Here is a 72,089-nt window from a genome sequence, read left to right on the forward strand (position 1 = left end):
CAAATGAAAGAGGCCCCCTTCTAGGTCAACTAAGTCAAATGGGTGGCTATGCTAGAAAAATCCTTCACAAACCGCTGATAGTAGCCCACCAACCATAGAAAACTATGCACTGTGGTTGGACGAGCCCAACTTATAAATACCTCAATCTTCACAGGATCCATAGAGGCTCATTTGTTCATTACCACGTGAACTAGAAAGAACATATGCCTAAACCAAAACTCGCATTTAGAAAATTTGGCATACAATTATTTGCTCACAACGTATCCAAAACTTTTCGCAAGTGCTTTGCATGCTCTGCCTCGATTTTGGAATAATCGTCAATGAAAACTATCACAAGGTATCGATGAATTCCTTGAACACCCTATTCATTAGGTCCATCAACATAACTGGAGCATTCGTCAGACCGAACGACATCACGATGAACTCATAATGCCCTAACCTCGAACGGAAAGTTGTCTTGGGTATATCATTGTTCTTTATCCTCAGTTGATGGTATCCTGACCAGAGATCAATCTTGGAGAACACCGTAGCTTCCTTCAACCGGTCGAACAAGTCATCAATCTTGGGAAGTGGATACTTATTCTTTATGGTCACTTTATTTAACTCTCTGTAGTCGATGCACAGGCACAATGATCCATACTTCTTTTTTACAAACAACACTGGTGCACCCCATGATGACACACCGGGGTGTATGAAACCCTTGTCCAAAAATTCTTGCAACTGGATTTTAAGCTCCCTCAATTCTGCTAGTGCCATTATGTACGAAGCTTTCAAAATGGGAGTTGTGCTTGGATCCAATTCAATAGCAAAATCTATCTCCTGTTACGGAGGTAGTCCAGGAAGATCCTCTAGAAATACATCTGGAAAGTCTCTTACTACTGGTTCTGAAGTCAAGGTGACTTTAGCCTCTCTAGTGTCAACCACACTGGCCATAATACCCCAGACACCTTGGTCAAATAGTCTATTGACCTTCAGTGGTGAAATCACTTTGGGTCAGACCACTGTCTCAACCCCCCTTAAACTTAAATCTGGCTTCTGTTGGAGGGTTAAAGATGACCTCCTTACGAGAGCAATCTATTCTGGCATGATTAGTAGCTAGCTAATGCATGCCTGGTATCACATCAAAATCACGCATATCTAGAATTATCAAGGTCATATCTAATGCATGATTTTCTATCTCTACCTGAGATGCCTTTATCTTTTTAGTAGCTAACATGATTTCTCCCGAAGGAGTGGAAATTGATAGAGCATAAAGAAAAGGTTCTGACCCTAACATGGCATGCTTTACAAATGTGAATGATATAGATGAGTGCAAAGAACTGGATTCGAATAAAAATAAAGCATGGTTCCCCAAGATGGGAAGCGTATTTATCACAATTGTGACTGACTTCTCGACCTCACGTTGAGTAGTAGAAAACACTTTACCCTGCTGCTACTGACGGCTTGGGCCTCCCTGAAACGAGCTTACAGGCTAGCTCCTGGTCTTAGACACGTTCCTCCTTGGGCATTTCTTTGACATATGCCCCTTCTGACCACATGAAAACAAACTCTAGAATTGGTCAGACAACATCCCCAATGACGTTTACCATAGGTTGTACAGATCGACTTATCTTCCCTAACAGCTACAGCTTAAAGCCCTGCTGCCTCACTGACGTGGAGCATTAACTGCATTCTGGTTCCTTTGCTGAGGCTCGAGAGTCCTTGGCTCAGCCTTCCTTTTATGACCTGCAAAGGTCCCAATTCCAAGCAACTTCCTGTACTCTTCTCCCCCTTGGGAGTCAGCATCAATCCTCACGGTGGCCCGCAGTGCTGCAACATACGTCTTAAGGTCTAAGACATGCACCATACCTCACAATCCGCTCTTCAGACCCTAGACGAAACTCTCTGTCCTTGCTGCCTCGATGGCTACCAACTAAGGGGTAAAGTGGGACAACTTATCAAATTTCTACTCATATTCCTCCACCGACATAACCCCTTATTTCAAATTCAAGAACCCTGCCTGCTTGTTGTACCGAGTGTTGGCTGAAAAATATTTCTCCTAAAAACGCTCTTTAAACTGCTTCAAGGTTAAAAGTCCTCCACTGGTATCAACCATTTTCTCCACTGAATGCCACCAAATCTCTGCATTGTCAGTCAATATAAAAACTGCACATTGGAGCTTGTGCTCTTCCGGACACCTCATATAACAGAAAATCATATCGATTGTGGACAGTCACATCTCTACTTTAGTGGGATCCCTTGACGATCCATCGAATGGGCGAGGGTAAAACTTCCTGGAATCTCTCAAGTGCTTAGCTTCGTGGGACAGACCCTGTATGTTCTGACTCGGCGACTGGGTCTGTTGCAACTAAACTGGTGGTACTTGCTTCTTTTGAACCTGGTTTTGGGCAGTCTATCCTGCCATCGTATTACAAATCAACTCCTGTAGTCTTTCCATCAGGGAGGATGCATCGGCTTCCCTAATTCTTGCCTTCATTGTGTTTTCATCGACTTGAACCATAGGTGGATCTAAAGCTGTCGGGACGGTCTGAATTTCGTTGGCTCCCTCTTCCTGTACCCTTGGAGGGGAAGGATCCTGAACTTGTGGATGTTGCACTTGGGGGTCCCGAACCCCTCCTCTAACTGCCTTTCTTGGTCTGAGCTTAGGTGTCATGTTCTATCATTAACTCACGAATCAGCTCTTTTTCTCTAAATCCCTCTCAACAAAAAAAGATGTTTACTAAAATGATGCATTAGTTAATCTCATGTTTATACTAAATACTTCCATTATTAGGACATACCTGATGATGATGAGGAATCCGTTGTTGGGCCACATGGACTATCTAGACTTACATTGTAAGTCAGTCTTCATAACTTAAAACATGGGCTCTAATAATAACTGTAACGACCCGACTGTCTATGACTCAAGTTAGGCCATTACCAAACACATGCATGCATGGAACTTAAAACGACACCCTTTTATAGTGAAATAAATGCTAAATAAATAACGTAAATATAAAAGACCACCATTAAATTCAAATATTAAAAATCAAACAATAGTCTCAGTCATGAACAGTGTTATATGATAAGATATTAACATTTCGAGGTCAAGTCTTATATAAACTTTTTGTATAGGACGCCCCCGCTCACATGTCCACTATAGGAATGATCAGGATCGACCATCTGTGACACAACATTTGTAACAATTCCACAAAGTTGGTCGCGTCCGTAGTGTTACCAGGATAAGTTTCCCTTCTATATCCATATACTACAGACTATTTTTGTTGTCACTTAAGACATGTTCCACTTGTATGTCACTACATACATGCTTAATTACATAAAGACAACCAGGGATATTAAGTCTATTAGTTTGTGGTAAAATGAAAAACATCTAAATATGCAAAGTCAAGTAGTGAAGTAAATATCATTTATATTATACATCACAAGTGTTCGTACAAAGTTGTTTACAAACTACTAGACACGAGACTTTAAGGCACAAACCCCAACATATCTAACTAACAGTGAGGACACTATCACGATTTTAACATCACAAGTATCATAACATAGTTCTATAACATAAATATACATTTTATCATCATAGTTTCATAACATACATATACATCTCACCATCATAATCCTATAACATACATATACATCTCATCATCCTCAACATGAGAAAGGATGAGTATAAAATACTTAGTAAGTAACCCCACTACTAGGGTCAATCTAGGCATCTTTGTCTTCTAGATGCCTACCTCTGGTGGGACGTAAGCACTCTCCTAGTCCTCATGGGACATAATATATACACGGATATCTAAACTTCGTCCTATTGTAGTTAAGTATACTCACTATCTCTAGTAAGTCCCGTAGGACCCACAACCTTTGATGAACCTCGAAGGAAACACCGCCTCTAGTGAATCCCGAAGGAAACACAACCTCTGGTGGATCCCAAAGAAAACTACCACCTCTAATGAATCTCGGAAGACACACAATCTCTGGTGAATCCCGAAGGAAAGCACCACCTCTAGTGAATCCCAAAGGAAACATAACCTCTGGTGGATCCCGAAGGAAACCACCACCTTTAGTGAATCCCGAAGGATACACAACCTCTAGTGAATCCCGAAGGACACACGACCTCTAGTGGATATCTAACTAATAGTGAGGACACTATCACGATTTTAATGTCACAAGTATCATAACGTAGTTTTATAATATAAATATACATTTTATCATCATAGTTCCATAACATACATATACATCTCATCATCCTTAGATTCAAGAATCTCCAAGAATAAAATCTACTTAAATCATGCTAGCATTTAATCAACTCACTTAGGGAATCATATGTACCAATCAATCTAATAAACAATCTCAATACAACATGCTTAATATTGCCTGACTTGAGGCAGTTTCAGTAGTACGATTACTTACCTCGATGTCAAGATCCACAGTTAAATCAGGCAACCAAACAATAACAACAACTCGAAGTCACGTTCCTAACACAGAAACACAACCTTTAGCTTCAACCCAAACAACTAAATTTTACATATTTAGACCCAAATCCAAAGTACCTAACTTACATCACCCTTGATGTGTTCCACATAAATTCCAAAATCAAAATACTCACCTAAACAGAATTCAAATGCCCAAATTATTTTGTAATGAAGCGGGATAGCAGCTCAAAACGTCCCAAGAATACCAACTTAGCAATCAAAACCAAGTGGGTGTCGAGGAAAGGGACAAAATATTAGTGGGTATTCAAGATCCTTAATAAACCATCAAAATCATTTAGATCTTACCCCAAAACTCAAGATCTGACAAGACCTAGTGGCTGGAAAACTAGATCGGTGGGTGGCTATTCGAAGGCGCGAATGACAATCCACGAATCAGCGGATAAAACAAAATGCTCGACTGTCAAACTGGACGATGGGCGGTGCAACTTGGTCGTCGGCAACTCTGTCGGGCGACGGCGAGGCTGTTAGAGTAAGATAACATGCAGCGAAAGTATCAAGGAACCATAAGCATTTAAATTCACTAATTTTGGCAGAAACTAGAGCATGCTCATCTAAATAAGAGGGTTTTAGATCATACCTTTGTAGAATTCTTCAAGATCTTGATCAAACATTGGGCCACAGAGACTATCTAGACTTACATTGTAAGTCAGTCTTCAGAACCCAAAACATGGGCTATAATACCAACTGTAATGACCCGACTCCTTAGGACTCAAATTAGGCCATTACCAAACACATGCATGCATGGAACTTAAAACAACACATTTTATAGTGAAATAAATGCCAAATAAATAAGATAAATGTAAAAGACCTCCATTAAATTCAAATATTAAAAATCAAACAATAGGGTACCCATAATAATAAGGTAAATTTCATCCATATACTTATTAGACTATTTAGGCTATATACTGTCAACTTTATCCTGTTTATGTCACTACGTAAAGTTACAATATTCAAACTATAGCCAAGAATATGTGTATTGAATTTTCATAATAAGATGCAAAATCAACAAGTCATTATTTTTTATAAATAGAATGTTTAACACGAACTGCGAGTTCTAGGACATTCCCAACAATCTCCCACTTGGACTAAAACTCCAGTGAGAACAAATATATACAATATAATGTTAAGAAACATAATGGGAAAACTACAATAAACTAGCACATCTCTAATACCATAGAAACTTTCCCACTTGCCTTAGATTACACTACTCGGAGTCCTAGTCCAATTAGGTGGGCCTCGAATACTTTAGCCGAGAAGGCCTTTGTGAATGGATCAACAAGGTTGTCTTCAAAGGTAATCTTTGTGACGATCACATCTCCTCTGTGCACCATCTCCCGGATGAGATGGTACTTTCTTTCAATATTTTTTCCACGTTTGTGACTCCTGGGTTCCTTTGAGTTGGCAACAACACCACTATTGTCACAATACAGTGTGATAGACAGATGCATATCTGGAACGACTTCCAAATCAGCCAAGAATTTCCGTAGCCATACTACTTCTTTAACAACTTCGCATGCAACCACGTATTCTGCTTCCATTGTGGAGTCAGCGATTCAACTTTGCTTGATACTTCTTCAAACTATAGCTCCTCCATTAAGAGTGAAAACTGATCATGAGGTAGATTTCCTGGAATTTACTCCAGTCTGAAAATCAGAATCAGTGTATCCTATAAGAATCAAATCCTTAGGTCCATACACAAGCATATAGTCCCTCGTTCTCCTTAGATACTTGAGGACATTTTTTACAGCAGTCCAATGATCGTGTCCCGGATTGGATTGGAACCTGCTGACGATTCCAACTGCAAAACATATGTCAGGACGTGTACACAATATAGCGTACATCAAACTCCCAACTGCAGATGCATATGGAATTCTGTTCATCTCTTCAACTTCTTGAGGTGTCTTAGGACATTGTTCCTTTGATAAATGAATTCCATGCCTAAAGGGTAATAAACCTTTCTTGGAATTTTGTATATTATACCTTGACAACATCTTGTCAATATAAGATGCCTGAGATAGTGCCAATGTTCTATTCTTTCGGTTCCGAAAGATCTGTATTCCTAGAACATACTGAGCATCACCCAAATCTTTCATTTGGAACCACCATCTCTTTACTTCAGCAAGAAAACTTGTTTCATTCCCAATGTGCAATATATCATCAACATATAGAACTAAGAATGCTACAGTTTTGTTGACTATCTTCTTGTATACATAAGGTTCGTCAACATTTTGTTCAAAACCATAAGATTTGATCGCAGTTTCAAATCTTATATTCCAAGATCTGGATGCTTGTTTCAATCCATAAATAGATCAATTAAGCTTATAGACTTTCTATTCCTGTCCTTTTTCGATGAACCCTTCTGGTGAGACATAAAAATACTAAGATAGCTATTCAGAAAAGCTGTCTTGACATCCATTTATCATATCTCATAGTCATAATATGTGGCAATGAAAATAAGTATTCTTATTGATTTGATCATGGCAATAGGGGAAAAAGTTTCTTCATAATCAACTCATTCTCTTTAGGTAAAACCCTTTACCACGAGTCTGGCTTTATAGGTATGTACTTTGCCAGTTTGGTCTTGTTTTCTCTTGTAGATCCATTTACAACCTATAGATGTAACCCCATGTGGCTGATCTACAAGTTTCCAGACAGAGTTTAAGTACATAGACTCAATTTCATCGTCCATGGCTTTTATCAATTGTTCCCTGTCAACATCTTCCATTGCCTTTTTAAAGGTTGATGGATCCTCTAAACCATCATCTTGTATGATGTTTTGAGTTTCTGTTAAACCCATGTAATGTTCAGGTTGTTGAATAACCCTCCCACTACAACGAGGCATCCCCAACTCTTGGGATGGACATGACGGGACAACAACCGTTGTTGATGGACCAACTTGATTAACAACTCTTGTTGATCTTTCTGTAGTATCTTTAGTCAGTTCTTACAATATTAGTTTACTGCGAGGTAGATGATTTTTAATATGATATTTTTCCAAGAATATATCATTTGTTGATACAAATACTCTATCTTCTTGGGGATCATAAAAGTATCCTCCTTTTGTTTCTATGGGGTATCCTACGAATAGGCATAATTTCGAACTTGTTTCCAGTTTCTAAGGATTCTATACCAACACATGGAAATGACATAAACTCGTTTTGCGTCCTTTCCACAATTCATATGGTTTTTCTGAAAAACTTTTGGATGGAACAACATTTAGAATATAAACTGCAGTCTGTACTGCATACCTCCAAAAGGATTGAGATAACTGAGCATAACTCATCATAGACTGAACCATGTCCAACGAGGTTCGATTTCTCCTTTTTGTAACACCGTTTTGTTGTGGTGTTCCAGGTGCTGTGAGTTAGGATTGAATTCCATGATCTACTAGATAAATTGCCAATCCATATACCCACCACTTCGATCAGATGTCATGGCTTGAAGATCCGACTATGCTGTTGAAGCAGACGGCACTGATATGAGCAGATCAAATGAAAGAAGGAATAATCCGTGAAGGGTCTATCATGCGGCATAGCTAGAAACGTGATCGGCTAGGGCGGCTGAGTGATCAGGCGAAGTGGCAACGTGGGAGGGGGTTGGCGTGAAGGAGGGCAAACGACGCGACTATCGGACGGCGGGAGAGGTTGGGCAGCACAAACAATTGAGCAGGGAGAGGGCTTTGAGAAGGGGGAACTGCTTGCACGTGAAAGAGAGGGGGAGAAAAGTTTTTTAAAAGAAAATGAAAAAATAAAATAAAATAAAATTTGATTTGGTTTTACTTTATTTTATTTTATTCTTTCCTTCTAGACACACATAACTATAATTGTGTATATATATGAAATCTTTTCCTCTTCCTCTTGAAACCAAATTCCGAAATAAAAGTCAATTCCCCACTTTAAATTAAATCTCAATAATCAAAATTGTATTTCTAAAATTCAAAAAATGTCCTCAAATATTAGAAGATATTGAAGTTACATTAAGAACACAATTTCGAGGTGTAAGATTCTTCCCTCCTTAAAGAACTTTCGTTCTTGAAAGTTCATTCCTGAAAAAGCTCCGGATACTAGGTCCTCATCTCATCCTCTTGCTCCCAAGTAGCCTTCTCAAACTGATGATTCTGCCACAAAACCTTCACAAGTGCTATTTCCCTATTGTGTAACATCTTCACCTCTCTGGCGAGAATCTGAACAGGCCTCTCTTCATAACCCAAGTTGTCGTTCAACTGCAATGACTCAAAGTCCGTGGGACAGATTTGTCACATACTTTCTCATCATCAAAACATGGAAGACATTATGAACTGAAGAAAGTGATGTAGGCAAAGCCAATTGGTAAGCTACGAGGCCAATTCGCTCCAAGACCTCAAAAGGTCCAATAAATCATGGACTTAGCTTTCGTTTCCTTTCAAACCTCATAACATCTTTCATAGGTGCCACCTTTAAGAACACCTAATCACCAGTCTCAAATTCTAGGTCTTTACGCTCACATCGGTATAGCTTTTCTGGTTGCTCTGAGCTGTTTGCATATGAGCCTTGATCTCCTGTATTGCCTCATTCGTGGTTTACATTAGTTCAGGTCCTAGCAACTTCTTTTCTTCTACCTCATTCCAACACACAAGAGACCTGCAGCTCTTTCCATAAAGGGCCTCAAATGGCGACATCCCAATAGTAGATTGGTAACTGTTATTATAAGCAAATTCCATCAAATGTAGGTGAGCATCCCAGCTTCCTGAAAACTCTAAGGCACATGCACGGAAAATATCTTCCAATATCTGATTCAAATGTTATGTCTGCCTATCAGTCTGACGGTGAAAAGTTGTGCTAAAATCCAACCGAGTTCCCAATGATGTCTGTAGACTCTTCCAGAAGTTGGATGTAAAATGGGGGTCTCTATCGAACACAATGGACACAGGTACTCTGTGCAATCTCACCACCTCTTTCATGTATATCTATGCCCACTTCCTTACTGAGAAAGTAGACTTCCCTGGTATGAAGTCTGCCAATTTAGTGAGTTTATCTACTACAACCCAAATCACTGGGAAACCTTTTGCTGTTTGGGGCAATCCGACAATGAATTCCATAGACACCTTCTACCACTTCCATTCTGGAACACTCAATGGTTGTAACAAACCTCCTGGCTTTTGTCTCGGGGCTATCTCTCTTTTCATATCATTCCACTAGTAGTAACGCTTCAAGTCCTGGCACATCTTGGTGCTATCGGATGAATTGAAAACAGGGAACTATGAGCCTCTGACAATAGTCATTCTTAAAGTCACCATCTGCTGGTATGCATAAATGTCCTTGATAGAGAAAACCATCTTTCGCTGATACAGAGAAGTCAACATCCGGCCTAACTCTACCGTACGAACTCTCTCATCCAGATAAGAGTCACACCACTGCGCATAAATAATTCTCTACCTTAGATTCGGTTGCACTGATAACTACTCTAACTATGTCGTGACTTTCTGAAGGAACTCGTTTACTAAGGGATCTATGAGCAGAAGCGGATCGTACAAATTCCATTTAGATTGAAAACAAAATTTACAGTAAACACAAGCATATTATGCATCTTAACAGAAATTACAACATGCTTTTAAACTAAGAAAAGAGTTTAGAGATTATACCTTTGAAGAACACTTCTTCACATATATCCCTCAAACTATCACGAATTCCTCGAACAGACAGCAACAAGAACTTGAATACCCTCTTCAAGTGAATCACAAACCAGAAAGGATGAAGACACTACCACTTGGTATCCTCGGTATTCTCAAGGTAAGAACCCAAGAGTGGTGGACTCTGACTATTTTGGTTATGAGGGAGTTTGTGAGTTTAGAGGAAGAAGACGATTGGGGAAGCCCTCTATCGTATAGCCAAGAAAACTCAATTGTGTAATGTAAGAAGTATCTATCGTATAGTTTCTCTATTTCGTATAGATTTGTTTCAAGTCGTGTAACTATGTTATGGAAAAATAAAATCATATTTTATTTATTCCATTTTTCCATAAAAACCAACTAATCTCCCACTAAGGTGGTTAGAGAGAAAAAAGGATTAATTATCCAAATAATCAATAATATAAATAAATATAATAACCAACTTATTGTATTATATTTATAACCTATAGTTTTAATATTGCATCATATACAATATAAACTATAGTCATTTTTCTCTATTTTATGGTATTTAGAATAAATCATATTTATATTAAATTTAACAACTATGAATCTCATTCATAGAAAATATATTTGAATCACATTCAAATATTTATTCCTGCAATTAATCTACTTACCCCTGTTTTGAGAATGAGTGAATTCCATCTTGTGTAGTTGCGTTCCCAGCTCCCCAATCAGATGAATCCCTAAATGGTAGACTTTTTGAGTTGCTGGCCACTCTCACCCATACAAATCAAAGGACTGACCTTATAGACAGGAGTTTACAACTCACTCAGGATTAATGTCATGTTACTTATGGTCATCCTAGTGAAATGAAATTCTCTATTATGAACGACATTATATAATGAGATTAAACATTTCGTGGTCCGGTCTTATACAAACTCTTTTATATATAATATCCCCACTCGCATGTCTAATACATACATGATCAAGATCATATCATTTATAGCATTTCACAACATTTGAAACAATTACAAAGTGAGCCATATTCGCAGTGTTACTAGGATAAGGTATCCAACCTTATCCATATACTACAAACTATTTAGGTTATCACTTAAACATGATCCACCTGTATATTTTCACATACATGTTTAAGTTACAACGATAACCTTGGATGTTAGTTTATTGATTTCTGGTTAATGAAACTAAAATATCATATATTTCATAGATGAAGTGAATAAAATATCAAATATTATTAATCACATACAAGTTTGTTCATACAAGGTTTACAAACTATAGGACCCTACGAGATTTAGGGCATCAACCCCAACACTTTCCCCACTGCTACTACAATCCCTGTCCACTCTAGATCCTTGCATAAATGAGTCTGCCTGGTAATGAGGGCTGCTGAATGGGCTATCATTTTGCTTAGGGCATCTGCCACTACATTCGCTATCCTTGGGTGATACAAAATTTCGCATTCATAATCCTTCACCAGCTCTAACCACCTTCATTGCCTGAGTGAATAAGTACTTTAAACTCTTGTGGTCGGTGAAAATCTGTATCTTCTTTTAATGCCTCTAGATCTTTAGAGACCACTGTTGCCAATTCCAAATCGTGGGTGGGATAATTTTGTTCATGGTTCTCTAGTGTATAGGCATCCTATGCAAAAGATGTTTACATAAGACCGAACCACGAAATAATCACTTTTTTTTTTTATAACAATCATTTACTGTTAAAACTGACCAATTTAAATTGATGACCTAAGGTAACTCTATCTTAATCTTGAGCTAACTATGAACTCTTGTTTATTCGGGACTATCCTTTGATCTGCATAGGTGAGAGTGGTTTAATATCACCACTCAATAAGCCTTCTATTTTGGGATAAAACCGGATAGATAGCTGGGGACATAGTCCTGCAAGATGAAATTTTCTCTTACCCATTTTTGGGTTAACAAATAGGTTGTTCCCTTAATATTGATTCTTGGACTTGAACAAAGGGGTCTCGCCCTCTCATGACAAAAATGGATATGGTTTGTTAGTTGGACTATAAACCAAATGTTCAATAGAGGTTCGGTGGAGACTTAAGGAGCAAGATATATTTTTAGGGGTAAAACGATAATTTTGACCTAACTGTAAATACAAATGACCTGTGAAGGATCGACTTACTGATTATGGTTAAATCAAGTGGACAAAAATATATCTACAGTGAAGAGAGTGTAACTATTGAGTTATAGTGGTATGTCTCGATAGTTAACGAAAATTGATTAATTCAATTTAAAAGTTTAGCCAGTTAATCTTGAATCGTTCAAGCTCATGACCTATAGGTCCATAAGGTATTTCTATTAACTCGTAAAAGATTAAACATTGGATTAGAATATTGAATGAATTTAAAATGTTCAAATTCAAATTTTTGGGGTTTGGATAATTATATTCGATATAATTAACGTTTAAATTTTTAGTTTCAACAAGCATGTAATGGAAGAAGATAGAATCGTTAAGTGCTCTAATTCATCGATTTTAGCTTTAAACCAAGCATGTTCTTCAAAATAAAAGAGGGTTTCAACAATATCTGTTAAGACTCTCTTCAAACCACGAAATCAGCTGTAATCTTCTCCTCTTCCGGTCATGAACCACCACTAGGACTTCCTTACTATCCTCTAGAAACCTTAGATTGAGTTGTGGGACTCAAAATAAGCTAAAATTTGGGAAGAATTTGAGAAAGGACACATTGGATATCACTAAAAGTTCAGCCAAAATCCTCTCTTTTTGCATGGCCATCACTCAGTTGGAGAAAGCTGATTTGTTCTTTTCTTCTATGCATTCAGAATGCCTCCTTAAGAAACAGCTCCTACTTGATTTAATTGGTAGAATGGTGAACTAAATTTCACTAGAAATGGGATGAACCCACTAGTGAGTTTTTCCAAAATTGGAAAACCAATTTCAATTTCTTTTTAAATGTGAAATTCATTTAAAAAATAAACTTAAATTTTAGATTTAATTATTTTAATCAAACTAAAATATCTATTAATTTTAAAAAAAAATAATTACATAATTAATTTTTCAAATAAAATTAATAATTAACTAAATAATTTTATTAATTTAATATCAAATATTAAATTAATCAAACACTAATTCTCCAATCATGAATCCCTACTCATGTAATTTTGATATTTTAAATCGAATTTAGATATCAACCTATTTTCCAAATTCGTTTAATTCAGAATTTAAACGTGTAATCATATCACATATAATTACTGACTCCCTTAATCCGATTTTGAACATTTCAAATTCACTTATCACGCTTTTCTAAGGTTTATTGCGTTTGTAAGCTAGTAGGGGACTTAATGGACCTATAGATCATTGCTCCAACGATTCGAGATTAATTGGCTAAACTCTTTAAACCTAATTAACCCTCATTCGTTAATTACTAGGTCACTTCACTAAAACCCAGTAGTTGCACTCCTCTCACTGCAGATATATTGTGTCCACTTGATATAACCATGATTAGTAACTTAACTCTTCACAAGTTGTTCGTAATAACAACTGGGTCAATAGCTATTTTACCTCCGAGATTACTTCTTGTTCCTTAAGTTCACTGATCCTCTAATGAATAATTGGTTTGAGATCCAATCATCAAAATGAGTCCCTCTTGGGCCAATGAGAGGGTGGGGCCCCATGTTCAAGACCCGGAGTCAACACTTAAGGAAATAACCTCTTTACTAACCCCTAAAAGTGGGTATGAGTGGATTCCATCTTGCACCCTATGTCCCTAGCTATCTAGCCAGTCTTATCCTTGAAATGGGAGACTCATTGAGCCAACGCTTTTGACCCAACCCTCATCTATGCAAATCTAAGGATAATCCCGAATAAACAGGAGTTCATAGTTATTCAGGATTAAGGTTAAGTTACCTAGGTCATTGCTTTGAAATAGTCAATCTTAACCAGTAAACAACATTATAAAGTAAGAGTGACTTAATTCTTGGTTCGATCTTATGAAACTCATTGCACGGGACTCTCCACTCCTCATGTCACCACATGAACAAATTAGGATCACTTCGTTTGTAGTACTTTACAACGATTGTAACAACTACAAAGTGTGCCGCATCCAATAGTGTTACCAGAATAAGGTACCCAACCTTATTCGTATACTATAGAGCATTTTGGCTATTTACTGAACTTGATCCACTCTTATGTCTCCACATGAAGTTCAAGTATTCATATAATAGGCATGGATCTTAAAGTTTACTGTATTTAATCTTAACAAGTGCAATTTATAGTATTGATTTATTATTGTTGCCTTAGTATTGATTTATTATTTTCTTTTTTATGTTGTCTAAATTCCAAGTCCACTACATGATTGATTTAAATGTTTCATTAAAAATGATTGATTTAAATTTAAAAAGTTGCAAATTATGTCTATTTGACAACAACACTTCATCAATTCATCTTTCATTTTCATTCACTTTGAATTTGATTGCAAAAAAAGAAAAAACAAGGACAAAACACAACCGACTGATTGTCAGATTTCATGTACTTTTTTTTTGTCAATTTTCGGTGTCAATTTTTTAAACCAACACTGACCGACCAACCGATGCATGACCCTAGTTACAGTTATAAGAAGACATTAAAATTGTTAATGATGTTCTAACCAAATAATGGTAACTAAACGTTATAGAAAAAAGAATTATTCTAGTATAATTTTTTGTTGAGAATATCTCAATTCAGTGAAGGAGCAGTTGACCTACCCTTCGGCGATACTTATTCTAAATCAGTGGAGTATCATTACATTAGACATCGTTTATAGGGTTAATAGAATTAATGCTAAATTTAAATGGATATTTGATTGCTTGTTGTCAACTAATATTCTTTATGAATTTCAATGCTATGCCATTTTCTCTTACAATTTTACTTTTGAATTACCCATATAGATTTAAAATTGAGAAAATATATTAATTGAAAAAGTAACGTTGACACAAAATTAATGGCAGTGTAACTTCAGAATTTGTTTTTAATTGAAAAATGTTCACAAAAGTCTTGTGACCAGTCTATGAACTTTTCATAAACCATGTGATTGATGAGTCATAATTGGAGAGATAACTTATATTTATCTCCTAATTGACATATTTGATGTCGAGTTTAGAAGATAGAGCACAAGACAACAACATATGGGATGTTGAAGTCGATATAAACTTAATTTAGTATTATAATCCAAGAAAATAAAATCCATAACTAGAGCTATATGAGAAAAAATTTTCCATATTAGTTCTGGGAGTCACACTTTGAGGAATTTTGAAAATACCTCAACGGCAAGAAAAATAAGAATGAAAGTAAATATGATTTACTGGATTCTTTGTGGAGAATTAAGATTTGCACCTAGATAGTTGAATAAGAATTCACTATCAAATTTTTCTTCATTACAATTAGATTGTAATTCTTGAAATATACTTAATGATGTAGAATAGTTTCTATATGCTAACACTGAGAAGTTCATCTCAGTTAGTGTAGTGGGAGACATGAGATGTCATAGTTGTTACTTATGTTGAACATGGTGGTTTTATCACCACAAGAGAAATTCAATCTCTCATAGTCTTTATTACTAATGAATTCATATGGTGTGAATGTTTTACGTAATAAAATATATTTTCAAAAATTGTTTGAAAATATGTTAAGCATTCAAATAAGTACAATTAGTATAAACTAAAATATTTAACACATATAAAATGCTACACTCAGACAGTCAGGATAATTGAATCCATAATGGAAAGAAATTATTTTCTCCGAAAATATACTTGGCAATTAAAATCAATTATCGTCAATTTTAATAAAATGACTAGTATAGGTAATTCTCTAAGAGTTAGGGTTAAATTATTTTACCTATTTAAAAATTTTGTCTTTCATGCAAGATAGTCATTGAATCTTATTAGATAAGGCAAAAGTCCAAAGAACATGTTTGACTTATACATTTTGACCCAAGTGGTCTGGAGAATGTAAAAGTCAAACAAATATCGTAAATATGTTATTAATCTGATTGATGAACATTTAGTTTATGAGTATCTTTATTTAATGCAGCTAAAGGTGTAGAGAAATTCGACAAAATTGGCGAATCGAACTAAACCGACTGGTTTGGTCTGGTTTTTCTGAACCTTTTAAACTTTTTGACTCACTGCCTCGAAGAGCCAAGTTTTTCGTTTTGATTCTCGATTCAATGGCTAAAAAACCAGAAAAAACTGAACCGAACCGAAGCCTAGCCCATGCTTTTTAATTTAAAATTTCTGCATAAGGATTATCTCAATAAGACTATGAGTAACCCATAGAGTTATAAATAGGGGCCTTGGAAGCCCTCATAATAAAGGAACGGTAAAGTTTCATTGCGGAAATGGGGATCGTCCCAATTTTAATTTTAACATAGAATGAAAACTACAAAACAAAAAATAATTATGCAATTAATAAATTAATTTTACAGAATGCTAGAGAAGGGAAAATAGGGTTTATAATTTTTACTTACCCTTGATGAATCAAAACCTTCTTCACAAAAACCTTTCTCCAAAACAATTACGAACAATTCATACAGTCACGAATACCCAAAGATAACACCACCAATTGGAACCTTATGTATTCTCTCTTGGGTAGAGGATTCTTTTAAGAGATGTGGGCTCTGAGATTTTGGAAGAGAGAGAAAGAAATTAAGAGGAGAATAACAGTTTTTGGAAAAATATAGAAAGATCTAAAAAACCCAGAGAGTTCTCTGTAATAAAAAATATTTTGTGAAGAATATTATCACCATCAATTGAACTGCCCCCCATTTACTACGTGAGTTTAAGAGAGAATTAAGGGAGAGAAGTTATTTCCCTCCCTTTAAATTAAATATTTAATTTAATTTAATTTAATTTAAATAAATATACTATATATATATATATATGTATATATATGTATGTATATAATAACTAACTTCTTCTTCTTCTTCTTCTTCTTATTATTATTATTATATATAACATATAACCTATAGTTTAATATTGTATCAAATACAATATAATCTATAGTTTTAATCCTCTCATTAATGCAAGATATTTAATATAAATCTCATTTATACTAAATATAATTATATGAATCCAATTCACATAATTAATATTTGAATCATATTAAAAAATTTATTTCCTCTCGAATAATCTTTATAATATAATGTATCATATACATTATATTTATTATATCATATATAATTAAGTTAAACTAATTATATCACTAACAATTAATTTCGTTAATTAATTTGAACAATTCAAATTAATCCAAAATTGATTCTCATAAATCACTGTTGAGCTACAAAGGGAACCTTATGTACCTGTAGATTGAAGCTCCAATGGTTGAATAATTAATTAAACTCCTTTAATTGAACTATTCAACATCCATTAACTGTCATTCACTCCACTAAAGACCGACAACTACACTCTTCTCACTACAGATATATTTTTGTGTCCATTTGATATAATCAATCAACAGTGCGATGACCCTTAAAAATTGCTCGTAAGTACATCTGGGTCAAAAATACCATTTTGTCCCTGTAGTTACATCTAACTCCTTAAATACCACTGATCCCTCCAAAGAACAATAAGTCATAGTTCAATTATGACCACCCTTCTCAGGTCAAGAGAGGGTGTGGCGCCACATTGTTCAAGCCCTAAAATCAACACTTACATGAGCAACTTATCTACTTACCCCGACATCAGAGAATGAGTGAATATTGTCTTGTGTAGTTGTGTTCCCGACTCCCCAATCAGATGAATCTCTAAAATGGTAGGCGTATTGAGTCGACGATCTGACCACTCTCACTCATACAAATCAAAGGATCGCCTTTATAGGCAAGAGTTCACAACTCACTCGGGATTCAAGTCATGTCACCTATGGTCATCATGGTGAAATGTAAGTCTCTATTATGAACGGTGTTATATAATAAGATTAGTCATTTCATGGTTCGGTCTTATACAAACTCCCTTGTATAGAACACCCTCCTCACATATCTCTACATGAATTTATCGGGAAGTACTACTAATGATTTGATCATGATCATTCATGTATAGACACGTGAGAGGAGGTGTTCTGTACAAAGGAGTTTGTATAAGACCAGACCAACAAATAATAAATTAGATGATAATAAATAAGAATTTTTTCTTAAACATGACTTGTTTGATAGTATATCTCCTCTTAGGTTATAGCTTTGGACTTTTTAAAGATTATTCAAACATAATTTTAGTAATGGAACTCATAGCCCTTTTATACCTTAATCTTAATTTTTTTTTTACCATTTTCCCCTCATTTGATAATCATTTCATTTTATTTTTTGTTTTTGAAAATTAAGCTTACAGACACTACATTACTTCCACATCCAGATTTATTCATTTGTTATATACTTTTTATCAATAATTTAAAAACCCAAACCAAAATTCGGAATCTAAAAAAATAGTTTTTAAAAACTTATTTTTATTTTCAAAATTCGGCTAAACATTCAACCATCTTACTCAAGAAAGATGCAAATCACGGTAAGAAATTGAGAGAAAATAGACTTCATTTTCAAGAACCAAAAAACGAAAAACGAAATGGTTACCAAACGAGATCTAAAGTTTTAATTTTTTTTTCCTTCCATTTTCATTAGTTAAACTATAAAAACAATATTAAAGTTTCTTTTTTTTCTTTAAAAATAAATATATGTAGATCGTTGAGGTTTCATCTCATATTTTTATTAATCATAAAAAAATAAAAAATAAAAAAAGTAGATCCAAATGAAAAATGAGTAAAGAGTTGCAAGACCAAAACCATATAATCTCTTAAAATAAACATATACTACTAATTTTGGATAATGATATGATATTTGTTCATATCATATCATATTGGCTGTATTTGACAAGGAAAGATCTTAGAAAATGGGAATAAAAAGTGTGGATAGCAACCTCAAAAGTGGTTGAACCATTAAATTGTGAGGCAGTGGTTCAACCATAAAATAAATATACCTACTTTAAATATTCCCCTTTTTCCCCTCAAAATAATTTTTTCTTCTTTTTTTAAACAAAAGATTCACCTTTTTCTTTCATCCCAAATAATAATAATAATGAAAATCTTAAAAAGAATAAAATAAAATAAAAATTCCCACCATTTAATTTTTCTACCTATATACAAAGTAGTAATTGCTTTCTACTCATTTCTAAAGGCCATAAATGAATGAAAATTGAAATAACTAATTAAATAAAAATTACATGTTGAGTATGATGATATACATTATATTTTATACACATAAAAGAAAAAATAGTGTACCAAAAAAAGAAAATGTAAGTTTGATATTTGAACATTTGAGAAGGAAATAGCTTAGTTATTTTTATTTATTTTTAATAAAATTAGTTGAGCATGTAACCTCATAAACGAAAGTATGTGCTAAATTTGATTTTGACAACTAAGCTTTTTATGCCTTAAAGTTTAGTTTGTATTATTGATAATTTGTCTACATGATTCTTAAATCTCATTCAATGATTTATTTAATAAAATCAATTATTGAAAATTATTGAGTGATTTTCACTATTTGTACAGATTATTAAAAAAAGGGCTGGCGAATATTTATTTTCTAAAAAAGAATCTTATATTTGCAATATAATATGCGTATATAATTTTTTCGAAAAAAGTGTTTATATTAAAATTTAATTATTATAATTATATGTATGATGTATCAAATTTCATTTTTTCCCTAATTTCTTTTAATGGTATATATATATTTTTAAAGTTTAATTATGATAAGCATTTCTGACCCGAAAAAGGAAATGGTATTTTATTCTCTATGTTTCTGAAAAACTATATATTTTTTAAAAGGAAAAAGTAAGGGGCTATTTAGGAATTTTTGGTAAACATTTTTAGAATTATATTATTGACTAATTCTTTAAAATTATTATCGATGTTTTTCAACTTTAGAAACTATTTCGAAAAGTATTTTTCCTTTTATTCTCTCCTTTCGAATAATTTAGAAACTTTTTTTTTTTTTTTTAATTCTGAAACTTTGTATTATTTTTAACTCCAAAATTTTATGTACCTTAAACTTAGTTAAATATTATAATTTTAATCCTTTATTTAATTTTTCATTTAGTGATTTTAATCATATTAATAATAATAATAATACAATGTAAAAATCTCCCAAATAGATTAATTTCAATTACTGGAATTTTGCACAAATTTAAATTTGATTAATATCCAAATTAGCGGTTGTTATACAACTTTGTAATAATTACAAATTAAGACAAAAATATTGTCCTAACATTATTTTCTTTTAAATTTTATCAATTTTGTACTATATTTTTTTTCAAAAATAATTTAGATCAAACTTATATATTTAATAAATCATTGAAAACGTATGAGAATACTTTATTTAACAAATTCTCAAAGGAAATATATTTCTTAAGACAAAATAGTAGGTTTAAGATTAACATTTGAATTTTCTCCACTTAATGTGAGAGATTCTTAAGTTCGAGTTCTACAATAAAACAAGGATTGATTTTATATAAATAATTAATAGCACATGAAGAAAAATATGTTAAATTATAAGTTTGGTATACATTATTGTTCTGTCCATTTATTTAGTCCATTATAATTCATATTCTAAAATTTTGTAATAGGCCTATTATTAACTTTAGACATGTTTGATCATTCCATTTTAAAAATATTTAAGAAAGTTGGGAATTCTAAAATTTGACACTAACTTTAAGACCAAGGTTAAATTTAACACCAAATGATAAACCAACAAAATAATCATATTTTATGAAGTTTTTTCTTGGTTCTGGTAATTATTTTTAAAATTTACCTGCCATACTTTTTTTTTTTTTAATAAACAAAAATCTATTATTTAAGATCTCTCAATCTTTTCATATATATATTTTTTAATTCTTAAAGATTGTGCTTGTTTTCTTATAACTTCCCTAGTAGGTTGGTAAAAAAAAAAAAAAAAAAACTGCGGGTCTAGACCCTACTATGATTTTCCTTGTTAAACATTTGAACTTTTAGCAAAATTCTAAAATTAGTTTTTTCTTAATAGGATTTAATATATTATGATTTTTCTTAATACTCAAATATTGTAAGGTTAGGCAAGTTGTCCCTTAAGATTAGTGAGTTACATATAAATTAGTCTGCACACTCACAGATAGATATATATATATATATATATATATATATAAACTTGGATTTTGAAAACACTTCTAAAATATATGTAACAAAAACAAATAAATTAACAGGTAGAAACAATGTTTATAAATTTAATTTTAAAAAATAAAAAAAATTAAAATTAAATAGTTATCAAATATGGCGTAAATAGCTAAATCAATCCTAACACCCATTGACTTGTTACATTTTTCTTCATTCACCTTTTTTGACTTGATTCTCAAAATATTTTAAGTTGAGAACACTTCAATATCTAATTTTACCCGCAACAAATCATTTCCACATTTGACCATTTCGAACATAAAGTGGATAAAATCATTTGTTAACATCTTAAAAATTGATGGTTCAATCTTTCACACTAGTGACGGTTGAACTAAATACCATAATTCATCATAGTGTTACCAAATTTATTTTCAAGTCAGAAAAAAAACATTCATTTTTAATATTTCCTTAAAAATATTCAAAAAGCTCTTCACCATACCAACATTTTATTAATATTCCCATCAATATTCTCACAAAAACAGATGTTTGTATATCCATTGCAAAATATTAAACCATTTATGAACATCCAATGTCAATAACAAATTTAAATTTAAAATCTCTACAAGAATCTCCATGATTTATGACCATAAAAGTATGGCTAACATATTCAACATACCCCATGATTTTTCATTAACGGGAAGATATTAATCAACAACATAAGCATGATCGAGTTACCTTCTTTTAATCGTTAACAAATCAGACGATTACAATATCATTATAAATGAATAACATGATCTCTCCTGACAACTTCTTCTGAAGAAAACTAGACACGATTCAAACCATCTATCTATAATCCGAAAGAAAGATAGGAAGTACAAATATTACAGGATATTATTATAAATAAATAATACGATCTCTCTCAATAACTTCTTCGGATGAAAACCGAACACGATTCAAACCATCCCTCCATAATTCGAAAGAAAGACCGGAAATGGAAGGACTATAGTAACATAGTGTAAAGATTATAATTGATATACAAGTAAAGTAAAAAAGGTGGAAATTTTAATTTTGACCAAAAAGAAGGGAGGAAGAAGAAGAAAGAGCGACTTGAAATTCCGTGTACTAAGATTCTCCACAAACAAGCTTCAGCTTCAGCACTCCAATTGTTATCGCAGGCGGTGGCATCGAGGTGCTTTGCTTTTTTACTCGACCCATTTTTTCCTTTTGCTTTTTTAGATTTTCTCTCTCTCAATTTTCCCCCTTCGTTACCTTCCCTTTTCATTTTCCCTCTTCTAGTTAACATCATCGCACAGTATTCTTTGCCTCCGCATCTGGTAACTCCTCTGAAGAAAAGAGTCCAAAGAGAGGAAGAGCCCCAGATGGGTTTGACCCGAGTTTTGGGGTGACCCAGGTGAGAAAATTCGCTTCTCTTCTCGATCAATGATCACCCATTTCAGTTTTGTGGTCTAATTTCTCTTATTCTTCTGAAATTTATCTGCTTTTGATTCTGGGGTTACTGTTTTCTTCTTCGATTTGCTTCTAGTTACTGATTTTTTTGCTTCTGTTTCGCTGGAGAGTCGTGATTGTGTTTACTGTGGTTGTTTTGGGTCTTTTGGGGTTGGTCAATTTTGTGGACTGATTCAATGTTCCTGTTTTGATTATATTGATGGGTTTGTGACCGTGGATCTAACGGTTTTCTTTTTGTTGTTTTTTGAATCTTGAAAACAATTACCAGAGTTGGAGTCTATGTAGAATCTAATTGGGATTGTTGAACGTGTGCGACGGTTCGAACGGGTGGTTTCTGACTTGGTGTTTATTCATCAAGTTTTAGTCAGGATGCCATGAATTTGAATCGAAGAGGAGGGGTTAACAGATAGAAGAGATGATGGATTTGATTTACTGTGAGGAGGAAATTGAAAGATTCTATGACACCCGTGAGGAGATCTCCTCCGTGTCTGATTGGGGATCTGATTGCTCTGAGAACTGCAGCACAAGTTTTGGGGATGACGGGGATGTTCCTGAAAATTTAAGATATGTGGGATGGATAAGAAACCTGGAAAGTGTTTATGAGCGTAGAAACAAGTTCTTCAAATGGATGGGTTTGGATTTGGATCAGAATTTTAACAACAGAGATGAAGAGGAAGGGGAATCGTTTGGGAGGGTTTATCATGATAGAATTCTGGAAGATTATGGAACGGTGTTGAGACTTTCCGGTTCTGAAGGGGAGTTGTCTTCAAGTCTTACCATATCTTCCATGTCAAATGAAGCTCCAGAATCATCAGGAAATGTTGCTGTGGAGGAGAATCATGCTTGTACTATCAGGAATTTGGACAATGGGACTGAGTTTATTGTGGATAGGTTCAGCCAAGATGGAGTGTTGAGCATGTTGCGCGAAGTTGGTTCAAACCGATCCTTCAGTTTTGATGAGTTTGAGAGAAACATTGGGCAGTCTCCCTTGGTTCAGCAACTCTTTCGAAAAAATGTTGAAAAGGCTGGGCCTATAGTTAATGCCAAGAAAGAGGCAAAGAAGGGTTGGCTGAGAAAATTGGGTGCGGTGGCTTGTATTGTTGACAACGGGGAGGGCACAATGAAAAACGGTGTTTTCAATTCATCATCTAAGGCAGGGATACAACAAGTTCGCATTCATCCATATAAAAAGCAATCCAAAGAATTATCATCCCTTTTTGTTGGACAAGAATTTGAAGCACATAAAGGGTCAATTTCTACAATGAAGTTCAGTTTTGATGGAAGATACTTGGCTACTGCTGGTGAAGATGGTGTTGTGCGTGTATGGCAGGTGATTGAAGATGTGAGATTCGATGATTTCGACATTCACAATGTTGATCCTTCCTCTTTGTACTTCTCAATGAATCATTTGTCCAAATTAAACCCCTTGGATGTGTCAAAAGAGACTGTAGGCAAGACGAAATTGAAGAGATCATCAAGCACAGCCTGTGTAATTTTTCCACCAAAGCTATTTAGGATATTGGAGAAACCTCTGCATGAATTCTTGGGACACAGTGGCGAGGTCTTGGATCTATCTTGGTCAAAGAAAGGGGTCAGTATCATGAACCATCCTTTTATTGGCCTATATTTGAACTTATTTCTTCATTATATTTGCTTATGATTGCCATTAATCATGATGTCGCTAATGATACCTGTAATTTGTGTATATCCTATTTGTACGTATATTTTACTCTTGATTCCGAAGTTTACAATAGCCACTAATACTTTTTGAATTATTATTCTTTTGTGTTATATGCAGCTTTTGCTGTCATCTTCTGTTGATAAGACAGTACGTCTTTGGCAGCTAGGATGTGACACATGCCTAAGAGTTTACTGTCATAATAATTATGGTAGGCTTCTCTGGACATACATATATTTTCGTTTGTTGAATGCTTGATTTCACATTAATATTGATGAATGGGATATTTTTTCTGTTCTTGTTGTCTATATATTTTACCTCAATAGATTGTTTCTTGATGATTTATTTGTCATCTTTTGCAGTAACGTGTGTTAGTTTCAACCCTATAGATGAAAACCATTTCATAAGTGGCTCGATAGACGGTAAAGTTCGGATTTGGGAAGTTCTTGCTTGTCAAGTGGTTGATTATATTGATATCCGTGAGATAGTAAGTGCAGTCTGTTACAGACCAGATGGAAAGGTTTGATATAGTTTTGTCATCTTTATATTCTTTTGTCCGCTTACCCCTCCAACCCCATCCCCAAGTTCTGTAATGTTTCTTACCTTCTTACTTGACCTGTTTGTAGGGGGGAATTGTGGGGTCCATGACTGGAAACTGCCGTTTTTATAATATTATAGGTATGCACGTGCAACATTATGTTAATCCAATTATTATTATTTTTCTTTATGTTGGGTTATTATTCTTATAATTGAGATAATTCACCATATATGCATAGAATTCCTTGGAAATGCCATGAGCTCTTCCTCTAATTCCAGTGTATTTGTGTAGTGATAATCCCTTCGTAGTTGCAAGACAAATTGAATTAGTGTTTGGACAGGTGTGATCCAGGATTAAGAAATATATGTTTGATATGTGAGTTTGCATTCGTTAATTTTTCCAGCTACATGATCCTTATCTTTGTTCCATTTTCTGGGGTCTTTGGTGTGAGAGGAATAACATAATCTTCTGGGGGTGGGAGAGATCTTATAACATTGTTTGGTTCCTCGTTTACTTCTATGTTTCTCTTTGGGCTTTGGTGACAAGGTCTTTTTCTAATTACTCTCTAGGTTTTATTTTATTGGATTGGACCCTTTTTGTAGATTGTTGTTTGGCTTCCCCTTTTTTGTGGGCTTGTTTTTTTGCCCTTGTATTTTTTTTCCTCTAAAATGGTTGTTCAGTTTATCATTAAAAAAAAAAAATACTAAATATAACCACAAATATTTTAAAAGAAAAAATTATAATCACAAATGTAGGGACATAAACCAGATTTTTAAATTCTATTATCTATTCCTTTGTACTATACAAATCTAGGCCTCTCTTCTTCAGACTCCAAAAAACTACACTTAGTGCAGGTTTGGGGGTGTCTTTGAAATAGTTAATATCATTTTTGTCATATTCAAAATCATTATGAAACATGTCTTTATGGACTCAAAATTGGTTTAGGATTCGATTTTATAGTTTTAATTTTATTTTTGTACAAGCAAAATTGATTTTGAATTTTTAAAATCATGTGGGTACTTTTGAACATGCCAAAAGTGATTTTGATATTTTTAAAATTACTCCCAAACATGCCCTTATTAAACTAGGAGCAGATTACCCTAAAAGAAAAACTATTCCCCAAGTTTGAAGAGTTGTATCTTTCTGCTTCTATCAATCTGATTTACACTCTATTTATCACTTTCCATTATGCTTCTTTTCTAATCGATCAAATGTTGTATTATTTTTCTTGTTTCTGACTTTGATCGGAGGTTCTAAAAATTATTCAATAAAGCGACTACAATATTCTCTTATAGTACATATTCATCTCATCGCTGCTTGATGTTAAAAATGGATTGGGGAGGAAGTCATCGTATCTAATTATTTGATTTGGATAGTTACTGTCCTTCCTAAGACAAATAAGATGAGTGGAGGTAACTCTAGTTGTTAATAATTGGAACGGTAACACTGACTCTTCAGGAACACTTTTACTCTGCAGCGTTGTGTCAAATTATCTGAAGATCAAAACTGCTGAATAACTTGCTTTTAATATGTTGTTTTTTAAGGTTTACGTCATTTGCCATTTGTATGATTGATTAGCTGTTATATTGCTGCTGTAGTGAAGAAAGCAATTAGATGAGAAAATGCTGCAGTTTTTCTCCAGAAATTTATTACATATTTTATGGGTTCAGATAATAGATTGGAGCTGGATGCTCAGATATGCTTAAATGGGAAAAAGAAGTCGCCTGGGAAGAGAATAATTGGTTTTGAGGTATCTATATGACATCCAAAAGTCTTCCAAACATGTCGATTTTACTCGCCTTTGTATTAATACTATTTTTTCTTACAGTTTTCTCCTAGCGATCCGAGCAAACTAATGGTATGTTCTGTTGATTCGCCAGTTCATATTATTTCCGGGAGTGATGTCATTTGCAAATTCAAGGGTATGCTGATATTTCCTCTTTTGGGTTAATGCCAAAGAAGAAAAATACAGTCATTAAACCTTCTTTCCCTGTTTCTCTTCTTAGGTGTTCGTAGTGGTGGAAACAAGATGTCGGCTTCTTTTACCTCGGACGGAAAGCATATTGTTTCAGCCAGTGAAGAAAACGTCTACGTTTGGAACTACAATTGCAAGGACAAAGCATCTCGGAAAAAGAAAATTTGGTCGTCTGAAAGTTTCTTCTCTCGTAGTGCGACAATAGCCATACCTTGGTCTGGTGTGAAAATCACACCTGAACCACCACTATCCCCAACACGAGTTTGCGATACAGCAGGAAGTATCCCCGAAATGGAGCCGAAGTTTCCTGATGACGATGGTGATAGGGAACACAAGGTTCCATCATCGTCACCAGATTGCTTCTCACTAAGCCGCACTCTTTTTCCCGAGTTGCTGAAAGGAACCGCAACTTGGCCAGAAGAGAAACTCCATGATTCTAGCTCAATAACCCCTTCCCCTTCAATGTGCAAGACTGAGTTCAAGTTTTTGAAGAATGCTTGCCAGAGCATGCTTAGCTCTCCTCACATGTGGGGTCTTGTGATCGTTACTGCTGGATGGGACGGACGAATCAGAACATTTCTCAACTATGGTTTGCCTATTCGGTTATGAGTCAGTTCTCCCGAAATCACTCGGTTTCAGGATTTTGCATTTGCTAGGTTTGTGATTATCCTTAGAAGATGCATTTAGTCATCAACAGCCTGCCAAGTTAAGGGGTTCATGAATTATGAACCACCCTCGATGTAACGTTCCAACCACAATGAGCCATGTTGTTTCTACGATTTAGTTTAAATATCCCTTGCAGGTTGTCGAGGTATCGGGATTAATCTGGAAGGGGATGTCGGTATAATACAGGTTTAATTATCATACATGATTCTTTTATTTGTGAAGATTGGGAGCCTGGTTTCAGGAAATAGAAAGCAAAAAACAAAAACAAAAAAAGAAAGAAGACAGAAAAGAAACTGTGGGAATGGCTAATCAAAAGAGGCAATGGTCCTTCTGTTTTGAAATTGTGTAATAATTATTATATTACATTATGTGTATAATAGAGGCATCTCTGGTGGGGCTTTTGCTTTGCCTGTCCCTAAATATGGATAATTGTGATTTTGTAATTTCCATTCAATGAGGGAAATTGTCCTTTGATGTTTGAGCAGAATCTTTTATTTTGATTTGTTGTTCTGGTATTGAATGTCTTTGATTAAAACATTGATCTGCTGCTGCTTCTCTCACTTCATTCAATTTCTTTGGAAAACCTCTCTTTCTTCTGTGATAATCTAAGGACTTCATTTTATCAAACAGCTTGCTTTCAAATTGAATGTGCTCATCACGTTTATATATTGGTTGGAATTGTGAAGGATGGAAAATTAACCCCAACAAGGTAATTCATTATAATGGTTTTTCTCTGTTCTTACCCGTCAAGATGGACCTCCAGATTCGAATAAAAGTTTAACTTATTTTCATTGTACATTTAAATTATCGGTTTTTTTAACATTTTTCTTTCAAAGATGAAACTACATGGCGATCTTTGAGATTCAAGAAAATTTTTGACAAATGTGGAAACGAGGCTTGGGTGTAAGATCTAGGAATTTGAAGAAGATTTGAAAAGATTACGAAAGATCAATGAATTATTACATAAATTTGGAAAAAATTACATATTATCTTTGTCTTCGTCCAAGTTGAGATTTTACCGAGAAAGCCAAAAAAATCTATAGTTTGATTATACAATGAAAAGAAGTTAAATTTGTATTTAAATCTCGAGGTGTCGAAAACTTAGAAAAACTATTTCAACAAACTCTCCAAAAAAGTGCTAGTTGTAAAAGATGAAAGTTATTTCTAACCATTATTTAAATTAGACCATTTTTTATAGGATTGTCTTTATAGTTGAAATGGGAGAGTTAAGTGTTCAAACTCTTAAAATTACAATCTAAGATGATGGGTCCTCCCCACTTTGACCAAACCAACTTCAGAACAGTCCAATTTATTTCTTTTCCAACCAACACTCTCCCTAAACTAAATTTATGACATAGGCCTAATTCAAATGGGTTAATCTTATCCATAGTTGACAAAAGCAAATAATTTTGCTTTATTAAACAACATTTCATAGAGAAAATAACAAAATTACTATCAAATCAAATGCTGAAAATAGAAAAGTATATATGAAGGATTGAAAGTGAAAGAGAGTTGGTTTCTTTTTTGAAAGGGTTTGCTCTTTTTGGGAATTGGGAGATGCCTTTAAAAGTGTCATTTTGGCCATTAAATTGAAAGTGTAATGCATGTAGCTGTCAAAGAGTTGTAGGTTTGGGTGGTTGAGCTTTGCCTTTCAACATTACCCTACACAAATAATACACAATTCTCCTTTCCAATTACTTGTTTAAACTTCTTCAAATCAATTTCCCAAAATCTCCAAATCACTTTCCTTTCTTGTCACCATGTGTTATTATTTTGTAGGGTATAGCTTGCTATAACATGATATGCCCTTAAATTTTACCTTAGATGTAAATATTACTCTATATTACTTGGGGGTAAGTTTATTTTTACCGTTTATGGTTAAATTATATGAAATTTTATTGAATTTTGAGGCAGGTCTCAATTATGTATCTGGACTATTTGTATCTCTAACTTTGAAATTCTGTTGTTGAGAATATTTTGAAAGATTTTTTTCTTCTTTTAATTGATGTGAAGACTAATGTATCAAAATTAATGATCTTAATGATATTTTTTATGATAAACTAAGTGGCAACAACGATCTCAATCTTCTATGTGGATGTAAATAATACAATGTACATATTCTAATATTGATACAGTTGTCATGTCAATTTCTTTTCTTTTCTTTTCTTTTCTTTTTAAGAGAAAAGAGAATTTAGGAATAAATTTCAAAGTTCATTAGTGAAACTGAAATTTTTCAAAATCTAACGTACAATTGAAACCGATCCAATCATAGATATCTGATATAATTTAACTCATTTCTAATCTCGTGGTATTTAATTTTACCCTTGATTAAATGGTAGAAGACTTGTAACAATTTATGAGACATTCTTGTGATTAGACAAATTTATTTTTAATTTGCTTTTTTTTATCACTTGTTTTTTAGCTAGGCTTAAATATTTGAGTTTGGAGTGTTTTTTCTCTCCAAATGTATCTAGTCAGGAGGTAGATTTCATGGATGATTTTTTAATTTATGTCATTTGTTCAAAGTTAATGTTTCAATTTAATAAAGTTGAAAATTTGAGGTAAAATTATTTTACCTCTCCTAATTTTCCAACTTTAGTTTTTATGTTGCTATTGATGGAAAAAGAACTATAAAAAATGTGCAATTTTTTAAAATAAAAGGATATATTACATTTTCTGAAACAGAAAATATAGCAAAATACAGTCTTAAAGGTGGGACAACATCTATGATTCACTCAATTATGCATTAGGGTATGTCCTTCAACATTATTATTTAACATTTGAGATTTTTTTTAATAAAAAAACTCATACCATTACATATTAATTTTTAGGATAATTGTCTTCAATGACAAAATTGATAGAGTAAAATATCACTATCTAACCGTAAAAAAAGTGATAGACATCTATTAATGTCACTGTCTATAATGATATTTTACTATATTTGTAGATAATAGAGGTGAACATGATAGAACGCAAAACCGAGTTGATAGACCAAGACCGATCGAACTAAAAGCTATTGGTTAGAGATGAGCAAGGGCTCGGTTGGTGTCGATTTGGAAAAAATCCAAACCAACATTTTTTTAAAGAAGAAATTAAAGAATAAAACAACCAAAGCCAACCTACCGACTGGTGGAAAATTTCTCGACGATCGAGGTTGGTTTGAATATTTACTAAACCGATCATTGTCAACTCAGTGGTAGTTTGATCGAGAAACCGACTCCAACCGCAACTATACACGCCTAATAAATAAGTTGATCCATCTTTTTATAGTTGAACACAACCTAATTTTATCCCTATGCTTAATTTAAGTCAGAAATATTTTTACCGATCAACTATGAAAATATTCCAACTTTAACGTCAAAATAAAATATTATTTTTTAAAAAAAGAAAAAGAAAAGAAACAAAATGTCCAAGCACTTTTTTATAATAGTACAAAATGTCAACTGTAGAAAAATCATCCATTTTTTTTTTCAAAATAAGGCTCATGATTCGTCATGATTTTTAAAAATTAGAACTTGAGCTAGTTGAGAGTATTAATTTTACCATATACCTAAGTCTAAGATTTAATTTGTTAAAATGAAATGCATGTGTTACTTAAAATTGAGGCATTGTTTGGAATGTCATTTAACTTCTAGTTCTTATTTTTTTATAATCATGTGAATCAAATCGATTAAGATTAAGCAGATATATCATTTTAGCGAATTTACTTTTTAAAACAGTTTTTGCTCTATGATCTAAATTCTAGTCAATGATATTTTAAAGACACCATTTTTATCTAACAACTAAAAAGTATAGAATTACATTACAAAAGTTAAAAATTTTATAAATATATTTAAGTTAAAAACTCATTTTATTTTTGTTAAAATTGCAACATATGTACCTAGTATATAGATGGCATAAATTATAAAATAACAATTGCACAATGTTTAATCCATAACTGCCACTCTTATAAATATTTATGAATACATTACTTTACAGTGTGTTTGAGAGTAATTTTTAAATGGTTAAAATCACTTTTGTTATTTTTAAAATTCATCTAAAACCAATTTTGATGATGAAAATCATATTTTAAAGTATAAAAGTAAATATTGAATTAATTTCGAGTGATTAAAGTCGTGTGTCATAATCATTTTTAACGTGACAAAAGCGATAACAATTTCAAAATCACTTTCAAACATGTACTCATCACTGAATAACTTTATTAATTGAGATCCAATTACCAAACATATATATAAAAACATTGAAAAGACGAAACACAAATCAATTTCTCACTTCACGTCTCTTGTTTTCAAATTTCTACATTTAGATGAGTAACTAAACGCACTCGAATTTTCCCTCTTTTTTCTTTCTTCTCCGTAGTATATAAGAAAGAGAGTACATTGTGTTAGTGTAGTTCCCCATCTTTGTCTCTCAAGAAAATGGGAAGAACATCATCATGCTGTTCCAAAGGAGGTTTACACAAAGGGCCATGGACTGCTAGAGAAGACGCATTGCTTGTCAACTACATTCAACAAAATGGTGAAGGCCATTGGAGAGCTTTGCCAAAGAAAGCTGGTGAGTTTCTATTCTAATTTAGTTTCAATCTTTTTTCCTAACTTCCTTCTTCAAATCCTTTCTATGAATGAATTTAGGTTTGCTTAGGTGCGGAAAGAGTTGTAGATTGAGATGGATGAACTATCTTAGACCCGACATTAAACGTGGTAACATAACCACCGATGAAGACGACTTGATTATAAAGCTACATTCGCTTCTCGGAAACCGTTGGTCGTTGATTGCCGGTAGACTCCCCGGCCGAACCGACAACGAGATAAAAAACTACTGGAACTCCCACCTAAGCAAGAGGGTGGCAATAACCAAAGATAATGCAGGAGAGACAAAGAAGGAAAACATCATCATTGAAAATGGAGAGACATCTAACACTAGAAAACCAATCGGAATTTTGCCATTTTGCAATGAAGATAACTCGAGCAATGGTATGGCAAGCGGGCTTCCATTGTCGTCGGGAAATCAAGGAGGCGACGACGGTGGAGGCGGAGGTGGGACTGATCAGTTGGCTGTGAATGGAGATGAGGAGATTCAAAAGGTTAAAGGAATGGAAGAATTGGAAGAAAGTGGGGATCTTTTTGGTGGGTGTGAAGGTATGTATAAAGAGTTATCATGGAATTGTTCAGAAAATGGTGAGAGGATTGATGAAATTGAAGATGATTCTTATCAACAGCTACTCAACCTTCATGGAGAAGATTACATTCAGTTAGAGTCCTTCATTGATTACTTCTTAATTTGACTATATTTCATCTCTCTCTCTCTCTACTGTATATTTCATTTAATATATATCAGTTTGGCGTTGGTGGATTGATGTTGTGTGATTATTAAATGTAGTACCTTCATTTTGAAAAGTGGCTGAACTTTCTATTACACATTGCAGATTCTGCTTCCATTGATGACACATCAATAGTTGAATTGATGAAGATTTGAATTAATTTAGAAGTGGTTTAGAGATAATATAATTTGAAGACTTGTTTTGGTTTCAAATGAAATGGTTTTGTTCTTTAAAATAATTTTAATAGGCATGAAAATCTTTTAAAGTTTAATAAACCTAAGAAATATCTAACGTATTTGAAACAAATTTAAGCTTAACTAATATGATAGAAAAAGTTAAACTGTGTTAATAAGTATATAAATGTGTTAATAAGTATATAAACTTTCAATTTTATATCTAACAAATCATACTTTTTTTCAAATAGTGCACGTAAGATTAAGAGCTTATTAAAAAAGAATTAACTTGAAAGTTGAGAAACCTATTAGCCAATCAATAACCTATTTTCATTGAAAGTCCCACTTTTGAAAGTTCAGTGACCAAACACAAGTTGAAATTTCAAGACTTTGAATAATTTAACCGAAAATAAATATCTTGAAATAATCCAGCATAGACTGTTTCCAGGAAAAGAAACACACTACTTTGAGAAATATTCCAATAAGGTTTGGTTCCTGTTTTGAGCGTATGTAGCACTGTGCTTGTTTCTTCTTCCCCATCGTTCCCTAAATCCGTTTTCTCCATACGCCATTAATGAAACTGGGCCAATGTTCCACACTAAGTTGAATATCAAATATAAATGAATTATAAATATCAATACCAATAACGAATCATCAATGCCAATCTAGGTAAAGGTCTCAACCGATGTCTTCTTGACCACGAAGTTAGAGATTTGAATCCCCGTTGAACTCAAACAAAAATATTATCAATGACTTGATCAGTTTGACTCTCCAAATCAATGCAACTCTCTAGGCTTCTCTATACACATTTTCAAGTAGCATGGATGTGATCCCACCATGAAGACATAATTCAAAAAGGCCATAAATCACCCCAAATTGACCTTCGAGCTTGATGATGTAAAGTAGGGTTCTTACTCTTTGTTACAACGACCCGCTCAAACGAACCCTCCGAGGCGTCCCGTTTTGTGGATCGACAGATATCCATCGATATATGCCTACCCCTTTGTCTCGGTGAAAATACAATCCTGCCCCAACCACCACCAAGATCAGCAAGCGGTGAATCTCCTTGATTCTCTCCCTCTTGTTCTTCATCACCATCAAGAGTTTCAGTTTCCATGACATCAGAATCATATGTAACTGGATCCACTTCTTGGTATGGAACAACTTGTGTGTTCAACTTTATTAGATCCTCTGCCATTGTCAAAGGATAATAATCAATTGAACATTTTAATTGAAATTCTAAGTAACGGAGATCAGTTTAAAGATTTCAGTTGTCATTTTGTTTATTGGCTGGTTAAAAGAGAAACGAAGGATATATTCTATTATATTTATTTAACGTTCACCATAGTCAATCTCTAGATCTTCTGGATTTCTTTTAGCATGCTGTTCCTTTAGCGTCTCAAATGTCATGCCGTCGAGAGGCCACGGTTCCCTGGATAAATAAAAGTGAAATTTTAACAAAAGGAAGAGAAAATATGTTTACGGGTTTGAGAGTCTACAAATAGAAATCAAGACAAGGACATGAGGTTGGAGAAATTATAAATATACACAAACAAACGGCTAACAATCAACATAATACCATTTGAACGATCCTATTTTCTTAAGAGAGCTGAACCTCAGAAGTTCGAGATTTTGAAAACAGAAAATAAAATTAACTCACCGAGGACGTTGTCCACGCCTGAAAGCAACGAAAGAAAATTTCTCATCCTCAAAGCCTCTTAAAGATTCACCCTTGCAATGCTACACATTAAATAAAAGGTAAAAGATAATAAGCAAGGGCATCGCGGATCCTTAAATTTTATTAAACACTGAGGGCGAAGAACATTCAAGATCTACAATGAAAAAGATATGAAAATCACTTTTCCCACAAAATCTCTTTTGGATTCTTTTCTTAAAAACTCAACATAAAGAATTGAATGAATCTACGTAGTCTAAGAAACTTCTTGAATATTAACCATAATTAAGCCTTTTTTTTTTGTGTGTGTGATAAGAAACAGAAACATATATTCATTCAATAGAGATGAAAAAGAACAATCTAAGGGCAGGGGTTGAGGGTACCCCAAAGAGCTAGTATATAAGAGCCTTCCAATTGTTAAAAATCATAGAAAGGCTGTAATTACAAAAGAATTTGGTGTAGTTTGTGCACCACCAAAAAACTTTATGCTGAACATCAGTCCAAAAGGAATCAAAAGAAGCAGACTTATATTCAAAGAGTTCTACTATTCCTTTCTTCCAAATACACCACAAGAGGGATCTAAAATCGCAGCTCCAAAGAACCTTCCCTCTAGCACCAAAGGCTCTACACTCGAGGCCATCAACCATCCAATCGCCAATTTTGTTAGGGAGGTAACAATCAAGATCAAAGTTTCTAAGTAGGAGGGACCACCCCTTAGAGGTAAACTGATAGTGCAAAACAAGTGGTCAATGGATTCTCCATTTTTCATACAGAGACACCAGATAGGACTGAGAGAGGAATGAACTTCTTTTGAAGTTTGTCATGAGTATTAAGGCTTCTAAAAGCAAGAGACAAAGGAAGAACTTCACCTTTTTTGAAATTTTAGGCTTCCAAACAGTTCTCACCAAAGGAAAAGTGAAGAGGTACTCTTCGTGATGTTCAAAAAGAAGGTGGCCTTTGTAGTGAATTTTCAAAGTTCCACTTAAGGCTATCACGACCATTTTGAGGAGCCAAGAGTTCAAAATTTCCAGAATAGCAACCATGTCACCGATCTCTCCATCAAAGAGGTTCCTCCTAAGGCCCAAAGTCCACGACTGACTGGTAGAGTTTCAACAATCCGCCACAACGACATCCTTCCTCAGGGAGTGGGAGAAGATGTTGGGGAATTTCTAAGCCAGGGGTATATCAATGATAACTTGTAGAAATACAAGTTATTGTGACTCAAAAGTTGGAACCATTAGGGTCTTTAATGATAAAATCTCATCATTCTTAGAGAAAACACATGGAATTACTCGAACACTATCAAACTCATGCAAAAGAGTGTTTATTGCTAAAATACTGCGGCGCTAACGCATAATATTGCAGGATTTCAACAAAGATTCTAAGTGTCGCAGGCAATGTCAAACGCATGGGCATGCGTCGGAGGGATTCAACGCAAGGAGATTCATTGATTCAGGCTGTTTGTGTCAAATCACCACTTGCAAGCATAGGCATCTACAGCTGGCAGAGTCTGAAAAGCATCCGAGTGTCAGGCGGCTGACCAAGGTATGGAATTTAATGTTGCCCCATCATCAAGTTGGTGAAGAACGACGCCTATAAATAGAAGAAATCCCACCAGATGAAGAGATCTTAGTTCATTGTATAATTCTGAAATTTTGAGACTTAGAGCTGTGCTGCGGTGACGAGAGGAACACAAGAGGGAAGAAAACCACCACCGTCGATCAAGGAGTGGAGAAAGCTGAGCTCGAGAGAGAATTATCTTCCATTTCTTCTACAAGCTGGTTGTACACGAATTAGAATTGCGCCAAAGAGAACAAGAGATTGTACTCTGCGGCTTGACTCCTTTCATTTCATATGAATTATCATTTTCTTCATCTCATTTGATTGAGTATTGATCTTGTAAAGACAATTAGTTTCTTTATGAATTCACATATTTGATCTACTTCACTTCGCCACTGTTTATTTCTTGTTTTATGCTAGATGCAGCTATAACTTCATGTAAAATCCATTTCTAAAAGCTTAAGCCAACTAAAACACTTGGTTAAAGCCACTTCAGCTTGAATTATTCGAGAGAATAAGCAAACCAGCATTAAGTTAGAAACGCTTGGTACATCTAGAGATAGACGCACTAGTGTTTTATTGCATCCTGTGACTAACGCATACATCCTAGAGATAGGGTATTGTATGACATTCGCATTGAGAAGTGCTAAATAGAAATCTTACGCATAAACAGAGATAAGCAAGTCATCTCATCCGCATCATATTCTTGTTCGTGTACATCCAACTTAGATCGACGCATATCCCCTGCACTAAACTCCATTTTCACACGACCCTTTGTTTTCTACTTGACCCTTTTGTATCTTCTTGCACGCACATAGCAACTTAGTGTAAATAACTCATTTTTGCATTCACTTAGGAAATTTCTACAACAGTTACAACGCAAGCTCTGCGTTAGCTTTAATCTGAATCCCTGAGTTCGACCCTGGACTCACCAGGAACCTGAGTTGGATTTACACTTGGATCTGATTTAGGAAAACTTGAATGCCTAGAGAGGAGTGTCATGCGTCCCGTTGCACATCACTAAAGCATCATTCACATTTGCACTTATTTTTCCAATTACTTTATACAATACACTCCTAAGCTCGCATCACGAATTCAACGAACAAGTTTTTGACGCCGTTGCCGGGGATTCAGCAACAAAACTAACCAGAAATTTTGCTTGTATCTTTTGTAGGAAAACTACAACTGAAGGAGTATTACGAGCTAAGCCGAGGCTTGTAAATGTTTATGAGCAGGGAAGCACTCCTGAACTCGTATACGACCTCGAAGTTGAAAGGACCTTCTGATGAAGAAATTGATCTAATCGTCGCCGCAGGTTAAGGCAACAACTACTCAAACAGCAAACCAAGCAACAACAAATGGCGGACGAACAAGCGAATCATAACTTAGCTCAACAGCTAGCCCACGCTTCGCAAAATCCTATCATAATGGCAAACAATAGTGCGCGTCCCATGCGGGAGTATGCGTCTCCTGTGCTGTATGATTTCTCACCAAGGATCATATATCCAACACCAGATGGGACAAGATTTGAGATGAAATCTGTGATGTTACAAATGCTTCAAACAGTTGGACAATTTGGGGGTGCTCGAGGAAAAGACCCTCACGCCCACATGAATCGTTTCCTGGAGACGTGCAACTCGTTTGTGATTCCTGGGATCACTCCAGAAGCTATCAGGCTATCTTTATTCCCATATTCTGTGCGTGACGACGCAAAGCAATAGGTTAGTTCTTTGGAACCTGGGGAGATCACGACCTGGGAAAAGTTGGTGGAGAAATTCATGCAGAAATATTTCCCTCCCACCAGAAACGCAAAGAGGCGGAGAGAGATAATGAACTTCGAGCAAGAAAATTTTGAAACCTTGAGTGCCGCATGGGAGTGCTTTAAAGGATTAGTCAAGAATTTCCCTAATCACGGATTACCATTAACCATCCAGACGAAGACTTTTTATGGCGGATTAAACAGAGCATCTCAAATGGCAGCCAACGCAGCTGCAGCTGGCGGTATCATGGACAAATCTTATAATGAAGCTAAGGAAATACTGGACTGCATAGCCAAGCGTAATATGGAATGGGTAGATGACACTTACGACGTAAGAGCAGATAGGAGGAGACGATCTCAAAATGTGAATTCTATTGATTCTAACGCAATAGCCACGCTCTCTGCACAAGTGGCTACAATGACAAACCTTTTGCAGAATATGTCACTGGGGAACGCATCACACACACAAAAGGTAAATCAGGTGGAAACATTCGTACAACCCATGGTTAGCTGTGTGGGCTGTGGAGATCCTCATTCCTACACTGATTACCCACAAAATCCGCAATCGGTATGCTTTATTAAAAATAACCCATTCTCAAACACCTATAATCTCAGATGGAGGAACCATTCAAATTTCTCATGGGGAGGTTATCAACAGGAGCAACACCAACCAGGGGTAAATCAGTAGCAAAGGCAAGGACCACCGCTTGGATTCCCGCAGCAATTGCACCAACAATCCTTTAATAGAGGAAGTCATGCGTCGAGTTCAACGTCTCCACTTGAAAACCTCTTAAAGGAATATATTGCCCAGAATGACGCATTGCTAAAAAGCCAAGCGTCATCCATCAGAAATCTAGAGATATAGGTGGGGCAGATTGCCAGTGAGTTGAAGGATCGGCAGCCAGGAGCCTTGCCCAACAACACGGAAACCCCAGGAAATAACGGAGGAAAAGAGCAATGTCATGCGATGACATTGCGAAGTGGCAAACCTCTTGTAGAAAGAACCACGAACCCAAGGACCAACAATCCTTCAAAAGAGCTCAACACACGCCCGACGGCATTAGAAGATCAAGAACGGACGCCAAATCCACAAGCCATTCGAAGCCAAGCACGTCTAACGCGGGAGAACATGCGGTGCAGCTGAACGCACCATTTCCTAGACGCTTGATGAAGAATGATGAGCAGCAATTTAAGCGTTTTCTTGAACTTCTGAGGCAATTGCACATTAATATTCCATTTGTAGAAGCCTTAGAACAAATGCCGAAGTACGTCAAATCCTTGAAGGATATTCTGACAAAGAAGAGGAGAATCAACGAGACGGAAGTAATTGCTCTAACGCAGGAGTGCAATGCGTTTGTCAGCAACAGATTACCCAAGAAACAGAAGGACCCGGGAAGCTTCACAGTCCCGTGCTCAATCGGAAGGCTGGACGTAGAACATGCATTGTGTGATCTGGGAGCAAGCATCAACCTCATGCCACTCTCAATTTTCAAGAAATTGGGAATTGGTGAAGCTCAGCCCACTTCTGTAATGCTTCAACTCGCTGATAGGACGATCACATATTCTGAAGGAAAGATTGAGGATGTTTTGGTGAAAGTTGACAAATTCATATTCCCAACGGATTTCATCATCCTTGATTATGAAGGAGACAGGGATGTACCAATCATTCTTGGACGACCCTTTCTCGCCACTGGGAAAGTATTAATAGACGTGCACAAGGGAGAATTGACCATGCATGTAGACAATCAAGAAGTGAAATTTAATGTGTTAAATGCATTAAAGTTCCCAGATAATGGGGAATGTCAACTTAACAAAATAGAGATGCCTGAAGAAGAAGCGACCCAAGTTTGTGAGGTCCTTGCGTTGGAAGAAAACATGAAGAAACTCGAGCTGCCAAGTCTGAGTGAGCGGCAGACGAAGCCAACGCGTCCATCATTGGAAGAACCACCAGAATTAGAACTGAAACCTTTACCTAACCACCTTAAATATGCTTTTCTTGGATCAATCAACACCTTACCTATAATTATTTCAGCAAATCTTTCCGAGCCTAACGAATATTCTCTTTTGCAGATGTTGTAAAAACACATGCGGGCAATAGGATGGACGCTGGCTGACATCCGTGGCATCACCCCATCTTACTGCATGCACAAAATCAGGCTAGAAGAGGGGAAGACTGGATCAATTGAGCCTCAACGTAGGCTAAATCCCATAATGAAGGAAGTAGTCAAGAAAGAGATCATAAAGTGGTTGGACGCAGGAGTAATCTACCCTATATCCGATAGCAGCTGGGTAAGCCCAGTTCAATGCGTCCCTAAAAAGGGAGGTACAACAGTGATGGTCAACAGTAACACGAGCTCATCCCTTCAAGGATTGTCACGAGTTGGCGCATCTGCATGGACTATAGGGAACTCAATGCGGCAACCAAGAAGGACCACTTCCCTCTTCCCTTAATTGACCAGATGCTTGACCGACTGGCTGGAAAAGAATTTTATTGTTTTCTAGATGGATACTCCGGCTACAACCAAATTTTAATCGACCCAGAAGATCAGGAAAAGACGACATTCACTTGCCCCTTTGGAACGTTCACGTTCAGACGCATGCCTTTTGGACAATGCAATGCACTTGGAACGTTCCAAAGATGCATGATGGCAATTTTCTCTTGACTTCTTGGAAGAGACCGTTGATTTTTCAGTTTTTGGAGACTCATTTCAATCGTGCTTAGACAACCTGAAGGCCGTCCTCGCTCGATGCAAGGAAACAAATCTTGTGTTAAATTGGGAAAAATGTCACTTTATGGTGACTGAATGCATTGTTTTGGGCCACAAGGTCTCTAAAGCCGGATTGGAAGTTGATGAGACCAAAGTAGATGTCATAGCTAAACTTCCTCCGCCATCAAATGTAAAAACTTTACGAAGTTTTCTAGGACACACAGGCTTCTACCGAAGGTTCGTAAAAGGAGTTCCTCAAATTGCGCGACCTCTGAGCGCATTATTAGAAGCGAACCGGCCTTACGAATTCAATGATGACTGTCGCGATGCATTTGAAACACTGAAGTATGTGTTGACTACAATGCAAGCTCTACGTTAGCTTTAATCTGAATCCCTGAGTTCGACCCTGGACTTACCAGGAACCTGAGTTGGATTTACACTTGGATCTGATTTAGGAAAACTTGAACGCCTAGAAAGGAGTGTCATGCGTCCTGTTGCACATCACTAACGCATCAACACATCATTCACATTTGCACTTATTTTTCCAATAACTTTATACAATACACTCCTAAGCTCGCATCACGAATTCAACGAACAATCAACACACCAACTGTCCTTCCAGAACTGAATAGCTCTCCCATCAACCAAAATGAAAACTGTAAAGTTGAAAAGCAAATCATTATGTTTAAAGATTCTCGTCCACAATATCAAATTTCTTCCTCTTTTAGGCTTTCTTGTGATCCAGCCCAAAGGATCCAAACCATAGATAGCCACAATAATGCGCCTCCAAAGACCATCCTCTCTATGACAAAAAAAACAAGAGACATTTCATGAGAAGCAATGTTTTCTTGACGAAGAGACCCAATACCAAATCCACCATAAATAGTAGGGAGTGAGATAGAGTTCCAGTTGACAAGGTGAGAAGTAGGGTTACAAGGACCTCCATTCCACACAAAGTCTCTAATGATCTTTTCCAAGTTATTTATAACTTTGACCGGAGCCTACATAAGGGAGAAGAAATAACAGGGGAGACTGTTGAGAACCAATTGAGCCAAAGTCAACCTACTGCCTTTCGAGAGAGAGATTCCTCTCCATTTGTCCAATTTCGACTTAAACCTCTCCTCAAGATTTCTCCATACTTCCTTCGCACTATGAATCCCACCAATAGAGAAGCCCAAATAAGTGAAGAGGAGAGTCTCAACTCAGCAGCCGAAGTTAGTAGCATAATGAGTCACCTCCTCCCTATCAAGGTTAATACTGATTAAGGAGGTTTTAGCCGTATTAAGGGACAGCCTTGAACCCAATAGAAACAAGTTAATGACAAACCGCGCCTCAAGGTTGCCATCTTCCCACAAGCAAAAGAGAAAAGTGTCGTCTGTAAACTGTAGATGCGTTAACTCAACATTCAAGTTTTTAAAAGAGAAGCCTTTTATACACTACCCATGGACTCGCTGTTTGCTTACTAGCTGAATAAAATTCAGAAAAGACTAGTTTTCTAGAAGCCTCTTGTTCACATCTCTCATCAAAAGGTACTATTCGATAATGTCTATCTAGCAAACACCCTGCTAACCCGAGTGAGCACTCAAATATCTGTCCTACATTCATTCGTGAGGGGACTCCTAATGGATTATTGAAACCCATATCAACAGGTCTTCCATTTTGCAAATAAGGCATATCCTCTCTAGGCAAAATTTTTGAAACAATCATCCCCTACAACCGTGAAAATAAAAGGAGCAAGAGGGTCTCCTTGATGGAAGCCCCTTTTAGCCAGAATTTTACCATGAGGTCTTCCATTAATAATAATAGAAATTACCATTATTATGCTTATTATTATTTAATCCTCCAGATTATTATGCTTATTATTATTTTGTATTGTTTGAATTTCGAACTTTGTATCTGGAGCATTAGTCTTTTTTCATTATATCAATGAAAAGTTTGTTTCCATTAAAAAGAAAATAACAATAATAGAAAAGTTGGTCGTAGAAAGACAGCCCCAAATCCACCTCCTCCATCTCCTGCCAAACCCCTGAAGTTTCAGAATCATGTCGAGGAAAGCCCAATCAACCTTGTCATGAGCCTTCTCTAGGTCAAGTTTCAAAAGGGCACCTCTGTTCCCAATCACTTACCACTCCTCTAAGGATTCGAAAGTTGTAAGAATAGCATCGAGAATCTGCATCCCCTCCACAAAGGCCGCTTAAGACTCCTACATAATGGAGGAGAGCACTTTCTTAAGCCTTGTAGCAAGCATCTTAGAAATGAACTTATAGACGGAGGTAACCAAACTGATCGGTCTGAAAGCATTTACCCAGGAGGCCTTTTTCTTATTTGGAATAAGACAAATGTAAGTTCCATTGCAACGCTTGTTAATAGTACCATTTTAAAAAAAAAAAAAAAAAAAAAAAAATCTTGGAACATGCCTACTAAGTTGGATTTCAAAATGTTCCAAGATTTTTTATAAAATTCCCCTGTCATACCATCCGAGCTTGGAGATATAAGAACCCTCAGATTAAAAATGGCCTCTCGAAACTCTTTTTCGGCAAACGGGGCTTCCAAGGATAAAGAGTCCTGAATGTTTAGAGTCTTCCAAATAAGGCTATCAAAGGTGAAAGGTTGAAAGATTTTGTTGCCGTAAAGATTTGAGAAGAAAGCAAGGATTGCAACCACAATCTCATCAGTACTCGTGAACACCAGCCCATCACTACTTTCTAGGACTGAAATAAGATTCTTGCTTTTGCAAGCAAAGACCCATATGTTGAAAAGGCTAGAGTTTTCCTTCCCCTTCCTAAGCCACTAAATTTTGCTTTTTTGCGCCCATAATCTCTATTCTTTGATGATTAACTCAAGAAGAGCACCTTTACATTCCTCTCTTTCCCTGAGAACATCTTCGATAAGGGAGCCACCCTTCTCCAAAGAGTCAAAGGAGCTGATCTTCTCAAGAATAGTTTTCTTTTGAGAAAATATATTGCCAAAACCATCCTTATTCCAGTCTTTTAAAGTACCTTTCAAAAGTTTCAGCTTCTCCATAAAGACATAAATGGACCAACCTTCACCATTAAAATCACCCCACCAATTTTCGAGGTTTGAAAGAAACGCATGATGATTAAGCCGAACATTCTCAAATCTAAAAGGAGTTAGGCCCCAAGACTGCGCACCTAAAGACAATAAGATAGGGAGGTGGTCAGACGTCGTGCGCAGGAACCTATCAGCTTTGACTTCTCTAAAGAGATCAACCCATGGTTTCGAGAGGAGGAAACGGTCAATCTTGGAAGCCACCGGTCTAATACCCTATCTTAACCAAGAGAAAGAACCAATCCAGGGGGATATGCATCTTACCACATTGAAGTCTACCAAAACTCGTCTCTATTGTGGCATGGCCTCCAGAGCTCTTTTCATATATCCATCTTACCACATTGAAGTCTCCCCCAACACACAAGAAAATACTGCAAAAGCCCATACAAATCGTATAACTCCTACTAGAACTTGTCTCTATTTTTGTAGGAAGAGGAACCATAGACACCTGTGATCCAGCCATAAAAATCAATTTTTGATTCTACAAAGAATTGAGAGAGAGAACTGACCTTGAACAAAGTCAACCACCAAAACAAAGTCCTCTTTCCACATGATTAAGATTCCTCCCCGAGGAGCCAACCGCATCTAAAGCCACCCAGCCAACGTGACAATTGCTCCAAACCGATTTCACCATCTTTTTGTCGACATCACTAATTTTGGACTCTTGAAGAATAACCACGTCCAGGTTGTATTTCAACAAGTCTTTGACCATAACTCTTTTGGAGTGAGCATTCAGACCCCTTAAATTCCAGGATAAAACTAACATGGAGAAACATCGGGGCCCTGTGAAGTACTAGCTTTATCTACTAACGCTTCCTTCTCCCAACTACTAATTAAAGCTTTCACTTCTCTGGTAAGCTTATTGTTTGAGGCCCTACCCTTCCTTTGCATTCTTCCTTTTCGCGATATGGCGCGAATGCACAGGTTATGTTTTAACAAAGTTTCAACTAATTCCTTAGTCAGAGGAAATGAATTTTGAGAGAAGGCTATAGGCTCAAGCTCTGTTCCACTTTCCACGCTTGTTGTATCATCAAGAGTAGTCTAAAGAGGAGAGGTATTACAAACCTTGACTAGTTTCTGCACCCCAATCTCATTTCTCAAATCGGGCTCTTCGTGAAAAACATTCTGAAAATCTAAAGGAGTATCCAACTTGTCCTCTTCAATAGAGACAAAAGGATTTTCTGATATCATACTACCAGGGCTTGAGAGCGTGATGTATGAAGAGCACTCGAGGTCGTAGTCGGTGCCATTGGGGCTCTGAAGCTTTGGAGAGGAAACCTCTCCTTTGCTCGTTGAACAAATGATCCCTTTCCTGAAAAAGGTATGGATTTCCTTCTTTTCAGCAAACCTGATTCCACTAGGCTTCACTTTAGTATTTGAGCTTTTATTTTTATCGGGCTCAGAAAGATGGGTTGCCTTTCTACTCTTACCAGGCAGTGAGAGATTGACATTCTAACAAATCATAATGCCCTCTCGAACTGTTATTTTACTAGGCCTTGAGTCATCGATCAGAATGTGGACCTTCCCTTTCCTTTTAGCATCAACCTGACTTGCACCAAGGCCCAGGCCCACTTTTAAGTCTTTAGGAGCCAAATTTGAACGACCCCCTTCACTATGTGATTCTGCTCCGTCTTGGAGAAAATTCTGGCTTTTTGGACACTATAGCTTCACCCTACAACAAACTTGACCAGCCATTGTCACATCGACCGTCGAACGCGCCTCAGACCTTTCCACGCACCAGATGTCAATTGTGTTCGGATCCAAACCTTCGGGTCCCTTGTAGAACCGTTCAGCTTGATCTAATGAGAAGGAGCCATGGATTCTGGCAACTATGTTGATGAGAAGGTCGACATCCTGAAAAGTTATCACCTGCACAAGAAAAGTTTCAGATCCATTTATGAGCTCAATTTCAGCAGAGATAAAACCACAATAGTTTCCTTTGACTTTAATGGCAACTTTCAAGCAATCAATGACACTTGAGTTCTCATCAACAAAGTCAATAAAACCACCAAACCACCTTCAACACCCTTTTGTTCCATAAATGCAGAGGAATAATCTGAGCTTGATCCATCCTCCATGAGAAGGCACTTCGAGTTCTTCTGTGTTTTTCCACATCCCATCTCTCCATTTTCTGCGTCAATGGCCTATAAGTAGCTCATCCTTTGTTCATCATGAGAAGCCTCGCCATATCTGGGTTAGGGCATTTAAGGAGGGCTTTATCGGGATGAAAAGGATTAATGATAAAGGAGCATTGTGTCTGCATCTAAAGGACATCCAAGACTCTGCTCCCATCGTCGTGGAAATCATGTTTGTTGACTACCAGGGTGTCTTCCCAACAAATGTGTCTAATCTCCTTTCTGTCCACACTTCTGTGGTTGTTGTTTGCGGGAGTAGAGAGCAAACAGCCTGAAAATGGGTGGTGCGACGATGGGACTGGACCTCTGAGCACTTAGGCGAACGTACGATAAGAGTCTCGTATTCTCCTTTCCGTTCAAAAAGTCAATTAACAAGTTTATGAAGCATCCCCATCCTTTAAAGTCCCCTCCAGAAGGAATAACAAGGTTACCTTTTTTCCCCAAGTTCAGAACTTTTGTTATCTCCAAAAAGCTTCCTCTTTTATTTGTTGTTTTCTGGATCCAAATAAATCCTCCATTGCAAAAGGATTTTCTAAAGAACTTCTGGGGCTTGGGGGCTTGCAGCACTTCCTCAAAGAGTCAATTAGCCAAACGAAAATGCTTTCCTCTCCAGTGATCGTAAATGTGCTTTATCTTAGTTGAGAGCTTTCTTGCGGCTGCCATCTCTCCCGTCAACAACAATCGCTCTTTCACATTTTCACTGGCAGGGACAATCAAAGCTGGTTTCATCACAATCATAATTAAGCATACAAGACATAACAAAGTAAATTTTATATATCCTTTCTGCCCTTTTAAATGATTATTAGGCATTCTATCATAAAGATATAACACCGAGTGGTATATCTCAGAGTATTTTGAGCCTCTAGCAAAAAACCAACATCCTGAAAGGATTTCAGTCAAGCACTGCAATAGAGTCAAATTCAACAATAAGAGGTGAGTGCAGGATCCAAAAACACGAGGACAAATTACCGGTCAGAAACACAACAAAGAGATTGAACACATGAAAATTGCAACTCCTTTTTAAAAAATGAAGAAATATCAATCTTACAGACTAGGAATAAAAGATGCAGATATGGCAGGAATTGATATGAATAACTCTAAAATAGAACTATAGGAAGGAAGAAACTAAATAACTGGTAAGAATCATTAGTATAATAGTCTGGATGTAAAGTATCTGCCTTCCAATTTCCCATCAATTTGAAGATAACATACAGCTAACGACATGAATGCTTAGGGTATAGGGAATTGTATGCTAAGAAGTAGTACCTTATAAGCTCGTTGTGTAGATGTCCTTTCCAACCGCTGAACAAAATGGCAATACTTTCCAGAATTCTCTAATGGACATTTTCCATCATGAGGGCACTGATTAGAAAGATAGATGGAAGCACATAGTATTGGGCTGATTAGCACAATGGGAAAAAAAAGTATACATAAATCAGAAAGGGTATGTAGGGGTGGAGTATTTCAAAATTACAAAAACAAGAACTGTTATACTCACAGGAGCAACTACATAAGCACCACACGTTTGAGTTACCAAGTCCTTAGAAGCTATATTTTTCTTGTTTTCATATTTGTGCCATTTCTATACATCACGAGAAAAAACGAGCATTATTGCTGGGAAAAAAATATCCACCGTCAAACAGATGCAATAAAAATATCAACTTACTCTTTTTTCCATCCACAATATATGTGATCGCATTTGAGATATGATATTCGATCCATGTGGTGTCCCAGGTTCAACCAAAACCTAAATCACATTCATATTTCATGAATTACGTGAAGAAAAATTACACATTAGACTCTTATCCCAAAAGAAATACATTTAAGACACCAAATACCAAAACAGAAGAAAAGTTACGCTTAAGATAGGCAAAGGCGGCCAAAACAGAACCTTGCAAGAAATAAAGTTGCAGGGGGAAAAAATTTGTGCATCTCATGGTTGCAATATGTATGGCCAGAAAACAATCACCAGAATTTTTTATTTTTTATTCTTTTGTTACTTATAGATTAATTATGCAGTCATATTATAAGGGGACCACAACAAATATCATAAAAAAGTTGGTATGATGGCCAAAGATAAATTTTTTACCAGAACATCTTTTGTAAGACTCCAAAGCTGGCGTACAATGGTTACCCTGTCCTTCAATGACGGTATCTCTCCAAGTACATAAGACTTGATCCCACAGCATATAAGATGAAACATCAATTAGTAGTCTGATCTATTCAGCTAAGTTACCAGAAATTTTTCATACTTGCAGTGGTTTCAGAGATATAAATGAAAGAAAAGGGAAAAGAAGAAAAGATAGAAGCCAGGAGCCAGGAGAGCTTCTTGCAAAATAATGTTCCAAAACATACTGGTAAAGTATTTCAAAAGAATTACTTACAGCAATCACAAGGTCATGTTCTCTCTCTGACTTACTAATATCTTTGTTGAGTGCCTGAATGCTGTCGTAACCATGAATAAGTGGCAAGTTCTTTAGGCCTAAAACAAATGCAGCGAGTAAATTTTGATGTATTTATGAGTAGGGTACTAAAACAAGTCTGCTACAACAAGGACTGAATATGCATTATCTTTCCATGGTAGCCAGCTAATTTTATTTCTTTTAATATCCGAGAATGTTCAAACCAACTGCACACATCTTGACTATTTTCAGGAGACAACTGTCTCACCCCACTACATTTGGTTGTTAAGAAAACTCATAAGATATTAAATCCTATAGCTATCATGGCTTGAATTCGTTCTCTTTAAGTCCTTTGTTATACCTCATGGCCTTTGTAACCAACTAATTTTAATAATGTAGTTTTTTTTTATATAATTTTAACAATGTTATCCCACATAATTTATTTTCTGATTATCATTTATCTAACAGAATTTTCTTTTTTATATGAGAAACCTGAGTATATTACTGACAAAATGCAGAAACAGCCTAAGGGCCGGGAAGAGGAATCCCAACAACTTCTAAAAGACAGCTTTTCAATTGATCTAATAGAAATAAAATTTGGTTTTTCACAAATGTTAACTTAATTTCACTCAGTATTACCAATACAAAATTACAATTTGCAGCATGAAAATTGACAATTCTTCAATACCTTGTATCAAACTCCGCCCAGCACGTTGCATTGATTGTGATGGTTCTACTATATTAACTTTCTTTATAGAATCAGGCCAGACCTCTCGCAGAGCCCTAGAAAATTGAATTAGATCACACTGTAATCAGCTACTATGACAGTCCATGCATTCTACATCCAACAAATGAATAAAGTAGCCTGTGAAATCCAGCATATCACTTTTTACCAAAAACCTGAACCAGTCCCAGCACCAAAATCCAATACATTAGATGGAGAGAAATCCGGTATTCTTCTACGAACCTAAGGGCATAACATGTAAAGAAAAAAAAAGTTATCAGAAAATCATTCCCAATCATATTCAATTGTGTACTCATATCCTACAAATTAAGCTGTTTTATCTCTAGCAATTCCAATTCATTTCTCGATTTTCTGAAGACAGATATATAATTTAGGTAAATCAATTAGTAAGTAAGCAGAGACCTATTGTACCTCGTTAAGAACTCTGTAGCACGCAGAGAAAACAGCAGGCATACGGGAGGCGACGTAAGCAATGGTCTCGTCGTCTGTGTACTGAAAGCCAATATCACCATAACAGCTCTTAATCTTCCAGCGCTTGGATTGCTCAACGGATTTCAGAGGATCTTCAACAAATTCCTTTGAAGTGGTTGCTGCCAGCTGCAGATTAACATCCTTGATGCCACTGAATGATTCAGACAGCCTCAGCACCTTCCTCTTCAAATGTGGCACTTCTTGTTCTGGAATGCACAGACAACGCCAGAGAATCAGGAACAAAGAGCAATACAAATAAAGAAACATACTCGCAGAGAGCTCCGAAGAAGAAACGAATAGGAGAAGTGTAACCTCGAAGGTACTTCTTTATGGCACGGCGGAGGCGGACTGGGACGACAAGACAACGCTGTGATTGTTTGGCGGCGGAGCGTAGAATCTCCGGTGTGAGAACTCTTTGGGATGTTTCTTGCAGTAGAGACGCCATCGTCGATCACGACGGTCTGAGCAGCAACGAAGATTTTACCGAATTCGTGGGTTTTAGTTTTAGGGTTTTATAGTCCAATCGACAACGATTTTCTTTTAAGAACAAATAATAAAATAGACTGAGTTATAGCAAAAAAAAAATAATAATAATAATTAAATAAATAAATATTTTTCGTTTATAAACTTTCATGAAAGTAACGTTTAAGTAACTAGACTTTTATTTGTTACGATTTAATCTCTATATTTTCAGTTTTATAAGAATTTAGTCTATGAACACTAGTATGTAACAATTTAATTCTTATACTTTAAATTCGTAACAATGATTTACTTAGAAGGTAGAAATTAAAAAAAAAAAAAAACTTATAAATAAAATTAGTGTTTATAGACTTAATTTACCAAATAAGTATCGAGTAGACCATAATTTTACAATTTTGTTTTTTCTTTCTAAAATTTGACTAATAATTCAAATATCACCCGTATAGTACAACCATGGTAAAGAAATTGTGAGAAAAACAAGTGCAATTTCAAAAATCAAAACATATCAAATGGATAGGTTTTCAACATTGGTACGTACAATTTTAGTCTATCTACTTTTAATTTTGTAATAATTTAATCATGAAACTTTCACAAATAACAATTTAGTAAATTTTTTTGTTTTAAAATAGGTAGTAATTTAATCATTATCATGAAAAGTTATATTAAAGTCAGGTGTCAGTCTTTGTTATGTAGTAACTTAGGAGGTGTTTGATAAATTGGTATGAGTTATTGAGTTTGGTGGTATTTATTAAAACCCTTTTTTACCCACTCAAATATACAATAGAAAAGCATAAAAATAAAAAAAATACTCAAATATACAAATTTTCAAATATACTCAAACATAAAAATAAAAAAAATATACTCAAATATACACGTATTTTCAATTATCTGTGTTTGGTATGAGTCATTCTTTTATTTTTTATTTTTATGCTTTTCTTTTGAAGGGATAAAAAATGGGTATTACTCAAATATACACAGATAATTTTCAAATAACTCATACCAAATACGTGTATATTTGAAAATTAATCAACAATAGAAAAGCATAAAAATAAAAAATAAAAGAATGAAATAAAAAAACAAACAGAAAAAAATAAAACTAATCTCATTCACAAAAAACTGTATCAGATTCCCAACTCAACTCTGCACAACAAACACAGACAATAATTATCAACTCACTCAACTTTGCAAACAAACACAGATAATTTAACTCCCCAGATAATTTAACTCTCCAGATAATAATTACCAATTCAACTCAACTCAACTCTCTACTTTTATCACGCACCAAACACACCCTTAATAAAGATATATTTGGTCCATTAATTTTATGGATATAAATGTGTGAACAACCTCGCTAAATCTAGACAATGTTTTTTTCACAATATAAACTAGCATTATAAATTTTAAAGTACAAAGACTTATTTGGAGCAAAATAATAATCTATTCCAAACAATGATAAATATGTTTCTCTATACTCAATCTTTGAAAAAATGTAGTAACAAATAGGGTTGGCACAACTTGAAAAATGAAAACACGAAAAAGATGAGGAAAGAAGCATCAAAATGTAACGAAAAATGAAAGAGTTAAAAAAAAAAAAAAAAAACATTGTCTCTGACACATTTAGCATGGTTTAAGCTGTTTATTCAAATAATATCTATAACTCTTTATTGATGATAGTAAATTATTTACATTTACTATCTACGAGTTTCACTGCATAAAACCTAACAAACTCCCACTTGAACTAAAATTCTAGTCAGTGGGATGTACACAATATCACAACCCAAAACAGAGAGAATGGAAAATAAATACAAAAAACTAGGGCATCATATACTTATTACACATCTCCCACTTGCCCTAGATTATACAATTGTACATGTCTCACAAACCTAGACTCTCTAAATGACTCTCGAACACTTTAGCTAAGAGATCCTTCGTAAATGGATCAACAATGTTGTGCTTCGAAAAGATCTTTGTGGCGATCAAATCTCCTCACTGCACAATCTTCTGTGCCAGGTGATACTTCCTCTCAATATGTTTTCCTCATTTGTGGCTGTGGAGCTCTTTAGAGTTGACTACTGACCCACTGTTGTCACGGTATAAGGTGATAGGCAAGTTCATATTTGGAACTACTTCCAAATCACTTAGAAACTTCCTGAGCCAAATTGCTTCATTTGCTACTTCAGAAGCATCTACATACTCAGCCACCATATTGAAGTCTACAATATATCCTTGTTGGATGTTACACCATACTACAGCTCCCCTATTTAGGGTGAACACTGATTCTAACGTGGATTTCTTAGAATCCCTATAAGTTTGTGTTGGGTTTTATCCCCTAAAACTCGTAGATAGTAAATGTTATTAATTGACCGTCATTAAGAAAGAGTTATGGATGTTAAATCAATAAATGTTATTGTTTGTATTGTTGTCTATTCTGTCTTAATAACCCTAAATCCAATAAACTAACATCCAAGGTTGCCTTATGAGTCTTGAATTGTATGCAGAGACATATGGGATCAATGTTCAAGATACAATCTAAAGGATCTATAGTATAGGGATAAGGTTGGTAACTTATCCTGGTGATACTATGGATACGACCCACTTTGCATTTGATACAAACACAATGATCCACATGTTCGTGTAGGCGGCATGAGAGTGGAGGTATCCTATACAATGAGTTTGCATAAGACTAGCCCGCGAAATAGTAACCACTAGATGTAACACCATTGGCTAGTTAGGTTCCTATTTCAATAGGATGACCTAGGTGACTTAGTCTTAATCATGAGTATATTATGAATCCCTATTCATGAGGGATTGTCCTTTGATTTTCATGGGTAAGGGCGGCTAGATCGTCGATTCAATATACTTACTATTTTGGGGACAAGACCGAGTGGGGAGCTAGGAACATAATAATACAAGATGGAATTCACTCCTTTCCACCTTAAGAGTAAGTAGACGAATGTTCCCTTAAGTCGTGTCTCCGAGACTTGAACAAAGGACCTTACCCTCTCATTGGCCTATGTTGGTTGGAAAAGAAGACAGAGGAAATATGCGTCTTATGTTATGTGTTAATCTCCATGCATCGACGACCATGCATTGGATTAGAAAATATACAATATGTGTTTAAGCACGTATGCGATTTTCATGCATTCCTGTCACAAGTTTTCTTGCTTTCTCACCAAGTATAACGAGAACGCAAGTTTCTCGGGATGATCTGAGGTCGAACACAGGGACTTGTAACTCAACAATGTTTGTGAAGTAATGCGTTTGAGGCGATGAATAAAAGTAAAAAGACAGAAGTTAATGGATTATGCGCTACTCCTACTTCTAAATAAACAGATTGAGTAATGAAAGTTTAACTATGAGAATTGGTAAAGATGTAGCAACTGCTAACGCATAATAATGTTCATTATGTTAGGTCGCTTGAGTAATCTCAGCTCGCCATACTAACGCATCGCTCACCTCTCGGTGGCCAGCCACATGCCTATATCTCTATAATGCATAATTGCGTCGAGCATAAGATTGTGCCTATCTCTAGGAACAAGGCTTACTTTGTTTTAGTGTGCTCCACTACTTACCTTATCGGGCAGTTAGTTGTGGCTAGATAGCTCATAGACAAGCATTGCGACAACTCGTAGACAAGCGTTGCTTCAACCTCACACCAAGCGAAGAGGACTAACTCACTATACTCGTGCAACGCACACCTCTCGTTGGGTTACTACATGCGTCCTATCTCTAGGCTGCACGATTGAATATGCGACTGTCTTGGATGCTTAACTAAATGATGAATGTAGATGATGATAAAGAAGAAGAAGATGATGAAGATGGTGTTGAAAGAACTAAGATATGCATTGATTACAAACTGTATTAATGTCTTAAGCCAAAGTGTAATACAATACAGAGGTAAGAGAAGAAATGGAAGGCTAGATGAAAACAATCTCTTGCTTTTCATTCGAAATGTGTCAAGGCTGCTAGTGGCGCCATGGATGGATGGTGGAGAAATCTCTCTCGAGCTCTATCTCTGGCGTAACCCCGGTCGTCACTCGGAATGGGCTGTGGTGGTGAAGAAATCTCAAATAGTGTCTGCTCATGCTCTCATCTCTGATCACAAAGATCTGGCTTAAGGCAGAAAATCGAATCATTTGAAGTGAAGATCCAAGGTGTTATTTATAGAGTTCAAACGCTAACAACATTGATGATTGCATTCTGACTCACTGTTACCTTTGTCGCAGTATGGGAAATGTCAGCATCATCTTATCTTGTTGATACTCCCAAGGTATGCGTTCAAGCTTGTTTCTCCTGAAGTGTCAACGCATTCCACCTACTTGGCGATCAATCTTCCATTACGATTATCACTCTGTGGATGCAACATTCCATGCAGCAAACTAGTCTTTATGAACCTTTGCATGCGGTTACTCTTGCGGCGGTTTGAGATCGACGCAAGCTTAATTTTTCACATACAATATCTGCGAAATAGACACTTTGATGTGGAATAACGCATGATATAGGGTTAGTGAGAATTTTTGGTGCTGGTCGACGCAAGCTTAATTTTTCACATGAATTCTTGGTATTATTGACACATATTTTTCTTATTAACCCTCATAATTCTAAGTAAAAGGCTACAATAGCTTGTATTTCTACAAGTTATCATACCCCCAAACTTAGAATCATGTTTGTCCTCAAGCATGTCTTATACTTAGGAAATTCAAATTTTACCCTCTGGCTTTTCCTTTGCGTTGACTAGCTTTTCAAAATATAGATCACTTGCACCTCTAACCTTGGCAGTATTTCTTCTAAGAGATCTTTTCTAAGTTTAATTTTGGCAAGGTTCCACTAAAAAACTTTTTTACTCATTTCAAGCAACTTTGCTTTTAGCTTTTTACAATGCATTCATTTAATAAGAGTCAAAGCTCTGCGATACATTATTGAATTGGGGCGTTGAACCTGGTTACACTCTTCATTTTGTCTTGCACCTACGGGTATCATGCGGGCATCCAACTTTGATTGCGTGCCATATTCAACTCAACTCTTGTCTTAATTTGGTTGCATCAGACAGAGGAGTTGTTTGATAACATGTAGAAATACAAGTTATTATGACTCAAAAGTTTGAACAATTAGGGCCTTTTAATGATAAAATCTCATCATTTTTTTGAGAAAATGCATGGAATTACTCAAACACTATCAAACTCATGCAAAGGATTGTTTATTACTAAAATACTATGGCGCTAACACATGATATTGCAGGATTTCAACAAAGATTCCAAGTGTCGCAGGCAATGTCAATGCATAGGCATGCGTCGGAGGGATTCAACGCAAGGAAGATTCATTGATTCAGGTTGTTTTGTGTCAAATCACCACTTGCAAGCATGGGCATCTGCAGCTGGCGGCGTCTGAAAAGCATCTGAGTGTCAGGCGACTAACTAGGGTATGGAATTTAATGCTACCCTATCATCAAGTTGGTGAATAACGACGCCTATAAATAGAAGAAATCCCACCAGATGAGAGGATCTTAGCTCATTGTATAATTCTAAAATTTAGAGACTTAGAGCTGTGCTGCTGTGGCAAGAAGAACACGAGAGGGAAAAGAACCACCCCCACCGTTGATCAAGGAGTGGAGAAAGCTGAGCTCGAGAGAGAATTTTCTTCCATTTCTTCTACAAGTTGGTTGTACACAAATTAGAATTGAGCCAAAGAGGATAAGAGATTGTACAATGTGGCTTGACTTCTTTCTTTTCATCTGAATTATAATTCTCTCCATCTCATTTGATTGAGTATTGATCTTGTGAAGACAATTGATTTTTTTTTTATAAATTCACATGTTTGATCTATTTCACTTTGCCACTGTTTATTTCTTGCTTTACGTTAGATGCATCTATAACTTCATGCAAAATCCATTTCTAAATGCTTAAGCCAACTGAATCACTTGGTAAAAGCCACTTTAGCTTGAATAATTCGAGAGAATAAGCAAGTAAGAAGTTAGAAACGTTTGGTACATCTAAAGGTAAACGTACTAGTGTTTTATTGCATTCTGTGACTAACGCATACATCTTAGAGATAGGGTATTGTATGACATTCGCATTGAGAAGAGCTGAATGATAAGCAGAAATCTAATGCATAAACGGAGATAAGCTAGTCATTTCATCCACATTCTTGTACTTGTACATCTCACTTAGATCGATGCATATCCCCTGCACTAAACTCCATTTTCACACGACCTTCTGTTTTCTACGTGACCCTTTTGTATCTTCTTGTATCCATACAACAAACTTAGTGTAAATAACTCATTTCACATTCACTTAGGATACTTCTACATCAGCTATAACGTAAGCTCCGCGTTAGCTTTAATCTGAATCCCTGAGTTTGACCCTGGACTTACCAGGAACCTGAGTTGGATTTATACTTGGATCTGATTCAGAAAACTTGAATGCTTATAGAGGAGTGTCATGCGTCCCTTTACACATCACTAACGCATCACTAACGCATCATTCACATTTGCACTTATTTTTCCAATTACCTTATACAATACACTCCTAAGCTCGCATCACAAACTCAACGAACATTGTTCTTATGCGTTGATTTTGGCCACCTACTTTCGTTTTGGCTTACCCACATGGTGTCATGCAAAATATCCAACTACGGGTAAGTGCCTTCCACAACTTTAACTCTTATTAGCTTGGGTCTCCCCTTTGCGCTGACAATGGAGCTTTTATTAAGAGTTTTTTTTAATTAATCACCGCAATGTTTAGGATGGATGCATTTGCTCAGACCACTGCCACCCCCAAATTTAGAGATTGGCAGGGTCCTTGCCAAAAAGCTAAAAACAAACTTGCTTAGGAATTCGGTAAAAGATGTTTGAGCAGAGGTTTACACATAATAAAACTTAAAACTATCAAACCTTGAAGAAGTCACTAAGGTGAGGTGAGCCCTGTGACGTTAGTTAGTAGATATAGTGAATTATAAGTGTTATCATGGATGATAATCTTTCAATGCAAAAGAATGCAAGCAGTCAAAAGAGAATTTCAGAAGAATAATGCATAAAAGATAACAAGAAAAGAACCTACGAGCAGAATATCAATTGCGTCAATTCTTTAGAATTCAAACGGAGGACATAGCCATGCGTTGAATGATGGAGAGGACTCTTCCATTGAAACCACGCACCGAGAGGAATTATTATCGCACCCACAAGGAGCGAACGCACACCACATCCAAGAAAGCAGCCGCAAATCCAAAATGACAATAATCAAATAAATAAACTAAAGTTAATTAGGAAAGCAAAGTAAAGATAGAGTAGAAGATGTCCCTAGAGAAATTGGAATGAGGCTACTGCAAGGAGTCTTCCATGCAGGAGATTGATCTCGACTGCTTAGGTCAAGAGACTCGTCTTGACCATCGGAGCTTCCAGCATTTGTTGGCCGCATGCTGGTTAGCATGCTCCTAAGACTGCTTCCAACTCGTGCGACAGATAACCTTTCTATCTTGGGGTCAATATTGACTTTCGGTGCATCGCCTTCACTCAAATATCGTTTGCAACTTGGTCGCACAAGCTACAATACGCCCAAGACTAAAAGGGGTGCCTGCGAAAACACAAAACTTAACAAACTATTAGTTGCCAAGTCCCTGGCAACGACGCCAAAAACTTGTTGGTTGGAAAAGGAGAGAGAGGAAATATGCATCTTATGTTATGCGTTAATCTCCATGCGTCGATGACCATGCATTGGACTAGAAAATATACAATATGTGTTTAAGCATGTATGCGATGACCATGCATTCCTGTCACAAGTTTTCTTGCTTTCTCACCAAGTATAATGAGAACGCAAGTTTCTCGGGATGATCCGAGGTCGAACACAGGGACTTGTAACTCAACAATGTTTGTGAAGTAATGCATTTGAGGCGATGAATAAAAGTAAAAAAATAGAAGTTAATAGAGTATGCGCTACTCCTACTCTTAACTAAACAGATTGAGCAATGGAAGTTTAACTATGAGAATTGGTAGAGATGTAACAACTGCAAACACATAATAATGTTCATTATGTTAGGTCGCTCGAGTAATCCTAGCTCGCCACACTAACGCATCGCTCACCTCTTGGTGGCCAGCCGCATGCCTATATCTCTATAATGCATGGTTGCGTTGAGTATAAGATCGTGTCTATCTCTAGGAATAAGGCTTACTTTACTTTAGTGTGTTCCACTACTTACTTTCTTGGGTAGTTAGTTGTGGCTAGTTAGCTCATAGACAAACATTGCAACAGCTCACAGACAAGCATTGCTTCAGCCTCACACCAAGCGAAGAGGACTAACTCACTATACTCGTGTAACACACACCTCTCGATGGGTTGCTACATGCATCCCATCTCTAGGTTGCACGATTGAGTATGCGACTGTCTTGGATGCTTAACTAAATGATGAATGTAGATGATGATAAAGAAGAAGAAGAAGATGAAGATGGTATTGAAGGAACTAAGATATGCATTAATTACAAACTGTATTAATGTCTTAAGCCAAAATGTAATATAATACAGAGGTAAGAGGAGAAATGGAAGGCTAGATGAAAACAATCTCTTGCTTTTCATTCGAAATGCGTCAAGGCTGCTAGTGGCGCCATGGATGGATGGTGGAGAAATCTCTCTCGAGCTTTATCTCTGGCGTAACCCCGGTCGTCACTCGGAATGGGCTGTGGTGGTGAAGAAATCTCAAAGAGTGTCTGCTCATGCTCTCATCTCTGATCACAAAGATCTGGCTTAAGGCAGAAACTCGAATCGTTTAAAGTAAAGATCCAAGGCACTATTTATAGAGTTCAAACGCCGATAGCATTGATGATTGCATTCTGACTCATTGCTACCTTTGTCGCAGTTTGGGAAATTTCAGCATCACCTTATCTTGTTGATACTCCTAAGGTATGTGTTCAAGCTTGTTTCTTCTGAAGTGTCAACGCATTCCACCCACTTGGAGATCAATCTTCTATTACGATTATCACTATGTGGACGCAACATTCCATGCAGCGAACTAGTCTTTATGAACCTTTGCATGCGGTTACTCTTGCGGCAGTCTGAGATCAATGCATGCGGTCAATTCTTGCAATATCTACGAAAATAGACACTTTGATGTGGAATAACGCATGATATAGGGTTAGTGAGGATTTTTGGTGCTGGTCGATGCAAGCTCACTTTTTCACATGAATTCTTAGTATTATTGACGCATATTCTTCTTATTAGCTCTCATAATTCTAAGTAAAAGGCTACAATAACTTGTATTTCTACAAGCTATCAGCCTGGGGTTTCTGTTTATTGGTTGGACCATAAACATGTTGTTCATTATGTTGGGGTTGATGCCCTAAATTTCATTGGATTCTGTAGTTTGTAAACACCTGTATGAACAAATGCTTGTGATGTAATAATATGATATATTTTCTTCACTAATGTCTATGAAATATGAGATATTTTAGTTGCATTTACGACAGACCAATAAACTAAGATCCCTGGTTATTGTTGTGACTTAAGCATGTATGTGGAGACATACAAGTGGATCATGCCTTAAGTGATAACCTAAATGGTCTGTAGTATATGGATAAAGGAGGGAAACCTTATCCTGGTAACACTATAGATATGACCCACTTTATAGATGTTACAAGTATTGTAAAGTGCTATAGATGGTCTGATCCTGATCATTATGTAGGGGACATATGAGCAGGGGCATCCTATATAAAGAGTTTGTTTAAGACCTAACTACGAAGTGTTAACGTCTCGTTATATAACACCATTAATGACAAAGACTTCACTTCAATAGAATGACCATAGGTAACATGACCTCAATCCTGAATGAGCTAGAAACTCCTGCCATTGAGGGTGGTCCTTTGATTTGCATGGGTGCGAGTGGCCAGAACACTGATAACGGGCAGAAATGCACGTTATCATAGTACTAAGTTCTTAAACAATGTAGGATTACGTTGATGAAATATGTTAAATTACGTCTATTAAGCATAAATTTTATAATATTGCGGTCGCATGTGTCCAACGCATTAGAGCAATTGATCTTTACATTTTATTGCAGAATATTCATTAACGTAATGCAGAGATTGCGATCATAGGAGTACATTAGTCGAGTGCAACTTCACCGGAAGACTTTGCGTTGATCGTGCTCGCAAACATTCGCCCAAGAAGAATCACCGCAACATGGTGGGCACATCCGGGTGAAAGGATAATTAAGAGTGATGAGATAGAAAACTGATGACAATCGGATCCAAATTAAGTTGACAGTCGATAACGGTCGCAAAGTATATTCAGCTTTATCGGTAACAATCATCCGGCGCGTCAATAAGGAATTAAAGCTATCCCATCTGTACAACCGAGAGAGGGAAGCCGCCTTTCACCATGGAAACTCTATAAATACCAAGTGCATTCTTCAAAGAAGGGGTTAAGCAGTCGATTAATTCATCACTTACGAGCTCACGCCTTTGTCCATAGTTTTCCTCCATTTTAAGGCGAACACGAGGAAGAAGGTGTGCCGATAGATCATTCCGGTAAACTTGGTAAAGCACCGGAAGCTTCAAGATAGAGAGAGGGCCGACGCCTGTGGAAGCAGGAACATTTGTCGATCAGAATAGAGATTCAGTGTAAAAAGCCTCGGTCAGCAAGGAATTGCTACTAGGCTCTCTACCTTCACTTTCCATTGTCATTTTGTACTCAACTCAGTTATAAGAATGGAATGTTCTTCTCTATATCTGTTCACTCTCTTTATTTATGCATGAGTAGCTAAATTAGTTGAATGGGTTGAGAAGTAGTTAGCTAGCATAACGAGGGAATCTTCATCTTTGTGGTTATCTTATTTAGGTATGCTTCATTCGTCTATTAGAGATACTCGGGAGGGTAGTCTAAAGACAGGATCTAGACTTGGGAAGGTCAGGTCAAAATCTAGGTTTGGAAGAACTAGATTAGAATGCATAAATGGGAAATAGGCGCTTAGGAATGAGCACTATTTTTTATTAACGCATCGCATGCATCTTAGCAATAAGATATGATTATATGCGGTCACCTTGCTTTCATGCATTTTGCATCAATGCATAGAATAAGAGTAGAAACTTAGGGATAAGCTCTATGGACATTTTGCATTCAACACATGCGTCCTAGACCTAGGAGCATCACATTTACATTGGGAAATGACTTGTTGTGCATGGTTGTAACATGATCGCAAGGTTTGACGCATTCTCGAGTAACGCTAGCTAAAGATCTTCTCAACCCGTTCATCGCATACTCATTGCATCTATCAACGCAACTATCTTTCTCAAATCCGCCGCCTTTATTTACTTCTTTTCATCAACTCAACAACACACCCAGACTTTATTTATTTACTCAGTTACCACAAAGTTTTCATAAACATTACCAATGCATCTATTCTCACAAGTTCCTGTGTTCGACCCTGGACTTACTAGGAAACTCAGAGGAATTTACACTTGAATTCCGCTGGGGAAACTTGAGTGCACAATGCAATCTATCAACGCATATCATCCATATTTCTATTCATAAAATAACGCATCAACTACCGACTCAAGCCTACCACTTTAGGGATTCGTCTGATTTGGGAGTTGGGAACTCAGCTACACAAGATGGAGTTCATTCCTTCCCCAATGCAGGGGTAAGTAGATAGATAGTTGATGCGTTGTTAATGTGATGCGATTATGGTATGAGTTGCAATGATGTGTTATGCGTTGCACATGCAAGTTTTCCTAATAAGACCCAAGTATAAGCCTCACTAGGTTTCCTGGTAAGTCCAGGGTTGAACACAGGGACTACTCAGTTAATATGGGACAGTTAATTTTTTATTCTTTTGTGATGGTAAAAACAAATAAGTTGGATGGTGTTTTGATTAAGTATATTTCCTATGCGACAGAGTTCGAATAAAGAGTTGATGAAATCGAGAATTACAATGGGTATGCGGTGAATGGGTTGTGAAGGGGTTTAGCTAACACTTCCTAAGATTGTGTACAAGTTATACGATCATGCTACACACAAACAACAACATGTCATCTCTCAATGTAAATGCCATAATTCCTATTTTTAGGATGCATGCGATGTTTAAGAAAATGTCGATAGGAGTTATGTCTAAGCCTCTATTCTTGTCTATGCAATGATGAATGATGCACACATACATAAGGTGACCGCATATTATCATATCCTATTTCTAAGGTACATGCGATGCGTTAATAGCAATAGAACTTATGTCTAAGTTTCTATCTTTTACTTATGCGGTTCTAATCTAACTCTCTCAAGCCTAGATTCTAATCTGACTCTCTCAAGTCTAGATTCTTTCTTTAGACTACTCTCTCAAGTATCTTTAAAGGGTGAATGACGCATACATAAGACAAGATGATCGCATAAAGTGTAAATCTTAGGTTATGCTAACTAAGTACTTTTCAACCTATTCAAAAATTTAGCTACTCATGTGAAGTATGGAGAGATTGAATATCAGTTGAAATGAGATTTCTATTTTCTATAAATAAAATGCAGAATACAGAATAGCAATGGAATGTAGAGATAAGAAGCCCGATAGCAATGTCTTGCTTCCCGTGGCCTTTTACACTGTCTTTTTCACTCAAACTCTTTCCAGATGAATATCCTTGCTTTCACAAGTGTTGACCCTCTCTCCCTTAGTAGCGCTTCTCGGCAGTCTCTCGATCTGCCTGGTAATGATCTCTCAGATTCTTCGTCTCCTAACTCGTCTTCGTCTTCTAAGTATAAGTATGAATATAAACAGACTAACGACTCTCTATCTTGTATATGATCTAACTTATTAACCCCTTTTACAATGGTGGCCTCCGATATTTATAGAGCTCAGGGTGAAGCAGCTTTTCTCTCTAATGATTGCAATGATGGGCAATCATTAAATCTCCTGCTCTGATGCACCGATTATGGTTACCGAAAGTTGAATGTACTTGCTACAGTATGGTTTTGACGGCTTGTCAACTAAATTCAGATTCGACTGTCATCAACTTTCTGTCCCATCATGATTTATTATGCTATCACCTTGATGCACAATCTTTATGTGGCCACCTTCTTGAGCAACTTTTCACGATCGCATAACTTTGCGATCACAATCTTTCAATGCGCTCGGACGCCTAATTCCTTGGATCATAATTTTACTTGCGCCAACGCATTTTTCCTACACAAAATAAGTAAATTAACTGCTTTTATGCGATGGACGCATGCGATCGCAATTTTCTCAGTTTAACACTTTTGGACATGATATTGTTTATTTTTACCATCACATTCCCTCATTTTTTTTACTTATTTTCGCTGTAATAACGTGTAGTTCTACCCATTATCACACCCCCAAATTTAAAACAATGCATGTCCTCAAGCATAAACTAAAGATTTTCTTTAGAGAGTCAACCTCCTTTTCCCTACCTAGATTTCTCGAGGTGCCTTATTCAAATTTTATGAACCAAAATCTTCTTAATTTCTATCCCGGTCTCTTCCTAAAATATTTCTAATACTTAGGGACCGCAAGTTTAACCTTAAAAAAGACTTTACTTGTTTCCAGGACATCGCATGATTTATTTCAAAACTTTTTCCACCTGGGGTGTCTCTAAATGATTTTTATTCTTGCACGGTTTAGATATTCTTTTTGTGACCTTGCGCTGATCCAAGTGCCTAGCCTTCATTTTGGCTTGCTCCCACGAGTGTCATGCGAGCATCCAACTACGAGCAAGGTGTTCTTTCTCAAACTCATGCCCATTTTACTTAGCAGCGGAGTTGCGATCACTTGATTTATGTATTAATCACGATTCCCACCTTCATTTTGGCTTGCCCCCACGGGTGTCATGTGGCATTAGATCGAAGATATTGCACGAAAAAGAAAGGAAAGTTGCGTCGATAGTATACAAATTGGCTAAGAAATGCGAAAATTATAAAATGCCGTAAATACATCCAATAACACCATTGTGATGGTAGACTAGAATGTTTCAGTTTCTGTTTTACAGGAAATCAATCACCGCATGTGTTCATGGCTCAAAAGAAAAATAAATAGCGCATCTATGTCGCATTGCGCCCATCAATCGAGAACGAAGAGATGATCAATGCAATGACGGCGCATGCGACAATCGATCAAGAGCTCTAGCGATCAACGCAATTTCAACCGCATGCGATAATAAAAAACAACACCGCATGCGGCGTTAGGTCGAAGATGTGAAGAGCAACATATTTGCGGAAGATTCTGACAATTGTACAGCTTTCAGTTGTGCATTTCTGACGGATTGATTGAGTAACAGAAGAAATTTTCCATTTCGCCATTTCAGGAACTACCATAACTATACAGTGGGGACCACAAATTCAAAGAGCCAAGGCCTCGCCTATAAATAGCTTCTTTAAATTCGCTGAAAAGGTATACAGATACAGATACTGGTACATACATGAATACATAGAGACGTGCATATACTGATTCTGAGAGAGAGGCTAGTCTGAAGCGACTTACAGAGTAGATCCAGGAGAACCACGAGATAAGGCTGAGAGGTGAGTCTCCGAGTAGAGAATTTTTCCAATTCTCATAGTTGAAGCTCTGTGCGAAGGTCAATTCTACCGGGAAAGCAAGCCTGAGAGGAAAGCTTTCCTCTCCACCACTTCCACATGCCAGCAAGCACAATCTCCGTTCGGGATCTGTGTCAAGACGTTGACACTCTTTCCGTATTTGTTTCTAATCTTTATTTCATCATCTGAATTCATCTTCTCTAATCTTTCATTCACAACATGTATTGAATGCTTAATTTTAGAATTAAATGTTATGATAGTCACCATTGTCATCTCTCTGTCTCTTTCCGTACATCCATAACCCATTTTCTCCATGATGTGTTCTTAATCCCATGGGTAAATAACAAGAATTAAGCGAGTGAGTTAATTTGTGTTAAGGAAATAATTAAGTTTAGCTAATGCATGCTCGACGACATCTTCACCTGTGAGAGTAGAAGTGAAGATGTTATTTCACCTATCGAGAGAAGGTTGGAAGAATGTGTTAACTAAAGAAAGAAGTAGTTCCAGAGATAGAAATAACCTTGCGTTCATCACGTTCATCCCTGTTTCACCATAGAGATATGGGAATGCGACCGATCACCGAGAGGTGTACGCCAAGGGAAAGCAGAACCTTAGTTGCATCTTTAACGCAATTGACAAACTTGCGATGTTTTTACTATTTACTCTTTCTCTTTCTGCTTCATTCATAAAGACTTGTCATCGCATACATCGATTCTTTGTAAAACTTCACAGTCAGTTCTCGACCTCAGTATCATGTATCATGTATCTTGTATCGTTTATCATATTAGTTTAGGATTTATTTTATTAACACATTTTTACTTTCACCGCAATTTACATTTCTATATAAATCAACATTCTTTATTCATTATTAAAAAACCGGTTGCATGTATCACATAAGTAACGCATTAACGAAAACAATCCCTGTGTTCGACCTTAGACCATTCTGAGAAACTTGCATTGGAATTATACTTGGATTCAGCGCAAGGAAACTTGTGACACGCACTACTCCATTGCATACTACGAGCATATCATTAACAATGCATATATTTAGATGTAGTATCGCATAAAAATTCTCTTTATCGCAAAGAACTTGAGCGCATATTTAGCACATCATTCATTTCACTCACAAGCCATGCGTTAGAGTAGATAAAGAGATTAAATTTATGTCATCAAGTTTACGACAACATGAACTTGAATGATTTTCATCATCAGTAGTATGTATAAGCGATACATAACATAACACAACATAACAGTCCATTCGTATCCTTACAAGTTTATGGCATCGTTGACGGGGACATGAGCTTGTAGCACATTATCTATCATTATAGTACATGAATATAACTAAGGAATTTTTATCGTTACAAGTTTATGGCGCTATTGCTGGGGATTGGTAACGGTTGGTGTTGAATACTTTTGTGGTATTTTGCAGGACAAATCTCTTTGTACTGTGTGTTTAACGCGAAGAATAGGCTGACGGTTGATGAGTACTGGAACCAATCCAAAATTCGAAGCTAACCTAGAGATCGAGAGTACTTTTCACGCAAGGGCATGCTAGAACAAAGCTAGGCGAAGAAGAGTCAATATGGCAGACAATAACGAAGGGCTCGAAGGAAATCAAGGGGGCAAATCGGCTAGTGCAAGACCCTGTATTTCTTGCTGTTGACCGTAATATCCCCATGAGGAATTATGCGGCGCCTAATCTCTATGACTTCTCGCCTAGAATTTCACGACCAATGGTTGAGGAGAATGCACGATTTGAGATAAAGTCATGCTCCAAATGATACAAATCACGGGCAATTTGGAGGTCTATAAGGTGAAGACCCGCATGCCCATCTTACCAGTTTTGTGGAGATGTGCAGTACTTTCTCCATCCCTGGCATCACCCCAGAAGGAATCAGACTTTACCTCTTCCCATACACACTGAGGGATGAGGCTAAGAGGTGGGCTCATTCGTTGGAGCCAAATGAAATCACATCATGGGACCAATTGGTGGAACGGTTCATGAAGAAATTCTTCCATCCAACAGTCAACGCAAGAAGATGAAAGGATGTGTTGAATTTTAAGAAAATGGATAACGAGACCCTGAGCACCACTTGGGTGCGTTCCAGAAGGTTGGTGAAAAATTGTTCGCATATCGAGATTCCCGATTGCGTTCTGATGGAAACATTTTATAACGGCCTGAATAGATCAACGCAAGTCGTTGTTGATGCCTCTGCAGCGGGAGGATTCATGGGTAAAACCTACATAAAAGCCAAGGTCATCCTTGATCGCATTTCGCGAAACACGGATGACTGGGTGGATGACGGGTACGGGGGAAGAGGCTCCGAGAGAAGAAGAAATGATAATGCCATTGTACCAGCGGATACAATGACAACTTTGTCCACATAAATGGCCGCGGTGACCTCTCTTCTACCAACGATGGCACTTAATCAAGGTGCCCTCTCTCAAAGTTCAGCACAATCGAATGCACCGGCACAAGTGGCCGCAATAAGTTATGTCCAATGTGAAGGGAGCCATGCTGTAGAGATGTGCCCATCAAACCCGCAACAAGTGTTTGCTATCCAAAATAATCCATACAGCAACACTTACAATCCCGGTTGGTGGAATCACCCTAACTTCGGTTGGAGAGGAAATCACAACCAAGGGGGGTCGAGTAACCATCAGAACATCAACTCTGGGAATTGAGGAAATCCTCAATCTTTTCATCAGAATCAGAATCAGGGTCATCAAAGGCCACCGCAAAATCAACCGTCTTTCTCAAACACCTCTGGAAATCCATCATCATTGGAGTCCCTGCTGAAGCAGTATGTTGAGAAAAATGATGCTATCATGCAGTTGCAGGCGTCTTCAATCAGGAACTTGGAGATCCAAGCTGGGCAGCTGGCAGCCGAGCTTCGTAGCAGAACACTGGGAATGCTGCTAAATAATTTCGAAGCCTCGAGACCTCATGGGAAGGAACAATGTCCTTGAAGACATTGTGCAGGCAAGCTTGACCGCTTGCAGAGGTGTGGATTGCGGTAATCATGAAAAAAATTGTCTTTCAATCTGCATTTTTAAAATCTATGTTTAATTGCTTTCTTAATTACTTCCTTTCTTGCTTTATGAATTTTGTTATTTATTGTTTTCTTAAACTAGCTTTTATTGCTTTATGAAATTACTTTTCATTTAATTCATTTGCGTCAATTTCCTTGCGTTATTTCAATTTCCTTACTTTCTGCATTAATTGCGTTGTTTAAATTCTCAGTGAATAATTGTTTAAAAGAAATTGAATACCGGAAAGTCCTAGCGACTTACGTTGATGAAAAAAAAATGAAAATGAAGAAAAAAATATAATAACAATAATAAAAATAATAATAACAATTAACATCCGGTATGCATTGCGATGATGGGTGCATCTTGTGCTAACAAGATACACTTTGTATTCATTTTTAAAAAATTCATTGCGTTGAGGGGAGTGTTGTGCTCGTATGTATTTTTTGCCTGTTCTTAATGAAAACGCACTATGTCGAGGTAGTGTTGTGCCAGTAGAAATATCGTGCGCCCGTCCTCCAGAAATGCATTGAGTTGAGGGGTGTGTTGCACTGATACATACGTTGTCGCCTGTCCTCTGCAAATATGCATTTGTGTTGATGAAGACATTGCGTTAATCTTAACCTTGCGCCCATCCTAATAAAACACAAAAGACAAATTCTTTTTGCAAATAGAGTAGTCCAATCGTTTAGGCTTCCAAGGAAATGATGATTTAGCAGATGAAAGGACGTACTTCTCTGCTAATTCATAAATGTGAGGAGCGCGGCGGCAGGCTTTTTGAGTACCTCGAGGCCTGCCACGCAGAAGTTGCGTTGGACCCATCAAGTTCCAACCTATAAATTATGTCCTTCTCCATCTTAGGTCGTCTATTTGAATCTTTTGCAAACGGAAACCCTAAGCGCAACTTTGCGTACCCAGACCTTCAAATTTTTTTGTCCTAAACCCTAAGAACTTTCCCAACTCGTTCACTCAGTACAACCATGGCCGATCAATCTTCCCATTCATCCTCTTTACCCTCATCACCCTCACCAGCCCAAATCACTGCAAGAGAGGTGGCATTCCTCGTAGCAAGTCGCCACCTCGCCGTTCAGCTAAAACCTATCACACGAATCACCGAAAAACCTCGACAAAAGCCTTTAGTAGCCAAAAAAACTCAAAATCATAGAGGGGCAGAGCACGAAGAGTGCCTCACTCCCAACACTGACATCTGAAAGTGAGAAGAAGAGAAGAGACGATAGAGAAGTGTTCGGAAGAATTCTGAGTAATATGGAGAAGGAAAGAGGGTTACCTGAAGCGGGAGTCGTTAATCAACCCTTGCCTTTAGAAGAAGAGATGGAAGAAGCTTCGCGGAGCAGTGCCATGGCCATTTCGGATCCTAAGGAAACTATTCAAACAGAATCCTATGAGGGACTCATTAGGGTTGCTTTGAAGGAGGTGGAAACGAAGAAGCTGCCTAAAATGGTTGAGGAGAAGAAGAAGAAGAAAAACAAGGAGAATAGGGCAGAAGGAGATGAAGAAGCCCAGCCAAGGAAGGAGAAGAAAGAAAGAAAATCGAGTGAGAAGAAGGAACGCAGGCGAGAAGGGAAGCGCCTGAAGGGTAAGGAAGAAAAGAGAAAGAGGGCTGAGAGCCTAGAAGTGGACGGAGAATCAACCACCAAAAAGGTGAATGAGGGGTGTCAACGCAACAAAGAGAATCAGCGCAACCTGAAAAGGAATCAACGCAAATAAGAACGGTTGCAATTGACGATGGAGAGGATCCAGACATCACCCTTCTTATGCGGCGTTGCAAGGAGAATGCACCACAAGGGTCAACAATCGACCCACCAATTTTGCAAAGTGCAGTAGAAGAAGAGGAAAGGAGAAGAAGAGAGGAGGAAGAAAAATAAGAGAAGATGTTGCGAGCACAACAAATCATCGCAGAAGGCGATTTAAGAAGAAAATTACACGATGAAGAAGTGCGCCGCAACAACGCAATCTCGGCAGAAGAAGAGAGAATAAAGCTCGAGGAAAAACAGCACATATTGCTGGCCTAAGAGCAATTTGAAAGGAAAATGAGAGAAGAAGAAGAGGAAGAAAAAAAGAAGAAGGAAGAGAGGGAGAAGAGGCGCAGAGCAAATGCTTAGTGGATTCGAGAGAAGAAAAGTAAAGAAATTGCGGAGTGGGAGAAGGAAGAACAACACAAGGAACGGGAAAAGAGACAAAAACAAAGATCCTGCTTTGCGTTGACAAAAGAAAAGGGCAAAGCAAAAGCGGAAAGCAGTGAGCCTGTGTAACGCTAAATTTATATCTTTAAGCATGTGGACAAATATGAATGTGAATGAATGAACAAGTCCATGTCCCTGGCAACGGCGCCATAAACTTGTATGCTAAAGAATGATTTCCTTATTATGCTTGCACTGTGCCATAAACTTGACACGATGTTTTTATATCTTTCGTCTTTATGCGATACTACTTTTAAATATGCGTTGTTAATGATAGGCTTGTAGTATGTGATAGAGTAATACGTGTCACAAGTTTCTTTGCGTTGCTGAAACCAAGTATAATTCCAACGCAAGTTTCTCAGAATAATCCGAGGTCGAACACAGGGATTGTTTTCGTTAATGCGTTACTTTTGTGATACATGTGACCAGTTTTTTACAATTAATAAAGAATTGGGTTTATACAGGAATTTAAAGTGCGATGAAATAAAATGCGTTGATAAAATAAATTGCGTTGAAAATAAAATCCTAAACTAAGATGATACAAGATACAAGATACATGATACATGATACTGAGTTCGAGACTGACCGTGAAGTTATACAAAGGATCGTGGTATGCGATGGCAAGTCTTTATGGATGAATAAAAAAGAGAAAGAGTAAATAATAAAAACAACGCAAGCTTGTTAATTGCGTTAAAGATGCAACTAAAGTTCTGCTTTCTCTTGGCGTACCCCTCTCGGTGATCGGCCACGTTCCCATATCTCTATGGTGAAACAGGGATAAACGTGATGAACGCAAGGTTGCTTCCATCTCTGGAAGTGCTTCTCGCTTTAGTTAACGTGTTTTTCCAACCTTCTCTCAATAGGCGGAATGACATCTTCACTTCTGCTCTCACAGGTGAAGATGTCGTCGAGCATGCTTTAGCTAAACTTAATCATTTCCTTAACACAAATTAATTTACTTGCTTAATTCTTGCTGTTTACCTAGGGAATTAGGAAAACATCATGGAGAAAATGGATTGTGGATGAACGAAAATAGACAGAGAGATGACAATGAAAATGATCATAACATTTAATACTAAGATTAAGCGTTCGATACATGGTGTGAATGAAAGATTAAGAAGATAATACAGATGATGAAAAAGAGATTAGAAACAAATACAGAAAAGTGTCAACGTCTTGACACAGATTCTGGACGGAGGTTTTGCTTGCCAGCGTGTGGTAGGAATGGAGAGGAGAGCCTCCCTCTCAGGCTTGCTCTTCTGGTAGAAATGACCTTCGTACAGAGCTTCAACAACGGGGATTGGAAGGATTCTTTTTCCTAAGACTCACCTCTCGGCCTTGTCTCTTGATTATCTCGGATCTACTCTGGAAATCACTTTAGACCAGTCTCTCTCTCCGGTCAGTATATACATGTCTCTATGTATTCAAGTATATCTTTCAGTGAATTTGCAGAAGCTATTTATGGGTGAAGCTTGGCTCTTTGACTTCATGGTCCCTACTTTATGGTTATGGTAGTTCCTGAAATGGCGGAGTGAATATTCCTTCTGTTATGTAATCAACCCATCAGAAATGCACAACTCAAAGCTGTACATTTATCAAAATCCTTCGCAAATGCGTTGCTCTTTACATCTTCGATCGATCGCTGCATGGGGTGTTATTCTCGATTATCGAATGCGGTTGAAATTGCGTTGATCGCTAAGCTCTTGATCGATTGTCGCATGCACCGTCATTGCATTTATCATCTCTTCATTCCTGAATGATGGGCGCAATGCGACGTAAATGCGTTGTTGCTTTTATCTTTGAGCCATCAACGCATGCGGTGACTGATTTCCTACAAAACAAAAATTGAAACATCTATTCTACCATCCAATGGTGTTAGTGGGTGTATTGACGACAATTTATAATTCTCGCATTTCTTAGCCAATTTCTATACTATCGACGCAACTTTTCTTTCTTTTTGCCGCAATATCTAAATAAAACAGTATAAATAACTTGTATTTCTACAAGTTATCACACCCTCAAATTTAGATATATGCTTGTCCTCAAGCATATCTTCTACTAAGGCAATATTGTTCAGTTCTCATCCTAAATTTTGCATCAATTGTTTGCTCCGAATGCTCCACCTAGGCAACATTACTTAACAACGCAATTTCTTTCTATCCTTGATAATTCATAAACATGCCCTACTTTATTCTTCTATACAACAAATCTCTACTAAAAAATTCCCTTATAGTTTTAAAAAGAATGTTTACCTCTTCATGCA

General features: G+C 36.5%; 3 protein-coding genes and 1 non-coding gene across 6 annotated transcripts; 2 read left to right on the forward strand and 2 right to left on the reverse strand.

Annotated features, from left to right (window-relative positions):
* The first annotated feature begins 22,297 nt into the window (after positions 1-22,297).
* LOC120093034 (uncharacterized) lies at positions 22,298-28,075 on the forward strand. Of its 2 annotated transcripts, XM_039051341.2 has the most exons (9): positions 22,298-22,453; positions 22,561-22,675; positions 23,000-24,322; positions 24,530-24,620; positions 24,772-24,929; positions 25,036-25,087; positions 26,618-26,697; positions 26,776-26,869; positions 26,954-28,075. In XM_039051341.2, the coding sequence occupies exons 3-9, from the start codon at positions 23,147-23,149 to the stop codon at positions 27,529-27,531; spliced, it is 2,229 nt and encodes a 742-aa protein (XP_038907269.2). In that variant the 5' UTR covers positions 22,298-22,453; positions 22,561-22,675; positions 23,000-23,146; the 3' UTR covers positions 27,532-28,075. The 2 variants fall into 2 exon arrangements, with proteins under 2 accessions (XP_038907269.2, XP_090164110.1); XM_090307984.1 differs by lacking the exon at positions 22,298-22,453 and having other exon boundaries at positions 22,461-22,675.
* Positions 28,076-31,860: 3,785 nt separating this feature from the next.
* Positions 31,861-33,005, forward strand: LOC120067092 (transcription factor MYB14-like). Its single transcript, XM_039018493.2, has 2 exons — positions 31,861-32,142; positions 32,220-33,005. The coding sequence occupies exons 1-2, from the start codon at positions 32,007-32,009 to the stop codon at positions 32,870-32,872; spliced, it is 789 nt and encodes a 262-aa protein (XP_038874421.2). The 5' UTR covers positions 31,861-32,006; the 3' UTR covers positions 32,873-33,005.
* Positions 33,006-33,684: 679 nt separating this feature from the next.
* LOC120067091 (copper ion binding / methyltransferase) lies at positions 33,685-50,142 on the reverse strand. Of its 2 annotated transcripts, none has more exons than XM_039018491.2 (12): positions 49,918-50,142; positions 49,546-49,811; positions 49,283-49,356; positions 49,078-49,172; positions 48,372-48,469; positions 48,077-48,160; positions 47,654-47,734; positions 47,486-47,569; positions 47,254-47,349; positions 34,742-34,821; positions 34,425-34,513; positions 33,685-34,272 (listed from the first exon to the last, which is right to left on the reverse strand). In XM_039018491.2, the coding sequence occupies exons 1-12, from the start codon at positions 50,048-50,050 to the stop codon at positions 33,932-33,934; spliced, it is 1,521 nt and encodes a 506-aa protein (XP_038874419.2). In that variant the 5' UTR covers positions 50,051-50,142; the 3' UTR covers positions 33,685-33,931. The 2 variants fall into 2 exon arrangements, with proteins under 2 accessions (XP_038874419.2, XP_038874420.2); XM_039018492.2 differs by having other exon boundaries at positions 49,276-49,356; positions 49,918-50,125.
* Positions 38,129-38,234, reverse strand: LOC150031700 (small nucleolar RNA R71). Its single transcript, XR_016525632.1, has one exon. It is a non-coding gene; the product is annotated as a small nucleolar RNA R71 (small nucleolar RNA).
* Positions 50,143-72,089: the final 21,947 nt, after the last annotated feature.

This window comes from Benincasa hispida, chromosome 12 (genome assembly GCF_027475165.1).
Source record: "Benincasa hispida cultivar pf3 chromosome 12, pf3_genome.v1.1, whole genome shotgun sequence".
NCBI classification, from domain to species: domain Eukaryota; kingdom Viridiplantae; phylum Streptophyta; class Magnoliopsida; order Cucurbitales; family Cucurbitaceae; genus Benincasa; species Benincasa hispida.

Coding starts and splice junctions, on each gene's coding strand:
- LOC120093034 (XM_039051341.2), top strand. CDS start 23,147: ATGATGGATTTGATTTACTGTGAGGAGGAAATTGAAAGATTCTATGAC. Junction 24,323..24,529: donor TATCTTGGTCAAAGAAAGGG/GTCAGTATCATG, acceptor TGTTATATGCAG/CTTTTGCTGTCATCTTCTGT. Junction 25,088..26,617: donor CCGTTTTTATAATATTATAG/GTATGCACGTGC, acceptor TTATGGGTTCAG/ATAATAGATTGGAGCTGGAT.
- LOC120067092 (XM_039018493.2), top strand. CDS start 32,007: ATGGGAAGAACATCATCATGCTGTTCCAAAGGAGGTTTACACAAAGGG. Junction 32,143..32,219: donor AGCTTTGCCAAAGAAAGCTG/GTGAGTTTCTAT, acceptor GAATGAATTTAG/GTTTGCTTAGGTGCGGAAAG.
- LOC120067091 (XM_039018491.2), bottom strand. CDS start 50,050: ATGGCGTCTCTACTGCAAGAAACATCCCAAAGAGTTCTCACACCGGAG. Junction 48,470..49,077: donor TGGGCGGAGTTTGATACAAG/GTATTGAAGAAT, acceptor CATTTGTTTTAG/GCCTAAAGAACTTGCCACTT. Junction 48,161..48,371: donor AACATGACCTTGTGATTGCT/GTAAGTAATTCT, acceptor TGTGGGATCAAG/TCTTATGTACTTGGAGAGAT.